The following is a 71751-nucleotide window of genomic DNA, read 5'->3' as shown; positions in this document are numbered from 1 at the left end:
ATATGCTTTCTGCATTACTACTTATAATTTTTAAAATATAAAAAGAGAAAGATGCTAAATGTCTAAGAATTGGGGAATGAATAAATAGAACAAGAAACAAGTCAGTATTACTACAGGTTAAAAATCGTATTTTCAAAAAATACTTAATACTATGGAGTTTTAAAAGTGATAATGATTAAAAAATCATGATAAAGACATAATCTACCCTCAATCTTAAAAGAAAAACAAAAAAAATAAAGCAAATTCACCAAAATGTTAACAGTAGGTAGAGATTACAAATGATTTCTTTGTGATGATTTCCTACATTTCCTAAATTTTCTATAAACAAATCTATATAACTTTTCTAATTAATAAAAAGGCCAGTAATATTTTTAATAACTAAGGTTTATCCTTAAAGCAGGCCATGAAAATTCAAAAGGACACTTAACTACATGGGGAAAATAAACAAACCTGAGACAAGACTTTTTCTGAGTCTCCAACAAAAGGAGAAAAGAGATCAGCACCGCTCACGGAAACAAAAGAACAATGACAGCTTGTGGCCAGCGCCCTCACCAGGGTGGTTTTAGCACATCCAGGGGGACCATACAGGAGAACCCCCTTTGGTTGTGTCAGGCCCATCCGGACAAATTCCCGAGGGAATTTTAGAGGCCACTCGATACTCTGTAGGTACACAAAAAGAGACCGTTATTTTAGTGTAATGATAAAGCATCAAATAATTCAGTAAATTCATTTGTCCACTCAATAATTCTTAGGTATCTGTTATAAGCTGGAAATGCAGTTCATTCTCCATGCACCAACCAGTGATCTTATAACCTAAGTCAGATCATATCATTTCCTGCTTAAAATCCTTCAATGACCTCCCATCAGAATTAGAATAAAATCCAAATCCTTCCTGCCAGTCATTATAAGGCTTTACATAGCCTATTTCCCAAACACCCATTCTGTTCCCATCTTAGGGCCTTTATTTGCTATTCTCTCTCTATCTGAACACTCCTTCAAGTTCTCTATGTGGCCATCCCTCATCATTCAGTCTCAGCTCAAATGTCATTTTCTTGGAGAGGTCTTCCCTAACCACTCTAAAGCAGAACACCCACCCCCACTCCCCTAGCCACTCTACGCTACTGCCCATCTTTTACTTTGGGAGCACTTACTCATTCACTATCTGAAACTATTTTTCCATGTTGATTTTGTCATTCTGCTCCTGCTAGAATGTAAATAAAGCTGACCTCTAAATAGCCATACATAGGGGCGCCTGGGTGGCTCAGTAGTTAAGCGTCTGCCTTCGGCTCAGGTCATGGTCCCGGGGTCCTGGGATCGAGCCCCGCATCGGGCTCCCCGCTCGGCGGGAGGCCTGCTTCTCCCTCTCTCACTCCCCCTGCTTGTGTTCCCTCTCTAGTTGTCTCTCTCTCTCTCTGTCAAATAAAATAAAATCTTAAAAAAAAAAAAAAAAAAAGCCATACATAGAATGACACCTTCACAAAGTCGGCACTCCACAAATGTTAACTAAATAGTAAACAAGTCCCCTTTACCTCTGAGGTAGGTGATTTTATTATCATCATAATTTTACAGATGCAGAAGCTCAGGCTTACAAAAGTTAAGTAACTTGCCCAGGTCTTATTTCTAGTGAGGCAAGCAGAACTGAGACTGACCCCAGGCAGTGTAGATCAAGAAGTACAAACTCTTAACTACTGATGTATTGCCTTTCTATAAAAGATAAGATCCCTGTACCAAGGGAACCCAGATTTTAGTTGGGGAGACAGACTTGTAAACTAACAATGAGGCCAGCAAAGGGCATTCCACAGAGAAGGAACAGTACACACAGAGACACATGAAACTCTAATTCATCTCACCAGTAAGCAGGAACAGAGGGGGAGAATGGGGGAAGCAAGGAACAAGAGAGTTGAAGTGGAAGGAGTCAGACTGTGCTGCACCTTGAAAGTTTTAGTCAACATTGAGGAAGCAGTATGGGGAATGGACTGGGAAGAAATAAAACCAGAGGAGGGAGACCAGTTAGAAGTCTCTTGGAATGACTCAGGCTACAAAAATAGTAAAGCCTGATGTGTCACAAGCAGTGGCAATGGTGTCAAAGGGATGGACTTGAAACAAATGTAACTCTTTTATGCAGGGACTATGTTCTAAATCCAGAGGCGAAGTTGCACATACATATGACAGGACCCAGGCATTTAGAAGATGGGTTTCTTTTTTTTTTTTTTTTAAGCTTTTATTTATTTGAGAGAGAGAGAGCATGAGCGGGGAGGGGAAGAGCAGAGGGAGAGGGAGAAAAAATCTGAAGCAGACTCTGCACTGAGCACAGAGTCCAACATCGGGCTCGATCCCATGACCCTGAGATCATGACCTGAGCTGAAACGAAGAATCAGACGCTCAACCAACTGAGCCACCCACTCACCCCTAGAAGACGGGTTTCTGACTTATCACATGGGTGGCTGGCTGTATTCACAGAGGTAGGGAATCCAGGTATGGTGGTGGGACTCCTTAGCTGAGTTTTGGACATGCTGAGTTTGAGATCCCTGTAAGTTACCTGGTAGGCAAGCAGCTAAGCAATGCTGATGATCAAAAGAACTATCTGCACTGGATATAAAGATTTTCGAGTTAACAGTTTTCAGGGGACAGTTGAAGCCCTGGATATTGAGATCATGGACTCACAGAATGGAACCAGAGGCCTCCCAGGAGCTTGGAGCACTAACGTTTAAGGTATGGGGAAGGAATGTTCAGAAAGGCAGGAAAGCTTACCATCTCCAAGCTAAAGAAAGAGTGTTTGCAACAGGAAGGTGTAGCTAATCTCTCATGTACTTCATGAAGAGTAAATGAGACAATGCATGTAAAAAATTAGGGAATATCATAAATGCACTGATCCACAGACATAAGGATTCTACGATTCAATGCAGAAATAGCTTCTAGTTAAGATAAATAAATTATAGTGATACTCATAAATCAGTCTTTTGTATGTGCAGTTAGAGAAACCTAGTTCTTTATGGCAGGATCACCTGAAGGTAAATTAGCAAAATTAACTTCTGAAACTGAAATGCAAGTGAGAGCCTCTGGAAAGCTGTGTCCCTCACATCCACAGTGAGAACCAGTAGGCCCCCAGGCCATACTGTGTATTATAATTTTGTGCTTTTACCAGTCTCAGGGCAAACTCAGGCCTACAAACTAAAAATCTGGATTTTACCACCCACAAACTAAGAACCATTTTTACATTTTTAAATGCTTGGAAAAAAAAAAATCAAAAGAATATATTGTGACATGTGAAAATTACGTGATTTCAGTGTCCATAAATAAAGTTACCAGAACACAAGTAATGATTACGAATTATCTACGGCTGCCTCCGTGCCATGAAGACAGAGCTGAGTGGTTGCAACAGAGACTGGATGGCCCACAAAGCCTAAAATATTTACTCTCCGGCTCTCTACAGAAAAGTCTGCTGATCCCATTCAATATGATAAAGCCTTTAAAGCAAAAACAAACAAAAGAAAGGTGAGGTAGGAAAGTATGAAAAATGGTATTTGATGCCTACAGAAGACCAGTTAAACCAGGACTAAAAAGGGCCCCTTGGATTGTGACGTTAGGATGGCATGACTGATGGCAGCCAAGACAGTCTCAGCAACTGCGATTTGTCTTCATCACAAAAGTGGCACACTTAAACCCTACCATTCTACTGGCGTAAGCAAACTCGATCACCTGTTTTAACTTCAGTTTGACATCTTCGAGGCCACCAATCTGCTCCCAGCCAACAGGCTTGATGTCCATCAGCCCAACGATACTTCGAAATGATGAGGGTTGAATCTTTTTAAAAGCTTCAAGGAAGTCCGCTTCATCAACAGCCGGGTTGTCCTTGTTCTGAAGAAATATGCCCCCAAAAACAAAATCAGGACCAAAAATTACGTGGGCCTTTTTTGTGGTATAGGAGCACAATTATTTCTTTTCTTTTTTTTTAAAAAAACCTTCTTTTGAATTTATAAATCTATTTTATTATAAAAAATCTTTCATACACAAGGCAAAAGAATTAAATGTCTCCTCCCCCAGCTCTCTCCACTGTGCATCTCTAGAGGATGGCAACCGTTTCCTATGTACCCCAGCAGTATGTTTCACAACAGTCCGGATATACACATCCTTTCAAACAGATACATAAGTGGGACCCTATTGTATCAATTAACCTGCATTTTTCACTTATATTAGAAATCTTCTCTTACCAATTAATACAGTTCAACCTCACTCTTTTTGATAACTGCAAAAGACACCATTGTATAAGGGTACCATAATTTAACTGCATCCTTCTGTTGTATATTAGATTGTTTCCAGTCTTTCGTTATTACAGCTGAAAATGTTTGTGCACATGTTCAAGTATTATATATAATATTTCCTCCAAGTAGAATGCACATTTACGATTGTGACAAGTATTACCACACTGCCCTCAAAGCTGTACCGCTAATATAAAGCTCTTCTTCCCATACCTCTCCAGCACTGGGCATTACCAAACTTTTAAATTTCTGCTAGTGTGACAAAGGAAATGGTACTCACTATCGTGTTAATTTCTTCAATCAACAGTGAGGTAGAGGGAATATGGAATTAGAAAATCAGCTTTTTTACAATCACATACAGTAAAGACTGATCGGGGCAAGAATCATCCATGGATGCAAAACAAGGGGAGGGGAAGTGTGACAAGGAACGTGATCTCAAAGGGCATCCTCATAGATTTCTTATTAGTTGCAAAGGGAAAAATAGCAGCTATACCATGGAGAAACTGGACAAAACCCTGACTGGTTGATCATATCAATCACCAATTAGGAACATCACCAATGAGGGGCAGGGAGACATCTTGTCCTTTCACATGTGATACCTTAAGAAGGACACACCATCACTTATGGAGTATTCCAAACTGGCATATGTAACCTGAATCTATGAAAAAATATTAGACAAACCCAAATTGAGAGACATTTTATAAAATCACTAACCTGCATCCTTAAAAACTGTCAATGTAAAATATCTCATTAAAAAAAAAAAAGCTGGGGCACCTGGGTGGCTCAGTCGGTTAAGTAGCTGCCTTTGGCTCAGGTCATGATCCCAGGGTCCTGGGATCGAGTCCCACTTTGGGCTCCCTGCTCCATGGGGAGCCTGCTTCTCCCTCTGCCTCTCTCTCTGTCTCTCATGAATAAATAAATAAAATCTTAAAAAAAAAAAAGCTGGGGCGACTGGGTGGCATAGTCAGTTAAGCTTCCAACTCTTGGTTTCGGCTCAGGTCATGATCTCAGGGTTGTGAGATCAAGCCGTGTCAGGTTCTATGCTCGGCAGGAGCTGCTTAGGATTCTCTCTCCCCCTCTGCACTCCACCCCACATACTTTCTCTCCCTCTTTAAAAAAAAAAAAAAAAAAAAAAATTGGGGCGCCTGGGTGGCTCGGTTGTTTGAGCGACTGCCTTCAGCTCAGGTCATGATCCTGGAGTCCCAGGATCGAGTCCCACATCGGGCTCCCTGCTCAGCAGGGAGTCTGCTTCTCCCTCTGACCTTCCCCCCTCTCATGTGCTCTCTCTCTCTCTCACATTCTCTCTCTCAAATAAATAAATAAAATCTTAAAAAAAATAAAAAAATAATAAAATAATAAAAAAAAGGCTAAGGGAGAATTGTAGATTAAAAAAAACTGAAAACCAAACACAATGAACTAGATCTTGTACTGGAGGGAAAAAAATGCTAAAAAGACTGAGACAACTACCAAAATCAGAGTATGGGCTGTAGATCTGATGATGTTTTGTTTCTGTGTTAAATTTCCTGAGTATAATGATTATACATAACCACACTGTGGTCTCATATGGGACATACTTTTTCTTAGGAAATGGATAATGAATGGGTTATGATGTATGCAACCCATCCTCAATTGATTCAGAAAAAGTAAGTAATATGTGTATACATATACATTTAGAGACAGAGAAAGAATGATAAAGCTGATTTGGGAAAATGTTAAAAACTGATGAATTTGGATGGAGGGTTTAGCAGGATTTCTCTATTTTGCAACTCTCCCTAAACTTTTTAATTATTTCAAAATGAAGAGTTAAAAAAAAAAAGATTAATTTTTTAAAAATTTATTTATTTATTGTTCACTTTGGCAGCACATATAACTAAGATTTATTTATTTATTTTAGAGAGAGAGTGAGACAGAGTGCATGTAGGAGAGGGAGAGGGAGAGAGAATCTCAAGCAGACTCTGCACTGAGCACACCCGAGGAGGGGCTTGATCTCACAACCCTGAGATTAGAACCTGAGCCAATACCAAGAGTTGGACGGTAAACCGACTCTGCTACCCAGGCACCCCTGAAAGAGACTAATTTTTAAAGAAAGTGAAGTTGAGGATTTTCATGTTTGCTGGCTACTTGTAATCCTTTTACTGTCTACTACCTGTTCTTATTTTATTACCCACTTTCTCTTGGATTGTTGGTCTTATTGATTTGTTAGAATTCTCTCTATATCAAGGTAATTGGTCCTTTTGTCATAGGCCAAAAGTATTTTTCCCAGTCTGTCTCTTGTCTTGTCTTTGTTTATGTATTGTTTTGCCATCCCCAAATGGTCAAATTAATAAATCATTTCCTTTTTGACCATTAGGTTTTATGTTATGCTTAGAAAGGCTGGGTTTGGGGTGCTGCAGTTGGTTAAGCATAGGGCTCTTGATTTTGGCTCAGGTCTTGAAATCAGGATTGTGAGATCCAGCCCCACCTTGGGCTCCATGCTCAGCATGGAGTCTGCTTAAGACTCTCTCTAAAATAAATAAATAAATCTTTAAAAAAAAAAAAAAAAGGTCATCTTTACTTTAAGATTATATTTTAGAGAATCTTTCTTATAATTTCCTTGATCATTCTAGTGAACCAGATGTTTTGTTAAAAACTGCTTATATTTATAATACTATTATATTTAAGATTTACCCTCATATCAAATTCTTTAACACATTCCTTGGCTGCCCTCAGTAGCAGCAGCAGCCCCTCATCTGCCTGAGGGGCAAAGAAGAAAAAGATGAAGCCAGTACCTTCCCAGATTCCTGTCCCTTCTTCCTTCCACTTCCCTTGGTTGTTTATGAACTCAGTCATCACTTGTAAATATGGCTGGGCAGGCCCCTCCTGAAGTAGCAGCTGGCTGATCCACCTAAGCCAGGGTGCTTAAGGTCACACCTGGAACCTCAAAGCAGAGGGAATCCTACATGTAAATCTCCCTTCCCAGCCCCTGGTACTCTCCTCCTCCCTTCATAAGGCATAGAGTCTCACACCTCTATGCATGAGAAGTGTTATTCAATGTTCAAGCAGCTTTGGTTCTAAACCCAGAAGAGGACTTACAAGTTCACATAACAACTTCCCCACCTTCAGTGTATGTGTAAAAATAAATGGAAATGAGGAAGGATGTAAATTATGTAGGTAAAAAGGTTTTCAAAACTTTGGATGATAAATCATCTTTTTATAATTTAAACAAACTCAAATTGATTTTTAGAAATTACAAGATCAAAGGACAATTTTAATGTTATAATAGTTACAACAGAGATTGAAAACTTCATCTCAGAATCCTCAGGGTACTGAAATTAAGTTTTTTCTGAAGGGGTTTAGGGATTAAGGATTACTTATTACATATAAGGTGAAGAGATTTTCCAATGCATAGTGTTGAAAACTATTATATTTAAGCTAACAACCTAAATATTTCTAAGAAAGGTAGTCATGAATTAAAGATTTCAATATCGGGGCGCCTGGGTGGCTCAGTCGTTAAGCGTCTGCCTTCGGCTCAGGTCATGATCCCAGGGTGCTGGGATCGAGCTCCACATCAGGCTCCCTGCTCTGCGGGGAGCCTGCTTCTCTCTCTCCCACTCCCCCTGCTTGTGTTCCCTCTCTCACTGTGTCTCTCTTTGTCAAATAAATAAATAAAAATCTTTAAAGATTTCAATATCAAAGACAAATTTAAAGATTTTATTTATTTTTTTGAGAGAGAGAGACAGAGATAGCGACAGAGATAGCAAGAAAGAGCAAGAGCAGGGAGGAGAGGGAGAAGCATGGGGAGCCCGACACGGGACTCGATTCCAGGATGCTGGGATCATGACCTGAGCTGAAGGCAGACACTTAACCGACTGAGCCACCCAGGCACCCCTCAAAGATAAATTTAAATAAAAATTCCAGGTGCCCAATCTTCTCCTGGGTTAGAAAAGGTTATCTTCCCCACAGAATATTTATTTATTAACAAGAAAGGAAAAAACAGATGCAATGAGAACACAGTATTTCTGTGATCCTCCTGCCCAAAATGCAAAGCTGAATCAAATCATGAGGACACATCAGTCAAACCCAAACTAAGGAATAGTCTACAGAATAAACGACCTGTAGTCTTAAAAAATTAGCCATATCCCTGGTTAAACAACCAACTCTTGGTTTCAGCTCAGGTCATGATCTCAGGGTTGTGGGATCCAGCCCCACACTGGGCTCCACGCTTAGCACAGAGTCTTCTTGTTCCTCTCCTTCTGCTCCTCCCCCAGCTCACACACACTCTCTCTCTCTCAAATAAATAAATAAATAAAATCTTTTAAAAAAATTAAAAATTAAAATTAAAAAGGTAGCCATAAAAGAAAGATTAAAGAATGGTTCTAGATTAAAGAGTACTGGGGAGCCTGGGTGGTGCAGTCAGTTAAGCATCTGACTCTTGGGTTTCAGCTCAGGTCATGATTTCAGGGTCCTGGACTGAGCCCCGTGTCAGACTCCAAGGAATCTGCCTGAGCTTCTCTCTCTCCTTCTCCCTCTGCCCCTCCTGCTCATGCTATCTCTCTCTCTCTCTCTCTCTCAAAAATAAATAAAACCTTGAAAAAACAAAAACAAAAACAAAACACTAAGAAATGATGATAGCTAGATGCAATGTGCAATCTTAGATTACTATTTTCTTTTTTCCTTTTAAAATTTCTGCTATAAAGGAAATTATGGGATAGTGAAATTTGGATAAAGTCTACAGATATTAGGTAAAAGTCTGTCAGTATTAATTTCCTCATCTTGATAACTGTACTGTGGTTAAAGTCTTTGTTTTTAGAAAATATACACATAAGATTTTAAGGTTAATGGGCCATCATAGCTGCAGTATATTCTCAAATGTTTCACGTTATACATATATATATGTATATATATATAGAGAGAGAGATATCTATATGTAAATATATATAAAAACACAGATGAAGAGAAAAAGATAAAGTAAAACTGGTAAAATGCTACATTTGGAGAATCTGGGTAAAGTATATACAGAAATTCTTTGTACTATTTTTGCAACTTTTCTCTTAAGTCTGAAATTGCTTCAAAATAAAGAAAAATTAAAAAGAAATATGTTTGACTCTTCTGGGCCACACTGTCTTTTTCCTGGCTGCTCTGGGCTTTGGCACTAGGGAGTTACTATGGGAATGAAGGAACATGCCCTAGTAGACCTGGAAGACTCAGCCCTCTATCCCCACGTTCAGTCATATGCTAGTCCCAGGGAGATGAGATGTAAAAATATACATAAGAAACAGCGGTGGAAGGTATTTAAAGTTCCAAGAAAATGTACTTACCACTTGTTTAATCCCTAAATTAGTTTGTTATGGTAATGAAAAGATCAACACACAGGGTCATACATCAATACTTCCTACCTTCTCACTATGAAGGAGAGCATGCAGGGCAGCCTCCCTACAAAGTGCAGTCAGGTCCGCACCAACATAGCCAACTGTCATTTCTGCAAGGAGGCTCAAATCGACTTGACTGGAGATGGGCATCTTTGAGGTAATCACTTGGAATATTGCCTTTCTTTGTTTAAGTGTGGGAGTCCCAATGACAACCTATATGCAAAGAAAAAAAAAATTAAAGTTTCCACAGTTTAAAATATTATGTAATATTTTTATCCTCTCAAATGTGTATAACTTAGTGAACAAATTTGCAAGCAGAACTATGTACTCTTAAGCATACCACAGATTCTGAATATATTAAAATCCTAATTTTCCAGAGGAATAACAATGGCTAGATAGTTGCACAATGAAAATTACATATAGATCTTCCTCAACTTAAGATGGGGTTACATCCCAAAAAAATTCATCGTTAAGTTGAAATTACAGTAAGTGGATAATGCATTTAATATACCTAACCTACTAAATATCACAGCTTAGCCTTGCCAACTTAAATGTGCTCAGAGCATTTACATTAGCCTATGGTTGGTCAAAATCATCTAGCACAAAGCCTATTTTATAATAGTTTTGAATATTTCATAAAATTTATTAAATACTGTATTGAAAGTGAAAAACATAATGTTTGTATGGGTATAAAATGGTGGTCAATATGTTGATTATTTACCCTCATTATCTCGTGGCTGTCAGCAGCATAAGAGAGCATCTTACCGCATATCGCTAGCCTGGCAAAAGATCAAAATTAAAAATTCGAAATAATATTTTCTACTGAATGCGTATGGCTTTCAGACCATCATAAAGTTGAAAAACCATTAAGTTGAATCATTTTAAATTGGGGGCCCTGTGTAATTGATTTAACAACATTTTGTTATTTTTTTGAACCTACCAAGTTCTGCGAGCCAGGGATGCAGCAGGAAACCAGATAGTCTAGATCCCTGCCCTTAAGGATTTTATTCAGGAGACAAGTACCAGATAGCGCAAAAAAGAAATCTGCTCAAGTTCGGCACAGATTAAGCTAACAGTGTGCAATTATTATCCATCTCTTTAGAATCCTAACACAAAGTTCAAACATCACTTAATCACTATTCAAACTATTTCATCAAGAATCAATTTGGGACTAAAGTTTATAAAATAGAGGGCAGCTTTGAATACTCAATCTTCCCAGCAACTCAGGGAGCAATTGTGGGTAATTTCTCACTTGCGGGACAGGATGCTGGTGTCCCCACAAGGAATGAATAAATTCAGAATAGTTAATGCCTGCTTTGATCTAGTTCTTTCCGTCCTTCTTCCTTTTTATTTCAATAAACTTATTTCTTGAGGCTATCCTACTTTAAATTCTTATTCCAAATCCACAAGTGTTTAATTACTATGCTTACAGCTGACCTAGTTCCCTTAAAAACTAACGTCACTGATTGTACTCATCTTCAGGACCTGCACAACAAAACTAATCCCTAAAGGCCACCTTGCTTCTCGGAACAATTTGACTCTGGGCTAAAACAGGTCCCGGCTCACAGACTGCACAAGGGCAGAGACCGTGTTCTCTGCATTACAAAAAGCCCCACTCCAGCCCGACTGCCAAACCTAAGTGGCAGAACCCTCGGGGCAGCCAACCAATGCCAGAGGAGGCCCGGGTTCCAGGGACAAGGGGCTGAGAGCCCGGGCCTATTTACCTCTCGGTCGAATCTCCCCGGTCGGCGCAGCGCTGGGTCTAGAGCGTCTGGCCGGTTGGTGGACGCCACCACCACCACCTCGCGGTCCCCACTGATGCCGTCCAGCAGCGTCAACACCTGGGCCACCACGCGGCTCTCGGCGGCTCGGTGTGGGCCGCCCCGACGGGGACACAGCGCGTCCACCTCGTCCAGGAAGAGGAGGGTGGGTCTGCGACTGGCCAGCTCCCGCGCGCGCTCGAAGACCTGCCTCACGTTCTCCTCGGTCTCCCCGGGCCGCGCGCCCTGGAGCGCGGGAGCGCTCACCGCCAGCAGCTCCGCGCCCGCTTCCCGGACCACGGCCCGCACTAGCTGAGTCTTGCCCACGCCGGGGGGGCCCGCCAGGAGCACCCCGCGAGGCAGTGCTAGCCCCAGGGCCGCCAAGGTGCGGGGGTAGCGGAGCGGGAGGCGGAGGAGCTCCCGCAGCGAGTCGGCCGCCTCCGAAAGGCCCCCCAGGGGCACCTCGGCCTGCGGCTCCGCTTCGGATGGAGGCACGCCGCTGAGACTGATGCGGGTGCGAGGGGTGACCAGCCCGGCCGGGTCCGGGCTGGGCGCCCCGCTGACGATGTGCAGCGCGGCCACGGGGCCGGGGGCCCCCGGTGGAGCGGCCACCACGTGGCCCCGGGAGACCGGTCGGTTCCTCAGAAGCTCCTGCGCCGCCTCCAGCACCGCGGCCGGATTCAGGGCACCGGGTGCGCCCGCCCGCTCCCGCAACACCGGCCACACGGTGAGGAGCCGCAGGGAGGGGCAGGGCACCAGGCGGAGGCTGCGTAAACTGAGACTCCCCCGGAACCCCGAAGCCCCCACAGCCGCCCCGGGGCTCGCACACTGCGGATCCAGTTGCACAAAGCCGTCTGCTCCATCCCGTCGCAGCCAGGCGGCGCAGAGACAGGAGCCGCCGTCGGGCAGAGAGATCTTCACCGCCGAGCCCAAGTGTGCGCCCAAGGCGCGGAAGGCGGCCGGGCCCAGGCGACAGCGCTGCGTGCCCCGGTCCCTAGCGTCTAAGGGTAGCACCTTTAAGAGCGGCTCTTCGGGAAAGGAGCCTGAGTCCGGAGCCATTGTACACACCCAAGCCCAAGCCGAGGCAAGTGGGGCAGGAATTCCACCCGGGCGGGAAAAGCGGGTACACCGCGCTCCCCGGCCGGAAGCAGGTGACGCGCATGCGCCAAGGATGACTCCGTTGCTAGCCCAGGAGTGGAGGCTGAAAGGGCCAATCGGGAAGTTGGATGATGCTCTGGCTGTTGGTGGTGTGGTGTCGGATTTGACGAAACCCAGTGGCCCATTCCGGGGCTGTATGGAAAAGGCCTTAGTTACGGGTGTCTGGGAGGCCTCATAAACGAGCTTCAGGAGGTCATTAAGCATATACATAGGTGATTTAGAGAGTCCCCCGCATAGCGTACTCTCCCTGCTCTCAGACGTGAGCATCACCACCAGTGCTTTGTGAACGAACCTCAGGCGTCTCTGTGGGCACAATATTTTGGAGTGCTGTGGTGCTAATATCTAAGGCGACTTGGAGGAGCTAAGAAATACAGCCTTGGCGCCTCCCACGGATCTGGGTTCTAACGTGTTCAGAAGGTCCAGGCATGCCTTTCCTACGGCAAAGCACCAGCACTGCCAAGAGAACAGCACAGTGTAGCATTTTCAATCCCTGGGAGAGAGGAGAGAAGGAAAACCAGGCCATCTGACATTTGGTGGCACACAAATATATTCTGCTCAGATTCTTTACTCCTGTAGGGGCCACTAGCAGGCAGGCCGAACTGTACCACAATGGCGTATTATTTTGAAATGAAGCTACCTGGAGAACAGCTCGTTCAAGGGCACTCAGACTCTCCACTGTCCCCCGAAAGCAAGAAGGAAACTCCCATGTGAAAGGTACCATCTCTGTCCTAAGAAGTAAGAAGACATCCTTATCACCAGAGATAAGAACTTTAAAGCTGAGACAGCTATAGAAACAAACCTTGTGCCTTTTTTACTAATCTACTACCTCGGTCCAAATTCCACTTTGAATTCCATACTAATTAAAGCTCCCAAACATCTATTTTATTTTATCCTGTCAATTCCTCACAGATTTATTGTCTTTTTGTCTAAAAAGCGTAAAAACTGCCTGCCTTGGTCATTGCTTTGGTCTCAATTTCATTATTGGGCCTCTGAACACATAATAATAAAACTTTGGGGGTTTTCCCATTAATCTGTCTTGTGTAAATTTCTTACTCCAGCTGAGAGACCTTGAAGGGCAGAGAGAGACTTCTTCCTTCCCTACACTTCTCTGCATGTTCTTTGACAACAACTTAATCATAACCTCTTCTGTTCATCTGATAAGTGCTTACTGACTATTTGGCGCACAGCAGTATGAAGGCCTGTATCAGAGGCGATGCCTGTCGACATTATTAAGACTACTGCCTGCTATTCTCTTTCCGCCTTTCTTCTCCCTTCCCCACAGGGGATTACACTTTTTTTTAACTTAAAAAAAATTTGTAAGTTTATTTTAATTCCAGTATAGTTAACATACAGTGTTATATTAGTTTCAGGTGTACAATATAGTTATTCAACAATTCTATACATTACTCAGTGCTCATCATGATAAATGTACTCTTAATCCCCTTCATCTATGTCACCCATCCCCCCACCTACCTCCCCTCTGGTAACCATCTGTTTGTTCTCTATAGTTAAGAGTCTGTATTTTGGGTTCTCTCTCTTTTTTTTGTTGTTCACATATGAGTGAAATCATATGGTATTTGTCTTTCTGTGGCTGTTTTTATTTTGCTTAGCATCATACTCTTTAGCTCCATCCATGTTGTTGCAAATGGCAGGATTTTAATCTTTTTTATGGCTGAATAATATTCCATTGTGTATATATACCATATCTTCTTTATCCATTCATCCGTCGATGGACACTTGGGCTGCTTCCATAATTTGCCTATTGAAAATAATGTTGCATTATTTACAATACTTCATATATCCTTTCAAATTAGTGTTTTCATATTCTTGGAGTAAATACCCAGTAGTATGATTACTGGATCATAGGGTAGTTTTATTTTTAATTTTTTTGAGGAACCTTCATACTGCTTTCCACAGTGGCTGCACCAGTTTGCATTCCCACCAGGAGTGCACAAGGGTTCCTTTTTCTTCTCAGGCTTGTTAATACTTGTTGTTTCTTGTGGTTTTGATTTTAGCCATTCTGACAGGTCTGAGGTGATAGCTCATTGTGGTTTTGATTTGCATTTCCCTGATGATGAGTGATATTGAGCATCTTTTCATGTGTCCATCTGTGGTCTTCTTTGGAGAAATGTCTGTTCATGTCTTGTGCCCATTTTTTAATTGGATTTTTGGGGGGTTTTTTGGTGTTGAGTTGTGTAAGTTCTTTACATATTTGGGATACGTTTATTGGATACGTTACTAGCAAATAGCTTCTCCCATTCAGTAGGTTGTCTTTTAGTTTTGTTGATTATTTACTTTGCTGTGCAGAAGGTTTTTATTTTGAGGTAGTCCCAATAGTTTATTTTTGCTTTTATTTCCCTTGCCTCAGGAGACAAGAAAGATGTTGTTATGGCAGGTGTCAGAGAAATTACTACCTGTGCTCTCTTAAGGAATTTTTATGGTTTCAGGTCTCACATTGAGGTCCTTAATCCATTCCGAGTTTGTTTTTGTGTATGGTTTAAGAAAGTGGTCCAGTTTTCACAACACCATTTGTTGAAGAGACTTTTTCCCATTGCATATTCTTGCCTCCTTTGTCAAAGATTAATTGACCATATAATTGTAAATTTGTTTCTGGGCTTTCTATTCTGTTCTGTTGATCTATGTGTCTATTTTTGTGCCAGTACCATACTGTTTTGATTACTACAGCCTTGTAATATAACTTGAAATCTGGAATTGTGATGCCTCCAGCTTTGTTTTTCTTTTTCTTTTTTTTTAAGATTTTATTTATTTATTTGAGAGAGAGCATGAGAGAGAGAGAGAGAGAGAGAGAGAGAGATCACTAGTAGGGGGGAGGGGTAGAGGGAGAAGCAGACTCCCCACTGAGCAGGGAACCCGATGTGGGACTCGATCCCAGGACTCCGGGATCATGACCTGAGCTGAAGGCAGATGCTTAACTGAATGAGCCACCCAGGCACCCTTTTGTTTTTCTTTTTTAAGGTTGCTTTGGCTACTCAGGGTCTTTTGTGGTTCCATACAAATTTTAGGATTGTTTGTTCTAGTTCTGTGAAAAAATGCTGTTGGTATTTTGATAGGAATTGCATTAATCTGTAGATTGCTTTGGGTAGCAATATTTGTTCTAGAGGATTACTCTTCCTCTGTATCAGCTGGAATACATTTCCTATCCTATTTAATTCTGCTCAGCAAAAAGAGTTCCAGACCTTCAAAGTCAAGAAAATATGCCTGTTTTTACCTTATGCACATCTCTCTACCTCTATTTTTCCCACTTCACTGCAACCCAAATTTATGTGATTACAAAATTGAGATTGCAGACAGAGTGCTTAAGTCACTTGGGGGCTGGTGGATTTCTTTCTGCTTATGCAAATAATCTATTGTGGAGTCTATAGCAATGTCTTCTCAATAGAAAGTATTGTGAGATCTGGGATCTTAAGACCAATGCCAGTTCCCCTTGCTCTGCTCAAATCTCAGGGCAGACACTATGCCTGACCGCTGGATTCCACATTCCCTTAATCTGGTTTCTGCTGTATGTTTCCAGCTCAGAGCTGGAACATCTTAAAAGGAAACAGGAGGGCACCTGGGTGGCTCAGTTGGTTGGGCGACTGCCTTCGGCTCAGTTCATGATCCTGGAGTCCCTGGATCGAGTCCCGCATCGGGCTCCCTGCTCGGCAGGGAGTCTGCTTCTCCCTCTGACCCTCCCCCCTCTCATGTACTCGCCCTCTCTCATTCTCTCTCTCTCAAATAAATAAATAAAATCTTTAAAAAAAAAAAAAGGAAACAGGAAATAGCATAGTAAGGGGAGGTTCTGACCTGGGTAAGTCACCCATTACATACCATTTTGTTCTTTCTCTCAATCTTATTTCCTTCTGTTCTCTTTGGAGAACAAAGACTCCAAACTCAGACTTTTCAAGAAAAGTTTTGTATTTTCTAAAATAAAAAGCCAATATTTTTACTAGCCCCTGAAGGTGTGAATAAAATGTCCATCAAGTTATTCTATCATACTGCCTGTACCTCACAGATGTTCTTTTATTCTGGTCCCAAGAAGCTTTGAGGATCAAAAAAAAGGGGGCATGGCAGAAAGAAGACTTAATGAGGACATGATAACTGCCTTAAATATGTGAAGGATTATAATGTAAAAGAGTTGGTAGATTTATGTATATCTACAGTGCAGAACTAGCCAGGAAGTAAAAGGTTAATGGAATAAACATAAGAGTCTCTCTTCATATTTTGAGTATGGTTATGTGGAAGAGGTAGGAGAATTTTTATAAGATATAGCTAAGGAGCATAACCAAAGTCAACATAAATAAAGTTAAATCAATCTTAGAGTTTTCTGCATTTGATGCGAAGGAAACTACATGATGCTTTGGGCTCCCTGACCCTGTAGGACCCATATACCCAGGAAATATTTACTTCACCCTCTCTCTAAAAGGTCCAGTTCTCACCTTAGCTTGCAAACAAAAGCAACCAGGAATCCTGTTTCTGGGCCTTCGGCCCTTATCCACACACTCTTAGCAGAACTATAACTAGCTTTTCCAGTCAGCCCGTGAAATCCACTGAGTCCATTTAGGTCAAAGCATTTGCAACACTATTATTTCAACTATCTTACTGCCCACATTTATTCTACCAATGATAAATGACAATAGTCTTTTAATGATCAATGACATAGACTTCTCCTTGTGGAAAACCATTCTAATAGTTGTGTTGTTCTTTTGCTTATTTGTTTTTAAAGATTTATTGTATTTACTTATTTTAGAGAGAGAGAAAGTATGTGTGAGGGGGGAAGGGGCAGAGGGAGAGAATCTCAAGCAGACTCCACACTGAGCGTGGAGCCTGACGTGGGGCTCGATCCCACAACCCCAAGATCATGACCCCAGCCGAAACCAAGAGTCAGCCGCTCAACTGACTGAGCCACCCAGGCTCCCCTGCTTATTTGCTTTTAATATGACCCCAAATTTGGTGATTCTATGAACTGGAGTACCAATTAAAGTGCCAAAAGGTTGGACCACTAGAGGGAGTCCAAAACCAAATAAGCCAGAAGGCTACAGGATTGTTGATACTGAAGTATTCTCATCTGCGCTTCTATTAGATTTCCCAAGATTCACACCCAGGTGTGTGAAACGGTCTGTTGTCTATACAGTTACTTATTTTCACATAATTTCTAAATGCCTCAGTCCATGTAGAACTCACTTTCCAAGTTATAATTTAATTGCTGTGTTAAATATCAAAATGACACTCTCCCCAATCCAAATTTACTGGTGGATCAAAATCCAAACAAAATGAATTTATCTTGTGATAGCCTAGAAATAATTTTAGCTCTGAGCTGTTTCAGATAGGCTTGCTAAACAAAATCTTTTATGAGATTTTTGCATTTAACAAATAGTTCCTCTACATTTTAGTTACTTCATTCAAGGTTACACTCTCTCTAATATTAAACTATAAGCATTCTTCATTAGCCAGAAGTCTAAAATTCAAAAGAAATAATTGGAACCTGTTTATTTTTTAGAATAATGACTGTACATTATTTTTGTGTCTTCAGCATCAGTAATGCTACATATTAAATAATATTTCAGGATGTGAAACATACCATAATTATAAAAAATTTAAAGAAAATGGTTAAGTTAGTAGTATGAGTCATGAATGCTAATCTTTCTTATGTTTCCATTTTCATGTTATGTTCAACCCTAATATATTTGAACAGTAGTAATGATTATAAGTTGTAAAAATAAGTGTAGAGAATCATTTAACCACACTTGAAAATGCATGATTTGCAAATGCTTTCATCTCAACATGCTCATGCAGATATATCTAGTGACTCATTTCCACAGATACTTAATATGCCAAACAGTTTCTTATTTTAAAGCATATAGTGAAAATCCTCTAAAATAGGACATCGTTAAAATTATTCTTTGGGGTGCCTGGGTGGCTCAGTCGTTAAGCGTCTGCCTTCGGCTCAGGTCATGATCCCGGAGTCCTGGGATCGAGCCCCACATCGGGCTCCTTGCTCGGTGATCCTGTTTCTCCCTCTCCCTCTGTCTGCTGCTCCCCCTGCTTGTGCTCTCTCTCTCTTTCAAATAAGTAAGATCTTAAAAAAAGAAAAAAAAAAGAAATCTTGGCTGGATTACAAATGATCTGCAGACTACGGTTCACAGAACAGCATTCGTAAAGTCTATTCTTGCAAATTTTCCAGAAACTACTTGTTTCATCATTTTTGAGAAGTTAAGTCTTTAAGATAATTATCCTCTATGATGTTGGTTCAAACTATTCAACTAATGAAAGTAATACTATCCATGTATTTATTAAACAAATATTTATTGAACATCTACTTTGTGCTATCTACTGTCCCAGAGGCTTAGTGTATGGTGGTTAAAAAAAAAAAAGTAATTCTTGCCTTCATGAAATGTATAGCTTAGTGGGGAAGTCAGACATGAGAGGACTCAATAAGTGAATAAACCAGATAATTAAAAGCGATGAAAATTGCTTTAAAAAATAAAACAGAAAAGGGCTACTTTACACAGGGAAGCAGGGAAGGCCTCTTTGAGGAAGCGACATTTAAGATGAAACCTGAAGGATGAGAAGGAGCCAGGCAGAAGAACTGGGGCTGGGAGGTGGGGTGTGCTAGTTAGAGGAAAGGCTGTGCCAATGCCCCGGGGTAGGGGGGTGAGGGGGGGTGGGGCATGATTGCTATGTTGGAGAAATTAAAAGGAGGCGTGTGTGTTGTTTTGTTTTTGTTTTTTGTCTTTTACCATATCTTTGGTACTTATATTCCATTTATTTCTAAATAGATGGATACTTTATTACTCTTATACTTTTCCTCTAGCTGGATACTTCATTCCTATTTCGAGTATACAGTATATACTACTATACAGTAAGTTATGTAAGGATAGAAACTAACCTTAAAGTCTCTATCTAGGGGCTCCTGGGTGGCTCAGTCAGTTAAGAGTCTGCCTTCAGCTCAGGTCCTAATCCCAGGGTCCTGGGATGGAGCCCTGTGTCAGGCTCCCTGCTCAGTGGGGAGCCTGCTTCTCCCTCTCTTCCCTGCTTGTGCTCTCTGTCGCTATCTCTGTCTCAAATAAATAAATAAAATCTCTGAAAAAATAAAAGATAAAATGTCTATCTATGGTACACTTTACAGGGATCTGGTAGTGTGCTGGAATATATCTGTGCTCAACAAATACTTGATGAATGGAATTTGATTGAAATTAGAGAATAGAGGCTGGTGACTCATGATATATGGGTTAGATTTTTTTCTATCCAGACACATTAGACTCTAGTCAGGGCAGATGCAGGTAGATCTCAAGGGTAATCTTCAAGAAGGATGTTCCTGTGCCTGACTGAGGCTATCTTTCCTGCCACTTCATCTCTCCCTCTTTTGATATTTTTAAAATTTCAGTTAAACCAATCGTTATAAGAATCTGTTAAAATTCAGAACTGTTGCCATAATCATCACTAATGTTCAAATACTGTATTTTGAGGGTGACCATAATGTGCAATTGGAAGCCAGTGTGCTGCTAACTTATCTAAATATCCATCTTCCCTTTTCACTTCCTACTATCAATAGAAAGAGAAAGAGAAATCCATATGACTTTTATCCAATTATTATAGCAGCCTCCTAATTAAACTCCATCACTCCAGTCTCTCCTCACATTGCCACTATATTAATCTAGTCAGGAAACTACTAATCTTTGACTAGCTTGGGGGTTATATCTATCTTCATAAATCCTAGATCTTTCACTATCAAACTTGTCTGAGAGTGGACCCAATTTTACGTAAGATCTGATCTTAGAGCCTGAGCCAGAAAGAAGCCCAGTATACCGGAATAGGGAAGAACTATCTGAAAATGTTTTATTCATACTGACTTCAAGGAAAGTTGACAGACTTTTAACTTCATTTTAAAATTCTATTTTAGAGGCACCTGAGGGGCTCAGTCAGCCAAGCGCCTGACTCTTGATTTCTGCTCAGGTCATGATCTCAGGGTCGTGAGATATAGCCCTGCCTCAGGCTCCACACTCAGTGCAGAGTCTGCTTAGGATTCTCTCCCTCTCTCCTTTTCCTTCTCTCTTCCCCCTCTGCTCCTCCCCACACCACCCCCTGCCCTGCTCGCATGTTCTCTCTCACTCCCTCTCTCAAGTAAATCAATAAATCTTTTTTGAAAAAGAAAAATCTATTTTAGATCACTTTAAAGTTGATGACTTGGGGTGCCAGGGTGGCTCCGTCAGTTGGGCATCTGCCTTCAGCTCAGGGTCCTGGGATCGAGCCCTAGGATCCCTGCTCAGTGGGGAGCCTGCTTCTCCCTCTCCCTCTGCTGCTCCTCCTGCTTGTGCTCTCTGTGTCAAATAAATAAATAAAATATTTTTAAAAATAAAAAAAAATAATAAAGTTGATGACTTCCCTTGATCCATTCCCTTCTCCAGGATAAGTGTTTCTGCTGTGGGTCTCCTCAATAGCCTGTGCATGCCTCTTAGAGTGATCATCATATGGTATCATAGCTCTGGTCTCCTTGTCTGTCTAAACTCCGTAAGGACAAAAGATAGTCTTGCTCTTCTCTGGATGCTCTGTGCCTACCACAGAGCCTGAAGAATTTATCTGTAAAATAAAGATCTGCTGAATGAATAATAAGTAGTAGCAAGGCAGATTGGTAATACAGGACTCAGTTGTGGAAAGCTTTGAATACCATTTCATTTGTTCATTTTGTGTACCAGGCAATGTCCTAAGAAATGGGCAGGAATAATACCCAAAGCACTACAAGGCAGGAGAGGACAGAGTTAATGGTATTCCCTCCTGCAAATAAATTCTTTACTCCAGTCCATTCATCTATAAATGCTCAATACAAATCTAACTTCCTCCTCCGTACCGTGGTTCAAGTTGCTCTTGTCTTAGTCTGAGGTTCTATAGCAGTACCCATACATTTATGCATCCAGCTGCATTCTGTTTGTGTTGTTAGGCAATTGTTTATGAAACCTTGGATTCTCTCTCCAGTGAGATCTTCAAGTGATTTGAGATTTGTACCACTCTTTTCTTTTTTTTTTTTTTAAAGATTTTATTTATTTGAGAGAGAGAATGAGAGAGAGAGAGCACATGAGAGGGGGGAGGGTCAGAGGGAGAAGCAGACTCCCCGCTGAGCAGGGAGCCCGATGCGGGACTCGATCCCAGGACTCTAGGATCATGACCTGAACCGAAGGCAGTCGCTTAACCAACTGAGCCACCCAGGCGCCCCTGTACCACTCTTTTCTAATATTTTACAGTTTTTGCTCCCCACCCCAACACTGAGCAAAATGCTAGTTGCTTAATAATTAAATATATCTGTTCTTTCAATCACTAGAGATTTGGTTTGAATTTAGCAGAATGAACTTGAAAAATCTCAGAAAATCTGGTTTGAGTATTACATGTGAGATCTATTAGATATGAGAACTCTATCATAATGAATCCTAGAGCTTTCACACTCTCAAACTTGTCTAGGAATTAATCCAGGATCTGGTCTTGGGGAATGAGTCAGAAACAAGGCCAGGCTACAGAAAGAGGGAAGACCCTATCTGAAAATGGTTTATTCATAGTGAATGAATTCACAGATACATACTTCACTTGTTTCCTCCAGTGCTCTGCTACAACCCATCCAAAAATAGAATAAAATATTTCATTTCTATTTTCCAAGCCACCAAGATCAGGCTGAGGAGAAGGAATCATCCTCGCTGTACCATGATATTTCCTTGATTGGCAAGAGTACAAGCCCTGAGAGAGGAGAGAGAGACAGAGAGAATATCTCATAATCCTTAGGCCTCAAAATGGGAGGACTGACTCCAGAGGAAATTGATCCACTGGGTTCCAAAGTAGCAAAACTGCAGATAAAGGGAAGAAGATACACATTCAGAATCCTCTCAAGCAGATAGGGAAATTTCTTTAGAATAATCACATTGTTCACATTATCCTTGGTACTGAATACTTCATTTGTTCTTAAAATGAGGGTCACTGTTTCCTTCCTACATGCAAAAATGTGTAGGAGTGGCCATGAATGCCTAGGCATTTTTCATAGTTTTCTTTGGGCAACTTCTTTCCCTGTTGTTCTGCTACTCCCAGACCTTCAGACTTTCTGACTTCAAGTAAACTCAATATGCTTCATTACCGTGAAAAAGTGTCTGACCTGCTTTGCTCCCATTGGGCTGAATTCAAGGCAAACATACTACCTCCAGACAGAATTCATCGAGTTTTCCTCTGGCTTTCTTCAGCATGTAACTTGCACCCCGTTTAGCACATGGCTTCATTCTGCCTTGAATGAGCTAGTTGTTTTCCTAACTATCTTCCCTCTATTCCCCTTCTGATTTTAAGAGTTGACATAGTGTGTTATCATTCTTAAGCTTTCATTGTACCTTCCCCAACAGGGGCTACTGGCTTGCTGCTGGATGATCTTGAGCAATCCACTTAGCCTTTCTGAGCCTCAATCGTTTAATCCGTAAAATGGATTAATGTGAAGATTAAGTGACATGCAATTATCATAACTAATTATTATTGCCTATCTCTTAAAGTCGTCATGAGATAATTTATGGAAATTTCTTTTGAAAAGTAGAAAGCTCCGTTGCTGTATAATATAAGGCTCTACTCAATAGTAATAGTTATACTTACAGAGTAGCAGGCATAGTTCTAAGTGCTCGTTTAATCCTCCCACTAACCTTGGCAGGTTAGAATTTTTATTTTAATTTACAGATGAAGGAATTTAGACACATAAAGGTTCAGTAACTTCTCCAAGGTCACAGAGCCAGGATGTGGCAGAGCTAGGATTCAAAACTAGGCCATCTGGCTGGCTGCAAAGTCCCCACTCTGAACCACTGCACTGTGCTATGCTCTAGTCACATGTGGGTTTGCAAACTAGGTTCACTAGTTACTTAATAGTTATGGACCTTAAGCAAAGCTTAAAATTCTAAACCTACTTTTTACCATTTGTAAAATAGATTAAAAAGTAATTCCTACCTCAGAATCATTTACTCAATGACATTTATTGAGCTCCTACTGTTGGCTATATGCTGGGCACACTGCCAGATCATGATGATTAAATTCACATAAAACATTTGGCATATTGCCAGGCTCATATTAAGTGGTCAATGTTAATTACTATTTCGATTAATTATAATAAGCCAATAACTTCTCTGATACCTATTTCCTGTTACTTGGCTAGAGATTGTTTTTGTCACCATATAGCCATTCTCTATTGGTCCCCTAATTCTATTTGAAACATTTTTTGTGGCACTGTTATATAGGATATTGTCTTGCTATCACAGCAAAAACAAAGCAAAACAAAACACAGTGCAAGTATCTCTCAGGGCTAAATAGAGAAAGTGCTTTAAGTGGCTACCTTCTGATACATAGCTAAGGCCAGGCAAGGCATGCAAAATATGCTTAGTATGAAGGAATCTGAGGTATGTTTGGTGAATGTGGAGATATGAAGATGATCAAATATAATGCTTTCAGAAAATGTATGATGAGGTCATCTTAGGGAATGAAATAGCCCCATATTATATCTCCAGTGACATGTTAAGAGCCCAGCAATACTCTTCGGACTCTAGACTGAAATGGATGGCCTGCTGGGTTCTCCTGCATTGTGCTTTGGTGCTCACAGGGTCCATCCTATGCTCGCCTTAGCCACATTCGGTGAGACTCAGCACTATTTGCTAGTTTGCATAAGGGACTTTACCTCCCTAGATTGCTGATAAGCAAACGATATATATGAAGTCACTTTGAAGTACTATACATACACACACGTGTGCAAATAAAGAATTGTATACAAGAGTGTTATAGTCATGTACAGAGAATACTTAATGTAGGAAGCAGATGTGGAAAGTACTATCTTCCCCATTTCTGAAATTGCTCTCAACATCTTTTTTTTCAACATCTTTTTCTTTCCTAATGTGACCAAGCTTGCCTTCCTGTCCCATTTCAGTTCCTAATAATAACGATCGTGATAGCTAATTTGTAGTGAGTGGTGTTGTAAGTGCTTACATGTACAGATCTTCTTCAGCTTATGATGGGGTCACATCTGATACACCACTGTAAGTTGAAAATGTCATAAGTAGAAAATGAATTTTAGATACCTAACCTACCAGACATCATCACTTAGACTTCAATGTGAGAACACTTACATTAGCCTACAGTTGGGCAAAATCATCTAACACAAAGCCTATTTTTATAAAGTGTTGAATATCTCATGGAATTTACTGAATACCATACAGAACGTGACATACAGAAGAATGGTTGTGAGTGTGTGGGTTGTCTACCCTCGTGACTGTGTGGTTGACGGAGCTGGGGCTCCCTGCTGCTGCCTGGAATCACGGGAGAGAATCGTACCACATATTACTATCCTGGGAAAAGATCGAAATTCAAAATTCGAAGTGTGGTTTCTACGGAACGCATCTTGCTTTCATACCATCCACCATCACAATGTTGGAAAATCCTAAGTCCAAACATCCTAAGGGGACCACCTGTATTCATTTAATCATAACAACTCTGTGAGTTATATATTAGGATTAGGCCTATTACATTCAGGAAAGTTGAGATACCGAGGGGGTTCAGTAGCTTCGCAAGGTCCCGCAGCTGGTAAGTGGTAGAGTCGGGCTTCGGACCTGGACGTGTGGCTCAGAGCTCGTGCTCCTTACTGCTAGGGCTCACTTCCTCCCGCTCTGCCACTGTGCCTGCCACTGTCTTAGACGCCTGTTTCCCAAGCCGGAATTCTTCAGGCAGCAGTTTTTCTCTTTACCATTTACAATCAGGCCCGTGAAACCGGAGTTTTGTTTTTTTTCCCCCTAAAATCAACTCTAATATAACATTTGTTATGGTGAATTCAGAATCTTATCAACTGGTAATTATTAATGCTATAAACTTTTATTTTTACTCATTATCTGGGGAAAAGGAGCATTTAGCAAAAACTCTGTATAATATTAACTAAAGACTGGCTAGCTCACAACCACAAATACATCTACTCAAGAAATGAGGTCAAAACCTCAGCTATTTTTCCTCCGATGATTACGTAATGTATGATAACGTTCCGGCTGCTACTTTGCTCAAAGGTTAGGCACAAAGTCGGCAGAACCAGCTTTATTAATGGCATTGGGATTAAACAGGGAGAAGCATTGTTTTGAAATGCATGCAAAGTATCTTTCTGAGATAGCAGAATGAAGTGGTGAAAAACCAGGACTTCAAAGAAACCTTGAGATTAAGTAGTGAGGCCTGGAGAGGTTAAGTGACGTGTCCAAGTAGTTAGTTATGCAAGTGGTGAACAGTTGAGCCGGGGCTAGAAGTCAGGTCTCCAGGTCAGCCTGCATTTCCTCAGCACTGCACTTCCAACTAGAACTACCTCTGACAGTGTGTTGTGTTGTATGTCACACACACACAACAACATGGAAGACTTCTCACAGTCAAGAAACCCTTCGTAAAAAAAAGAAAAAAAGAAACCCTTCGTGAGTTGCCCTAACGAGGACTCTACACTCAAGAATCACAAATTCCTTGTATACTTAAATAAATAGATTTTGTATGTCACATCAGCTTCATCTGAAAGCAGCTGAGGGTTTGGTTGCTGTGGCTTAGAACTTGAAGGACAGACAAACCTACTTCCTGTTTGTGAGAAAACAATAGAAGCAATCATATAAAATGTGTGTGAGTGCTTCACTAACACCCTCAAGTGCAACTGTAGGGTAAGAAGCCCCAAGTTCTAGAAGTGGAACTTCTTTCCATAAAACTGATCTCTACATTAAACTAAGTTATTATCTTTTTGATGTAGTCTGGGTACTTCTTTTCAACATCAAAGGAACCACAGAGTTGAGGAAATGTTTACTTCAAAAGCAGTTTTCTTTTTTTTTTTTTTAAAGATTTTATTTTATTTTTTTACTTATTTGAGAGAGAGAATGAGATAGAGAGAGCATGAGATGGGGGAGGGTCAGAAGGAGAAGCAGACTCCCTGCTGAGCAGGGAGCCCGATGTGGGACTCAATCCCGGGACTCCAGGATCATGACCTGAGCCGAAGCCAGTTGCTTAACCAACTGAGCCACCCAGGCGCCCCAAAAGCAGTTTTCTTAAGAAACAATTCTTTCCTTCCTTTGGCTTATATTAGAAGATATCCAGATAACTGAAGTTTATTCCTTTAATCACCAGAAGTTTTTTATTTTTTTATTTTTACTGATTTTTAAGATTTTATTTATTTATTTGAGAGAGCATGAAAGCGAGAGAGATCACAGAGCTCCAGAGAGGGAGAAGCAGACTCGCTGCCAAGAGGAGAGCCCGATGTGGGGTTTGATCCCAGGACCCTGGGATCATGACCTGAGCCGAAGGCAGACACTTAACCGACTGAACCACCCAGGCATCCCAAAAGTTTTTTTTAATATACGAATTTGTCCCATTCTTATGGCTGCCTTTCTAAAAGTGAAATGCTTTCACTTTCTTGAACAGAATATCCTGAAACACAATTCAACCTTTTTACAAAAGTTGATCATTATACTGAAATTCACAACAACGGTGATGGTTGAACTTGATGACCTCTACAGTTTCTTTCAACTCAAGTTACTAAGTATAAGACATATTAATGAAGCTATGTTCCCAAATAACCAAAGACTTCTTGTTTTCAACCTAAGATTTTATGTCAGGGTGTAATAGTTGCAACCTTACTTCTAGATCAGAGATAAGCAACAGCTGTTCACACAAAAGCATTCAGGATTGCACATACAAATCACTCAGGGAGGTTGTTAAAAGGAAGATTGATTCAGGCCTGAGATTCTACATTTCTTTTTTTTGTTTTGTTTTAAGATTTGTTTATTTGAGAGAGAGAGGGCGGGGTGCGAGGGAGGAGGGACAGAGGGAGACGAGCAGACTCTCCACTGATCTCAGGGCCCAATCTCACAACCCTGAGATCATGACCTGAGCTGAAATCAAGAGTCGGACGCGGGGTGTCTAGGTGGCTCAGTTGGTTAAGTGTCTGCCTTCGGCTCAGGTCATGATGCCAGAGTCCTGGGATCGAGCCCCAGATGGGGCTCCCTGTTCAGCCAGGAGCCTTCTCCCTCTCCCTCTGCCTCTTCCCCTGCTTGTGCTTGCTCTCTCTCTCTGTGTGTCAAATAAATAAGATCTTTAAAAGAAAAAGAAGAGTCGGACGCTTAACCACCTGAGCCATCCAGGCGCCCTAGACATTCTACATTTCTAACAACCTCTCATGTGATACCGATGCTTCTGGTCCATAGAGAAGCAAATACTCAGGGAACCCCACATAGCAAACTTTGTAGTCTGGCTCTTGACAGGGCTTTATGAGGTCAGGGAGCTCCTGGGACAGGGCAAAGCTTTCCTCTAGCGCTGCAAAGAACTTTGAATAGATATGGATTATTCACAAAGTACAGTCAAAGCTTTATAGTAGAAGGAGGAGCTAAAATGAACATTTTTATTAGGTAATTAATCCCACAAACATTTATTAAGCGGCAATCAGTGTGCTGGGTATAAGGGCTATAGAGCTTGCCCTCCAGAGGTCTGAGTCTGGTGGAAGAGACAGATCTGTCTGTAAACAAGCTGTTAGAGCCATGTGGTAAGCACTGTAAAGGAGGCGGGATCGCGGTGAGCCGCGCGCAGGGAGGAACCACTTCTCTCTGCCCGCGCAGGCTAGAGGAGCTGCGGGACCTAGCAATGAGGAAGACCATGACACATTACTACATGGTCTAACCAGAGCCAGCGAGGAATCGGTCCTAGATGTTAACTGGCTGTGTATGAAAATTTGGGATTACTGGATTTTCCCAGCCATAAATTGGCTGCCACATCAGAAATTTGGTTGCCACAGAGCTGGGCCAGAAACGCACAAGTGTCTCTACGTTGCAGATGCACTCTCTTGGGAATGCAGGTGGCTACGCATGAAATCTGTCCCCTGAGCCTTCATTGCTGTCACATGAACATAACTTTCTAGAAAAGGCCATGCATTGGCTGTCATATTCTGTCATTTCTAAATCAGGCCTTCATAAAAAATTCATGCTTCGGACAGCACTCTATTTCCATCTTACAGCTGAATACCTGTGGCTCAGGCCTTGCAAGTCTGTCCGAATACAGGTTTCCCCCGCCATCTGGGGAAGCACAGCGTCCCCGTGAAACATTTTCAAAAAGCGAAATGGTGTAAAGCAAAGAAGCAATTACCTTTTCCTAAATGGGAAAATCCTTTTCAGATTTCTTTCTGTTAATGAAAACAGGTACTAATGTAGTAGATCTTTTGTGAAAGCAAAGTGGTATCATGCAAACCTTGGGATAGTGGGGGAAGCCTGTATATAGTTGGGCTTTTAAATTCTGAACAGCACGGTTGAAACAGAAATTTAGGGTTCCGAAGCAAAAGTTCAAAATTTGTTCCTACTTTGACCCTACACCTGCAAATTCTGAATTTTCTACCTCGGCAGACCTTTCTTTAGTGAGGAAAACATGACTGTGGGGCACGTTTTGCCACTTAATGGTCTTGAGGGGTGTGGATGAGTGTTTTCTGCTGGGAATGTTGCCCAAGCCCAGTAGGACTACTGCAGCCGGGTACAGAAAATTGGCAAACATGAGTTCTCTTTTTCCCAGGGCCCAAGTGGAAAAGTGCCTTTTGCTGGGGGCCATAATTCTGGAAAATTCTTTATCAGCCACAAGTGAGACAGATAGGAGTGAAATAACAAGTACAGACCTGATAGAGACGAGCAAAGTGCACGACAGACAGAAGTGCCTTCCCACACTAATCTCCCCGTCCTGCCAGATCCCTGCGGTTACACATGAGAGGAGCCAGGTGGCTGTGGGAGGTTTTCTCCCAGAACAGTGTCTACAGTTTCTTTGGGGCAGAGCCACAAGGGAAAACATTTGTGACAATAAGACAGTTCTTTCTGAGTATACACAGAACCCTTTGCTTCTTAAAAAAAAAAAAAAATTGGCATTTGTTTTTTTTTTCTGATTATAAAGTAATAATGGCTTATAAAGAAAACTGCACAAGTTGCAGAGAAGTATTAAGAAGAATATAAAGAATACCCATTATATCTCTGTCCAAAGATGGCTACCATTTAGTGAGTTTCTTTCCAGGATTTCATATGCATAGATATTCAACATGGTTAAGAGAATACTATATGGACAATCTCATATTCTATTCTTTTTCTCTTAATGTTATGTCATAAGAATTGTCCTAGGTTATTAAAACTCTTTGTAGGGGCACTTGGGTGGCTCAGTTGGTTAAGCGTCTGCCTTCGGCTCAGGTCATGATCTCAGGGTCCTGGGATTGAGCCCCATGACAAGCTCCCTGCTCAATGGGGAGCCTACTTCTCCCTCTGACCCTCCTCCCTGCTTGTGCCCCCTCTCTCTCTGTCTCAAATAAATAAAATCTTAAAAAAAAAACAACTCTTTGTAAACATTCTTCTTAGTGGCTGCATCTTTCATCCTATGATGAAATTTATGTATTCTAAGCCCTAAATGTATTCATCATTTAAGAATATTCATTAAGAAAAATGTGCTTAATCACTTAAGAGCCAAATGCTGTGTAGCAATTTCTTTTTTTTTTTTTTAAGATTTTATTTATTTATTATAGGACAGAGAGAGACACAGCGAGAGAGGGAACACAAGCAGGGGGAGTGGGAGAAGCGGGCTTCCTGCTGGGGCTTGATCCCAGGACCCTGGGATCATGACCTGAGCCGAAGGCAGACGCTCAACGACTGAGCCACCCAGGCACCCTGTGTTGCAATTTCTTTAATCATTCTCTAGTTGTTAATCATTCAATCTGTTTCTTATTTCATAGTGTTTTCATTTGTTTTTGTTTTGGGTTTTGTTTTGTTTTGAGAATACAGGCCAGAAATGAAAATAGGGAGTCAGACTGAAGAAGAGGGTTGAAAAATACTGGGAGAGGAATTTGGGCTGAAAGCATGAGATAAGGGGGAGGGTCCAGTGACAGCTGTCTTCCCCCCACTGAAGCATCCAAAGCATATTTTCTGCAAAACCAGGAACTCTTGGTGGGCAAAGGAATCTTCATGGCTCCGACGCTATGTAACATAGTGATGGTGATTCATTAACATCATTTCTGGAATTGGCCAATATGCATTCCTCCCTCTTAGGCGCCAGCATGCTGTGGCCACCCTTGGCCAGTGCTGCCAGTGTTACTGGCTGTTGGGTTAGGAAAGGGAAATGCCAACTGAGGGGGAAAGGTAAGGCATAGTTTTTTTCAGCAGGGTGAGTGCAGCTATTTAAGCCCCTGCTAAAAGTCTGAAGGTTGGACTCAAGTAGGGATGAATAAGTAGCCTATTGCCAGGACAATCCCAACAGGATAGAGCCTTCTGGAGCATCTTCCCCTTCCCGATGTTTTCCCTTCCTTGACTGCAGAGCAGGAGGCATCAGCTACGCTTGCGCTCAAACACCTTCTCTTGCCTCCTTAGAGTTATCAAGAAAGCATTGAAGCCATTTCTGCACTTGTTTAGAGGACTCTTCCTATGCTCTGGCTGACCTACAGATGTGCAATTTGTCAAAGACTCATTACCACACAATCTTTATAGGTACAGTGTTATCCTAAGAAGGGCAATTAACTGATAAATAGCTCCCAGAAGAAATACTCAGAGATATCCTGAAGCATAAATGGCAGCATGTGATACCTGAACCTTGCAGGAGAGTATCTAATATTGGAAGTAGTTGTATAACCTGTGTCGTGGAATAGATACTCCCTGAGAATTGTGAGAAAGCCAAGAGGTATGGAAGTTAAGGGCACAGCCTTCAAAGTCTGAGAGGCCTGGGCTTGAATTTGGCTCTGTCAGAAACTGGACAGTTGTTTGACAGACTTTGGCTCAGTTTTTTCACCTACATGAGATTATTACTTAAGAATACCTCCTCGTAGATGAGTCAATGAGATAACATAGATGAAGCTCTTATCTGGCACATGGTAAGCACTCAGTAAATAGTAGCTATGATGGTTAAGTAGAGTGAAAGTGATTATAAAATTAATTAAAGTCAACAAATCTTAATTGAGCACAATTAGGGGCATAGCAGTATGAGAGACCCCCCCCCCATATACATATACTTTATCTTCTATGTAAACTGAGTTTCTCTATACGGGTTTATTTATATTACAGTAACTTTACCTTTTTCAAAACAGTAGATCTGTTGCATTATCTACTAACTTCTAAGCAAATCTCAAATGCTCCTCCAAAGGATAGTAATATTGGTGATAATGTCTCTTTCAAGCCCACTGTTTAATTTTTTAGGAGTGAGCTGTATTTACTGCTTATTTATCTACTCTAAAAATGAAATTTCCTCTCATTTAGCTGTAAGGTTATCTTTTATAATTTTTTAAAAGATAAAAGGGTGTTTTTAACCCCAATCTTATACAATTTATTTATTTATTTGTTTGTTTGTTTGCTTATTTTTAAGACTTTATTTGTCAGAGAGAGAGAGGGAGAGAGCACAAGCAGGGGGTGGGGCAGAGGCAGAGGGAGAAGCAGGCTCCCCATTGAGCAAGGAGCCTGAGGCAGGGCTCGATCCCAGGACCCTGGGATCATGACCTGAGCAGAAGGCAGATGCTTAACTGAATGAGCCACCCAGGTGTCCCTCATACAATGTATTTAAAGAAGTATTTCTCTTTGTATTTGTAAGCAACTATTAATTTTGCCTCATCTGAAGGAAGGATGTTAGTTCCTGTAAATGGGCATCAGTTCCTCCCTAAATAAAGGTATTTCAGTTTTGACTTGTTCTAAGATAGGTGTTCCAAAGGTGTACAAATGGCCAATAAGCACATAAAAAGATTATCAACATCATTAGTTATTAGGAAAATACAAATTAAGCCCACAATGAGATACTACATCACACCCACTAGGATGCACATAATCAAAAAGGTGGACACATAAGTGTTGGTGAGGAGAAACTGGAACCCTTGCTATATTGCTGCTAGGAATGCAAAACTGGTGCAGCTGCTTCGGAAAATGGTTTGCCAGTTCCTCAGAATGTTAAACATGGAGTTATCATATGTTGCAGCAATATCCACAAGACATGAAAACCTACATCTATATGAAAATTTGTACATGAATAACAGTATTATTCATAATAGCCAAAACAATACAAATGTCCATCAACTGATGAATAGATAAACAAAATGTGGTATATCTATATGAGGGAATATGCCTTGGCCTTAAAAAAGAATGAAGTACTGATACATGCTACAATGGATGAAACTTAAAAATATTCTAGGCAAAAGAAGCCAGACACAAAAGACCACATATTGTATGGTTCCACGTATATCAAATGCCCAGAATAGGCAAATCAACAGATTAAAAAGTAGATTAGTGTTTGCCAGGGGTTGGGAGGGGGAAGAAGGAGAAGTGTTTGCTAATGCGGACAGGATTTCTTGTTGGCACAATGAAAATGTACTGGAGTTAGCAGTGATAGATGCACAACTCTGGGAATATATGAAAAACCACTGACCTTGTACTCTTTAAAAGAGTGAACTTTATGCTCTGTGAATTATATCTCAACAAAGCTGTTATTTTTTTTTTTTTTAAGACTGCAGTGAAGGGCACCTGGGTAGCTCAGTCGGTTAAGTGTCTGCCTTCAGCTCAGGTCATGATCCCAGGGTCCTGGGATTGAGCCCCGCATCGGGCCCCCTGCTTAGCGGGGAGCCTGCTTCTCCCACTCCTCCTCCCTATCCCTCCTGCTCGTGTTCTCTCTCTCTCTCTCTCCCCCAAATAAATAGATAAATAAATAAGAGACTGGGGTGAGACTGGAACAGATGCAGTTGTTTTTCCATTAATAAAAGTTACCTGCCATATACTCATGGTATCAAGACATGACCAGATAGCGATGACCTTTGCCTTTTAGTTTAAGTTTAGTTAGGACCTAAAAGTGAATAGTGTTTACTTCTTTTAAGTTCCAGAAGGCTATCAGAAGATGGAAGTAAAAGAAATAAGAAGATTCTTTTGGAGCAGACTGGATGTTTCTTCTTCAATATTCTTAAAGCCAGATGGGTTTGAGTGTTGACTTAAGCTGAGATTATTTTAAATACTTGGGAAAAAGCTGGATTTAACTTAGTAGGTGCTATTGTTTTGCAATTGTTGTCTGTAAAAGAATCTATTTCTGAGACATGCTGACAAGTAATGACCCAAATGTTGACAATAAAAGTCCTAAAAGGGTCTGTAAGAGGACTGTGCAGAAGCTACCTTCATTAGATTTTGCAATTCAGTGGATATGGAGGACTAAATTAGGGGGAGGAGGCAAAGATGTCTAGAGAGTTTCAAGCCTAAATGATTAGAAAAGGACAGAACTCTTTATAGGAGGAAGGGCTGGTGTGAGTTCCACTGGAGGCAGACTGAGTTTGAGGTGCTGAGAAAATCCCAGGGTAGTAACAGCATTTTTAGAGCTGGAAGCAACCACAGAGATTATCTAGTAACCAGTGCCTTTAATTTCAGATGAGAAATCCCAGGCTAAGTGAAGAGGAGCGACTTGCCCCATGTATAGCGGCAAATTGGTATCAGAGCTCCTAGGCTAACATTCTGACCTGCAGGTACTTGACAATGTAGGTCAGGTACCCAGGACAGAAAGTGGTGCTAGAACTCCTGGAAATCATCTGAATCGTGGGGAGATTAAAGTTATGTGAGAGGATTTCCAGAGACATAAAGATGTTGAAATTAAAGACTGCAAGATAGACAGCAAAGACAGAGGTCCGGTTATTCAACTCCGGGCTCCCAGAGCAGCACCTCCTTCACTGAGATTGATCAAGGACCTGTGTTGTGACAGGCACTGTGCTCAGGATACAGTGGCAGATGAAACAGGCTCCCTGCCCTTTTGGAGCCAATAGCCCAGCAAGAAACAAACAGAGAAGTAGGCAATTCCAGAGCAGTATGATAGGTACTGAGCATTAGGAGAACACAGTATTGTGGGAGCAAGCCAGTCCCATAGAATTTCAGGTCCAGAAACCAGATTTCATCCGTTTACCCAGAATTGACTAGGCAGGCAGGAAAAGGAGAACATTAAGAAGGGGAAGATACTTAGAGAGCAGGGACTGAGCTTCACCTACCAAACTCACCAGACTCTGAAGGATAAGCTAGAATACTGATGTAGAAGTCTACAATGTGGGCTCCCCCTCTCCAGCTCTATCTTTCACTTGTGCTCAGCCTGAAGTGTGAAACCTTTCCCCATGTAGCTTTCCAGAAATGACAAGGTTGCTTAGTGAACTAAGCAGCCGGGGGAGGTGAATATTCTAGAAGGATATTCCATCAAAACCCATGAAATTATTCTTGTCCTCAATAGGTATCACATTTTCAGGGACCAAAATATTCTGATTCCATCCTTAGCTAGAGCTGGATGACTACAGTCTGACAAACTGTGCACTCTGGCTTCCTTTTTAAAAACTCTATTTTGGCAATCATACCTCTGTAAATGCAGTCTTTTAAATATTTATTTGCTTAACAGGCAATTCATTCAAGTGTTCAAAATTGAAAAGTACAATAGGGTATGCAGCAAAAAATCTCCCTTTTGCCCCTGTCCTACAGTCACCCAGGTCCTTGCCCCAGGCACAACTTCTGTTATCACTGTCTTGTATATCCTTCCAGAGACAATTTATTAATGCAATCCAAATCCTACCTTTTTTTTTTTAACTTAAAAAAAAAGTGGGGTTTGTTTTGGGGGGAGTACCTGGGTGTTTCAGTTGCTTGAGCATCTGGCTCTTTATTTTGGCTCAGGTCATGATCTCAGGGTCATGAGATGGAGACCTGTTCCACACTAGGCATGGAGCCTGCTTAAGATTCTCTCTCTCCCTCTCCCCCCCCACCCCTCCCCTCTCTAAAAAAAGTTTTTTAAGTAATCTCTATATCTAGTTTGGGGCTCAAACTCACAACCCCAAGATCAAGAGTCTCATCTCTACTGACTGAGGCAGACAGGCATCCCCAAATAATACTTTTTAAAAATTGCATCTTTATTTAATTACATTCTAGTCATGAGAATATACTGTAGTCACTCTGTTTGAACATCTTTTTCTGATTTAATTTGAGAGATATCCTGTCCCCTAAACTATAAGTACAAATGTCTCTTAGAATGGGTGACTTCTGAAAATAGCTGATTTCATCCCATGTGTGTGTTACTAGTTTCACAGAGTATCTGTATCTCTTCTTTTTTTTTTTTTAAGATTTTATTTTATTTATTTGTCAGAGAGAGAGAGAGAGAACGCACAAGCAGGGCGAGCAGCAGGCAGAGGGAGAAGCAGGCTCCCCGGTGAGCAAGGACTGGATCCCAGGACCCCGGGATCATGACCCGAGCCTAAGGCAGATGCTCAACCAACTGAGCCACCCAGGCGTCCCGAGTATCTGTATCTCTTAAGTTCTAGGAACACATTACTATTGCTTCCTGTGCAGAGATTCTGATGTCAACCATGACAATGAAATAACGAATTCTTACAATAGGCTCTTTTGTTGTTCATTGGTGTTGACCCAAAGACTTTACTAGCTTTTTGGGTTTTTTAATCTCAGGACACATTTCACAAACTCTGTACTTTGTCGGGTGGAACCAGGTAGAGTTGAGCATGTCCCCAAAGCAACAGTGATGAGGGAGAAATCAGAAAGCGGAATAATTTGCCATGCTTCTGATGAATTTTCTATTCCTTGTGCTTTTACCCCCACATGACCCTAAATTATGCCCCTAGATTAACCTACAAAAGTATACTACTATTAGACATGAATAGTAGTGAATAATAATGGTTATGCATAACCATTAATTATGAGACCACCAAGATGCTAAAATTATTGGTTTGATCAAAGTTATTGGTGTTACACTAACCTATTGCCAGTGAGGGAGAACAAGGCAAGAGTCACAGTCTATTCCTCTTCTTCTGAAAAAAAGCAGCACAAACACCAAGGAGTTGCCAGGTATTACTGTCGACACTTTGCAGAGTTGGACAGACAGTATAAGACAAACCAGAGAAGGCTTGTGCTTCCAACTGATGAAGTCAATCTAAAAATTGTTACAGAATTTTTTTCAAGAACAATACATATAGCTTTTGGCTTTCGACTTGGAGGAAGCAAAGGTGCAACTGTCTTCGGTCGTCCCGAATCCGGGTTCATCCGACACCAGCCACCTCGGCCATGCCGCCTAAGTTCGACCCCAGCGAGATCAAAGTCGTGTACCTGAGGTGCACCACTGGCGAAGTCGGTGCCACGTCTGCCCTGGCCCCGAAGATCGGCCCGCTGGGTCTGTCTCCAAAAAAGGTTGGTGATGACATCGCCACGGCAACCGGTGATTGGAAGGGTCTCAGGATTACGGTGAAACTGACCATTCAGAACAGACAGGCCGAGATTGAAGTGGTACCTTCTGCCTCTGCCCTGATTATCAAAGCCCTCAAGGAACGACCAAGAGACAGAAAGAAGCAGAAAAACATTAAGCACAGCGGAAATATTACTTTTGATGATATTGTCAATATTGCCCGACAGATGCGACACCGATCTTTAGCCAGAGAACTCTCTCGAACCATTAAAGAGATCCTGGGGACTACCCAGTCAGCGGCTGTAATGTTGATAGCCTGGCGACTGTAATGTTGCTGGTCACCACCCTCATACATCATAGATGACATCAACCGTGGCGTGGTGGAATGCCCAGCTAGTTAACTACAGAGGAAAATATTTCAATAAAGGATCATTTGACAACCAAAAAAAAAAAAAATACATATATCCATACACAAGAAAGAAAAAGGGATTGAGGAAAGTGCTTTGATTTGCTTTTATAGCAGTAGGACTGGTTTGGGTGGCTCTATCCACCCTGCCTTCCAGAAGATAAGGGTATGTTCTATGGCTATAATATGAGCCTTTCTTTATGTAAAATTTAATGACACCCTGGCCTCATTATTTCCAGGCACTTCCAATTCTTATATCTGGAAAATTAAAAGTGTCTTTAATGAATGATATGAGGGTGTCCTCAGATCTCAGACAGACATGGTACAGAATAATGTCAATACCATTTGTTAGGTGTACTTACTGTATTCTTAAATTCCTTTATTGAGGAGGAGTAGACCACCCTAAGTACATTAGAAAATTAGACCTTAGAGGTGGCTGCATTTAATTCTTGGGAGAGGTACTTTATAAATTCTGAGAAATGTTAGCCAAAGCCTTCACTAAACCCAGATGCCTTCATTAGAAAGGAGGAGGAATTTGATTCCAGGTCACAAAGCAAGTTAGTAGCAGAGCTAAGATATGGACCTAGACTTACTCCTTTCACCCTATTGTCACATTTGGAGGCCTCCTTATTGTTAGAACTGGTAAAATATTACCTCATATTCATATAGCTCCTAGTGCCACACCACATTCCGCATGTACAGTCTCTCCTTTTGGCCCCCCGACGACCCTGTGTGCTAGGGACAATAAATGCAAGTGTTCTCTCTTTGAGGATAAGAAGGTTGCAACTCAAGAAGACACATAGTAGTCTATAATAGAGTCAAGACTAACACCCGGTTCTCCCAATTCCCTCTCCAGGGCTCTTTCTACCATGCCATCCTGCTTGTCTGGTGCCTTCTATCAGTGAACTTTGGAAAACAAGTTTGAGACACCAGAATTAAAACGTCAGCTCATTAAAAATAAATAATTACATATTTTGTAGGTACAAAATGAAATATTCAAATCTCTCTGCTCCCTTTCCTCCGAGGTATTTAAACGTTAAACTGAGTTCTCTAGTTTTGCACTGTTCGGCTACTACTTTTCTAACAAATGTACCCTAATCAAATTGAAATAAAATTTTAAATACATGACAGGGCAGGGAAGACGAGTCTGTAGTCGTCCCTTATTCCTGGCCCACTTCTGTCTCTATTGCCATGATTGAGTTTCTCAAGCCAGGACACATGGCCAACGACTATTTGAAACGTCTAGTATTCCCCCAAACACCTAACGGGCTTGTGGGTGGAAAGCGCAGCACCCCGGGGGAGAGAGAACCTGGATTCCAGACTTGGGTTTCCCCAGTCTCAAACCCGGTGTTGCCTGAAGAAGCCGCTTAAACTTCAGTTGGTTTCGTTCACTGCAAAATGAGGGGCCTGAGTCCGTGCATACCGACGAATTTCACCCTGCGATTGTGCTCACGCCTTCCCTCTGTCATCCAGCAATGCGCATTTCCCGTGCTATTAAGCTTGCTTCGTCAGAAGTCGCTGCTCCTCCCGCCCCTGAAGCACTGGTGCCTCCTGCGGCGGACGGGGCTGGGCTCGGCAGCCGAAGCCAGTCGGCGGACCGACGAGCTAAAAAAAGGCCAACACCGGAGGCTGGACCCGGCGCCACCGCAGCTCCCTGACGGTTGCTAATTCCGGGCGGCGGGGCGCTCGGCCTGCGCTCCCCCGGCCCCGCCACCTGCTCCCAGCAGCCAATGGGGCGCGCGGGAGGCGGCGGGGCGGGGCGAGCCTACAAAAGGCCGGGGGCCGCGCGCCGCGACACCCCCTGCGGGCGCGCTCTCGGGAGGCTCGGACGGACGCGGCCGAGCACCGGGGACTTTCCGCTCGTGGACAAGCCGGGCGCGGGCGATGCTGCGGGTGCGGTGTCTGCGCGGCGGGAGCCGCGGCGCCGAGGCGGTGCACTACATCGGCTCTCGGGTGCGTGCGCCGCCCGCCTGGGCCGGCGGCCGCGTGCGTCCCCTTCGCCCTCCCTGGCTTTCCCCAGGCAGCATTGCATGACAGTGTCCCTCTGGTTCCCCTTGGAAGCTCGGCTTCAAGAGCCTTTGCTGGCTGCCGGGAGCTCGGCGGTGTCCCGGGGGCAGCGGGAGGTGCATTGGGGCCACGCCCCGTGGGTACAGCGGCGCTCTGCGCGTCTCGGGCCTCGGTGGCCGTCACTGCAGGGGGCGCCGCCCTCCCAGTCGGACCCCGATTCGCTCCGAGAGGCTTCCGGCCCGGGGTGAGGGTGTGGGGGCGACGAGGGACACTTCTTAATACAAGGATGGAATGGTTGGGGGTCGGCGCGGGGGGTGGGCGTAGAGCTGGGGAGCCTTCGGGGAAATGCGTGTGGTTCGGAAGGACAGGAGAGGAGGCCAAGTGGGAATCTGGGACGGAGAGGGAGCAGGCAGGCCTACTCCAAGAGGAACATGGAGTCCTGAGTCGAGAGAGGAGTTGGAGCGAGTTCAGGCCGTACCCAGACTTTCGGCCGTGTTCCCTCTCCCCCCCGCACCCCCCGCCGCCCCGCCGCTTGCCGGGTTTGTAAGCGTGCGCCTGCAGACCCTCCTTAGCTCCTGGGACAGGAATAGCAGGGCAGTTTGGCTCCCTCCTGGCAACTGCTTCCAGAACAGCTGTCACTCTCCCTCTTGCTTTGGTCCCCACCCTGGCTCCCCTCCTGCCTCCTTCGTAAGGCATTTAACAGAGTAGGAGAGAGATTGGGCGCGGGGGTGCGGTGTGGGGTGTGGGTGGTGTTTGAGGTTTGCCCCATGGGTGAGGGACCTCCCTATTGTAGATTTTATAGGTCCTGGATTTTCAAAGGGCTGTTTTGAAGTCCTCTTTCCCGGCTGTTTAAATTTGGGTTAATTCTGTCTTGGCTAGGATACTATGGACCATCTGTGAATTGGAGCCGATGGCACTTGGTCACTCTCAGAACTGAAGTGCCAAAGAGTGGGAAGTGTGTGTTAGCACTGCAAAATTTTTAGTTTGAAGCTGATTATTCTGAAAGATAGGTTCTTCACATATGCTTCTACATTTTAATTTGGACAAAAAAAAAAGTCTAATATTGGTGACTTTTAATACTGAAGGGGGAAAGGAGGCTTCTTCCTCCAGCTGGACTTGGCAGGCAGATATGGAGCAGCTTTCTGTGGTTTTCTAGGAATGGGGGATCCATCATCTACGGAAGGGTTGCTTAAAGCTTGATTAAAACTTAATTGCAGTAAACCATTCTGAGATATAAATGGGGGTGGTCACTAGGGATAAAATCCTCTGAGGGGCTTTAGAAAGTTATGCCAATTAACAAACAGATCATTTATAAAAAACAAGAAGGCAAAACTATAGCCCCACTGCCCACCTATATATAGGTAACTAACATCTTGATTTACATTCTCCTAAAGGATTTTAAATGTCTATGTTATGCTGGGTTTCATTCTACCTCCTCTTCCCCGAAAGTACTGTATAGGACTATGCAGTAATCTTTTCTTTGTTCTTGGAAGCTTGGAAGAACCTTAACAGGATGGGTGCAGCGAACTTTCCAGAGCACCCAGGCAGCTACTGCTTCCTCCCGGAATTCCTGTGCAGCTGATGATAAGGCCACTGATCCTCTGCCCAAGGACTGCCCCGTCTCCTCTTACAACGAATGGGACCCCTTAGAGGAAGTGATAGTGGGCAGAGCAGAAAATGCCTGTGTTCCACCATTTACCGTGGAAGTGAAGGTAAAGTAAGGGAATTCACATGTCTGAAGGGGGTTCACGCCTCACCTTCTGCAGGCTGGCTTCTGCTCCCACTGTCCTCTATAACTGCTTTCACTGTAGCTTACTCCAGACCTCCGAAATCCAGTGGTGATTTTAATTATCTTACCTGAAATTTCTGTGGGGTTTTATTTTTTTTAAAGATTTTATTTATTTATTTGACAGAGTGAGAGAGCGTGCACAAGCAGGGGAAGCTGCAGAGAGGGAGAAGCAGGCTCCCCACTGAGCAGGGAGCCCGAGGTGGGGCTCCATCTCAGGACCCCAGGATCATGACCTGAGCTGAAGGCAGACGCTTAACCCACTGAGCCACCCAGGCGTCCCTGGTGTTTCATACTATTTACACAAATAACTCCTTCCTCCAGATTCTGACAGACCTCATCTGGGGATGTTAGTTCTTTCACTGTTGTTCACGTCTTCCTTCACTGTAATGTTAGGGTTTAGCAGAATTTCACTTTGGCCCTCTTCTCTTAGCTCATCGGGTCCCACCTCCACTCTGGTCCAGATCTTTCTCCAGATCAACATGTTAAACTCCTTGCTGGGTATTGCCGTGGGACCTCAAGCCTGGCACATCTTGAGTTTAGCTGTCAGCCACTCTGCTATACTGGACCCTTCTTCAGTCCTTCCTTTCCAATTTTGGCATTCCTATTTACTAGAGCTGAAACATCAAGGAGTCATCTTTGATTTCTCCTTCAGTCACATCCTCCACATCCATCCTCCAAGATCTAACAAGTCCTTTATCAAAAGCAACCTGCCTCCATCCCTCTGCTGCTGCCTTAGGTCAGGATCATATCCACTGCCTGGACTATCACAGCTTACCCTCATTTGTTCTTCTCTCCAAACCACCTTCTAGCTTCTGTGAGAGTGCTTTTTTAATTTTTTAATTTTATTTTTTAAAAAATATTTTAATTATTTATTTAACAGAGAGAGACAGCAAGAGAGGGAACACAAGCAGGGGGAGTGGGAGAGGGAGATGCAGGTTTCCTGTAGAGCAGGGAGCTGGACACGGACACGGGGCTCAATCCCAGGACCCTGGGACCATGACTGGAGCCAAAGGCGGACAGCTTAACGACTGAGCCACCCAGGTGCCACGAGAGTGCTTTTTTTAAAACCAAAATTGGATCACGTTGCTCATCCTGCTCCTATCATTCCTCTATTTCCCAATCTTCTACATGTCCCCTCCCCCCGCCACCACCTCAGATAAAGTTCTCACAGTATTTCAAGATCATTCACAATCTGGCTCTTGTCTGCCTTTCCAGGACTCCCCATTTCAATCACTAGTTCATCTTAGAGGTGTTCCCCAAACAACCCTCATGTCTGTGCTCCCACTCAGGACTCCTTCCACCTATGTTCCTGTACCTCTCTTGTCTGTAGTTTAAACCTACCCTCTTACTACCACAGAGGTCTGATGGTCCCTTCCCCAAAACCTTCCAGGGTTTCCCTGGCAACAAGTAATATCTCTCTTCTGAAAACTCCTAGTGTTATCTTTCAGACTCCTAAGGCCGGGCCTCAGTGGATTGGTGTTCAGGTTCAGAAGAAGTGTCATCCACATTGCAGACACAGCCTGAGCTTCCATTAATAATGGGTTAGAAATATATCTTTGTTGTACTTAAATTTTTCCAGAATATTTACATTGTTATTTATAACATGGATTAAGGAAATAAGTTCTGTTACATCATTGCCATCATCATCAGAAATGCTGCCTACCTTGTACCCAGGCTCCAGAGGTATCAGCACAAAAGACCTTGCTTTCTGTTCAGAGAGATAAGATCTTCGTCTAGAAACAAAGACTAAAACTAAGTATCTTATGCCAACCACCTGGCCGTTAAACTGAATGCCAGAAGAGTAAAGGAAAAAGCAATGACCAAATGCGGGAGAGTTAGGAAGTCTTCTTGAAGAAAATGACTCTTTAATTAGACCTCGAAGGCAGGGTAATAGAAAAAGTCGAAACTTCTAACTGTTCTGAAACTACCTCTGGTTCTGATATTTGACGTTTGATGAACAAATTAATTTATGTATCGTCCACGTGTTTTATTTTATTTTTTCCTTTTTTTTTTTTTAAAGATTTTATTTATTCATGAGAGACAGAGAGAGAGAGAGACAGAGGCAGAGGGAAAAGCAGGCTCCTCGCGGAGCAGGGAGCCCGATGCGGGACTCGATCCCAGGACCCTGGGATCATGACCTGAGCCGAAGGCAGACGCTTAACTGACTGAGCCACCCAGGCATCCCTCATCCATGTGTTTTAAAAAGACATGATCTTTTTTAAGTCTTTTCTTGAAAAGAAGTCCCATCCCTAACCATTTTAATTGGGTGGAATTCAATTTCAAATTCAAGCAATAGCTTATCCTTTTCCTTGTCTATAAAATTGTTGACTTTTGTACTATGTAATCTTATGAAAACCGACATGATTCTCAGACACGATTTTGAGTTCTCTGTCATTTGTAGAAAGTGTACCGGGCTGAGTCAGGAGACCAGGACTGAATTATGTATTTGATTAAGAAGCTTGATGCTAGTCTTGGCTAAGTAGCTCTTTGACCTTGTGCAAGATTCCACAAATTTCTGGGCCTCAATAAAGTGAAGATATTAAGAGGTTTGCTATCTACCTAACAAGATTAAAGATGAAGGTAAAAGGTTATATGCTAAGTATTTCAAGGGACAGAACCACACTTCGTTACTGTTGTATGGATCTAGATTTACATTACAAAAGTACATTGGGAGTGCAATGATTGTAGATATTACTAGTATTAGCAGTATTGATTTCATTCATTTTTCTGGTTATTTCTGCTTTATGCCACATGCTAAACTAGGTAATGAGGGAGAGAAAAGTAAAGGCATGCATGGCCCCTAGAAGGCAAGGCCTTACTGATAGAGAAAAATGATACAGATGTATTAATCAGCTTGGGAACAATGAAAGATAAAATAATGTATTAAACTGCTTATGGGCAATTAGAGCATAAGTTTGGTTGGAAGATATAAAGGCTAGAGGAATTTTATGGGAGTAAGGACTGTAGTTGTCAGGAAGCAGTTTGTTTTTTTTTTTTAAAGATTTTATTTATTTATTTATTTGAGAGAGAGAGAGAGAGAAACAGCATGAGAGGGGATAGGGTCAGAGGGAGAAGCAGGCTCCCCGCCGAGCCGGGAGCCAGATGCGGGACTCGATCCAGGACTCCGGGATCATGACCTGAGCCGAAGGCAGTCGCTCAACCAACTGAGCCACCCAGGCGCCCTGGGAAGCAGTTTTTAAAAGCTATGTAGCTTTTTATTCTGTAAAACGTAATGAATACTTTCCACCAAATATGTGCTTTTTGTTTTGCTTTTTTCTTTAAAATAAAGCTCTTAAGAAAGGACCTTTTGTAAGATACAAAGTCACCCAAGGTTAATGTACTATATGCTTTAAGCTGGATAAATAAGAAGTTTCGATTGATATTTCATAGCCTTCCAAAGACAGTATTTAAAATTCATTTGGCGGCCCCCCCCCCGAGGGGTTTTAAGCTCTGAAAGACTATAAAGTTTCTAGGAGTGCAGCCACATCTCTGCAAGAGATTATTAAAAACATCATATGCTAAGCATTTAATGTAGTGTTTTTTATCTTGCAGACACTTGGTAAATAATTGCTAACTCATTTAGCAGGGTTACAAAGGAAGTGTAAATAATTCCTAACTATGTCTTGGAAAATGTAATGTGCCTTGATCATTTGTTCAACCTTAGCCAGACAGGATATGAGTTACACAAGAAAATTCACACTTGTTCAAATAGCTTTTTTTCCCCCCAGGAAAGTTTAGTTCATATTTACCAAGGCGAGCTTCATTCTGCATAGTTACACAGAATACTTTGGAATGTGTCTGGCAAGACAGCATGGCTGTGCATCTGCTGGAACCAGTTTTAAAGTTTCAAAGGCTTCTTGTCCTTTAGCGGACTGTAAGCGATGTGCCTGGCATGAGAAGGAGGAAGCGATGAATGGAGGGGTAGTACCACAATGTGTCTGAGAGGAATATAAAGACTCATTATTATCCTCTTCTCCTGGGGGCTGCTGCTGGATTTCCTAGGGGTAGAAAACAGTGGAATGCTTTTGTTTTTAAAAAGAGTAGATTGATCTTAAGAACTACGTAAATTAATACTGATAATTTGATTCTGATGATATTTGTCACAGGCCAGAAATTGAGCCTGTTGTTTTCCTGTAGATCTTCAAAAGTAAAGCAACTAACCAATAATGTGGAAAGGGACCAGCAAACGTATTTCTGCCAGATAATAAACATTTCAGGCTTTGCAGACCCTAAGTCTCTGTCACAACCACTCACCTCTCGACTCTGCCCCTGTAGTGCAAAAGCAACTACAGACAGTATGTAAATGAATGTGTCTGTGTTCCCAAGACTTGTATTTAGTAAAAAAAAAAAAAAAAAATCTGGCCGTGGACTTTAGTTTGCCGACCCGTTTTAGAGCCTCACTGGCATCCTCCATGTTTGTTAAAGACGTGTTTTTCAGATTCTTGTTCCTTCACCAGCAGGCTCAGCTCCAGCCTTTTACTGGTGCGAACCTAGGTACTGAACTAACAAGAGGCAGGTCTGCCTCCATATATTTGAATTTATCAGACTGAGGTGGAAATGGAAGTAGAGACAGAAAACCTGGAAAAGACATCGTCTTTGACATTCCTGGGCTAGACATCTAGACACACTCTCTCTCATTACCCAGTTCCCTTCTTCATAGCCCTTAACCACTATCTGAAATTGTCTGATTTGTGATAGAAACCTTATCTGACATGATCGGGACTGGTAGTCAGTTAATCGATGATATGAGGAAGTATTTTTTTTTAAATACCTGCTTTAAATATTTTTTAAACTTAAAATATATAGATGTATATCACTTTGCCAGTCTTTTGATGAAAGTCCAAGGTTTTTTCCTAGCGTTTGGATCTTCTGATTGGAATTCTGCCTCATCTATCTTGATAAATTACATCCATATATATAGTCTACATTTCCCAATGTATTTCTGTAAATTGAGAACTTAGGCACATGCAAAACAATCTGAATGAAGAATCCTTCTACATTTTTATATTTTTGAAAACCAATATTTTACAGTTGTTCTGCCTGCCCTATTTCAACAGTCATTTTTGGCAAATTGAGCCTTTTTAAAGCATTTAATTGGTTTTCATTCAGTTGTCTTTTAAAATGCATATCACCCATGGAACACTACATCTAAAACTAATGATGTAATGTATGGGGATTAACATAAGAATAAAAAAAATTATTACAAAAAAATGCATATCACCCTTGGACACTTTCTAAATGTTAAGCTTTTTTTCAGCTGCCAAAAGTGTGTGAATTCACTTATTGGATCACTTCCTTCGATGACAAAAGGACTTGAAGTGGTATGAGAACTTGGAAAGACTGGGGAGGAGAGGCATGTCTGCAGGGAAGGCGAGGAAGTACCAGAGGCAGACTTGCCCTGCTGCATAATTTTGCCAAGTGCTAATTCTGTTGAATGAGAAAATCAGTAATGGATTTTTAAGAGCAACAAAGAATGTTTGAGAATATGTCCCTAATTTTAAGGGGGCAGTGTCCTATTTTCCTACAGAGTATCTTGCGGTGCTGTTTTCTAGACAGAATTCTGGGATGCATGGGTAGGTAGCACATGGTTTTATCTAAGTACAGATGTGCTTTTATCCTCTTACGCTCTTTTGTTTGTTCTCTTATTTGATTTTGTTGAGACTATCTAACAGAGTACCTATGTCCTGTTTTGTCTATGAAGCTTTGTCTATGAAGGACCAGTAAAAACTGGTCCAAGAAGACTCCAAGCCCATCTGAGGGCAGACATGCTGTGAATGGCAAGGCAGAAGACCCCAGGCAAAGGGAGCAAAAGGTCTCAAAACATCAAGAAAATTTAGAATTCTTCATTCAACAAATAATTGAGTGTCTTCTCAGAGAGGCAGTATGCTCGGTGCTGGGGATCAACACTAGACAAGACATAGTCTTAGTCTCATTTCTATTAAATTATACAAATCAGGAGCACCTGGGTGGCTCAGTCAGTTAAGCGGTTAAGTATCTGCCTTCAGCTCAGGTCATGATCCCAGGGTCCTGGGATCGAGCCCGACATCGGGCTCCCTGCTCATCGGGAGTCTGCTTCTCCCTCTCCTCCCTGCTCGTGAGCTCTCTCTCTCTTTCTCTCTCTCAAATAAAAAAAAAAAAAAAAGAAGCTATACAAATCATTGTTCACTGCCTAGGACCTTATCATGAGTTGTATTTTTCTCCAATTAAGTATTTCGCTTACTTTCTCCTGCTTCTAGGCCAACACATATGAAAAGTACTGGTCATTTTACCAGAAGCACGGAGGCCATTATTTTCCCAAAGATCATTTGAAAAAGGCTGTTGCTGACATTGAAGAGATGTGCAATATTTTAAAAATGGAAGGAGTAACAGTGAGGAGACCTGACCCCATTGACTGGTCGTTGAAGTATAAAACTCCTGATTTTGAGTCTACGGGTAAGTGATGTTGGATACCTAAACTGCTAGTGTCTTATTTTTTAATATCTTTCTTAATGTGTAAGGAGAAAGTTTAAATAATCTATCAGCGATTCCTTTCTTTTAATAATCCTTCAAATCTTTAAAGATTACTTAGGAACAGATTGGTTCTTTTTGATATGATTAAGATGTCCATATTCTAAACTCCATTGTAAATCAGAATCTTCTTGAAAGAAGCAGTTTTTCTAAACCTTATGATCATTTCCTTTCATAAAACGGTGGATTCTATGTCATTTTCCTCAAGTATAGAAGTTAAGAGGGGAACAGAAACATTCCCATTCTAGTTTTAACTGACATTGCTACAAGATTGTTCTTGTGCCTGAATTCAGTGTTCTAATTTACAGTTCTGGAAATGATCCTTGGCCCAATTTTTATCTTGTGCTACTGATATTCCCTGAGGAACTCTGTTTCTATGTAGCAAGAAAGGAGCTTACAAAACATGAAAACTTGGTGGTTCTAGATCTCTTTGAACAAGGACCTTATTGCTTCATTTCTTTTCTTTCTCTTTCTTTCTCTCTTTCGTTTTTCTTTTTCTTTCTTTCTTTCTTTCTTTCTTTCTTTCTTTCTTTCTTTCTTTCTTCCTTTCCTTTCCTTTCCTTTCCTTCTTTCCTTTCCTTTCCCCTTCCTTCCCTCCCTCCCTCCCTCCTTCCTTCCTTCTCTTTACCATCCCCACACAGAATACTCATGCTAATAATCTAGTATGTATCACTCCATCTTTTTCCATTTGCATATAAATGTACGCATACACATTCCTATAGGTTTTCTGCAATTTTTTTTTAACCGAAACCTGGGATCCTATTATATAAACTCTTCTGTCTTGGAAATTAGCATTACTGAGGTTGTTGTGGAACTTTTTGGTCTGACAGGTTTATATGGTGCGATGCCTCGAGACATCCTGATCGTTGTGGGAAATGAGATTATCGAGGCTCCCATGGCATGGCGTGCCCGCTTCTTCGAGTACCGTGCATACCGGTCAATTATCAAAGACTACTTCCACCGTGGCGCCAAGTGGACAACGGCTCCCAAGCCAACAATGGGTGATAAGCTTTATGACCAGGTAAGACCCTAATTATAGGTGAGCTTATTAGTAATTTTTCTCAATAATCCAGAGAATGACATAGAGATTCTCTGATACCTTGTACTTAGTATGCATTTGAGAAACTGAGAACATCACCTTCATTCAAAAAAATAAAAAATGATTGTTTTATGATGAAAATAAGAGTAAATGATATTTGTGATAATAAGAGTAATAGTAATAGCTAACACTTACCTGGTGCTTACCATGTGCTAGGTCTTGAGCTAAGTGCTTTTATACATCGTCAGTCCTGCTTATTGTTCACAAAACCCTCTGAGGGAGGAGTATCAATGTTCCCTTACTGGGAGGAAAACTTTCCTAAAGGCACATAGCTATTCTGTGGTAGAAACAGAAAAGTCACTCAACTGAACTCCATTCTTTTCTTCTAGAGAAACAATGTGGTCTACAGGCTAAATTCACAGTAAAAGGAAGTATATATTCCTTCTTAGGTCACTTATTATTTAATCATTTATAGAAAGAATCAAAAGATCAAAATTTCTTCTAGGGGTTGAAAGACAGAAATAAGTAATGAATTCATTCCACCACACCAAATCAATTTTGGCAAGGGATGCATGGCATCTCATTTTATGGTATGAGTTAGGCTCAGGACCAAATTCCTTTTCTAAAAGAACAGAATGACTTCATCCTGTTGACTTTCAGTATTGTAGCTAGCTACATAAATCAATGTATGGGTCATGAATATTTTCAGAATTATTACTATCGCTGTACCATTTCCTTCCAAGTATCAAGAAATTGCTGTCATGCCCAGTTTTTGGTTTTTGGTTTTTGTTGTCAGTTTATTTTGATTTAGTTAGCATGGGCCTCCATCTTCCCCATGCATGTTTTAGTCTAAAACGGGGTAGTACTATTTTGGGAAATGATGATGTTGAATTAATTCTCTTAGTAATGAATGACCCATAAGTAATTTCCTTTGTATGCATTCATTCTTGTTCCAATTAGAATTACCCTATCCATTCTGTAGAAGACAGACACAGATTGGCTGCTCAGGGAAAATTTGTGACGACTGAGTTCGAGCCATGCTTTGATGCTGCTGACTTCATTAGAGCTGGGAGAGATATTTTTGCACAGAGAAGCCAGGTCAATAAAAGTTGCCTCTTAAATTCCACACTTTATTATTATATTTTTATTTATTATTTACCTGTACATTGTTGTATTTATTTTATGAAAATATTTTCATCCTGACTATTTTTGGTTCTATGTTTACATAGAACCAAATCTATAGAATTTCGTCCTCCTTTCATTTTCAGGTTACCAACTATCTGGGCATTGAATGGATGCGGAGGCATCTTGCGCCAGACTACAGAGTGCATATCATCTCCTTTAAAGATCCCAATCCAATGCATATTGATGCCACCTTCAATATCATTGGACCTGGTCTTGTGCTTTCCAACCCTGACCGACCGTGTCATCAGGTAAGGGAGCTCTTAAGACTCTGGAGAAGCAATAGAGTCTAGCAACTGAAGTAATTACCGTGTTTATTTTAAGCACTTCCATGGTTCCTAATGGTCCTAGATGACAAATTCAGCAGTGCTCAACATTATGATAATCAAACACTGGATTGCTTATGGTGGATTTACTACAAGGTGTCCAGAACTCACAAATGTACATTGTAGCCATGATAATTAGTATAGTGTCATCAGACTTTGACTTTCCTTGCTTGCTGCTTTCAAAGCCTCCAGTTTGTGTGTCTGTGTGTGTTTTTATCGAACAGAGTATATTATCCCATAGCTTGCAGCCAAGATCCCACAGCAGCTGAGTTGCAGACAGAATGATCCCTGCATGGCTGGGCAATGCCCCTGGGTAGTGGGTGTCTTCCTCCCTCTCCGGTGGGTCAGGACCCCTTTGGTCAGCCCCAGCCTTCAGGGAGGAGCAGAGCCACGGCACTGCAGCTAGTCTGTCCCTATCACCTGCAGCCTCCTACCTCTCCTCCTTCCCTCCTACTTTCAGTTGGGCGGTGAGTGATTCTGTGTTATTTGGTAAGTTGCAGTACACCTTTTAAAAATGACTATTTTACCATGTCACTGTTCATTTCCATCCCGTATATTTATACCCAATGACCAAGATTACTTATCTGATGTTTCATTTTAATATAATTTATTGATAAACTGAGTATGTGAACATAGGGATGGCTGGGTGATAGTAGGTCACTAAGGATAATTATGGTTCTTTGGGAATACACCCTTAGCATCTATCCTTATGCTATGGTAGAGATGCAAAGTGATGGACTATGAAATGGATGGACTATGGGTTTAACACAGTCACATTTTTGTTTCCTTAGTAGCTAAATAGGAAATATTTTCCTTTTCTTTAATGCGAATTTGTCAAGGAAAGTATCTTCTGTATTTTAAGATCTCTGAAACCTAAATAAAACATGAGAATATTTTTAAAAGCTTTAACATTTCTGTTACTTTTTTAAATTTTAACCTGGTAATATGGGGATTTTATGTACATTTCTAATTTGGATTCAGACAAAATCATTTCAAATGTTTGGAAATTTAATTTTTTTATTTTGGCAGTTGAGAAGTCAGTGTCTCAAAAAGAATTATTAATCATAAGAGCTATCAGAGACTAAATATGATAATAACAGCATATATAGACTTAAACCTCCTTGGAGTTTGTTTTTTGGTTTTTTGTTCGTTTTTGTCTTACAGATTGATCTTTTCAAGAAAGCGGGATGGACCATAGTTACTCCTCCAGTACCAGTCATCCCAGATGGTGTGTTTACTATTGTATGCTCAGAGCCTCAAATGAGTGCCTCAATGACTGAGGATCTTGCATCCATAGACAGCAGCCCCAATTTTAGCACTTTACAGAAAACGTTTCCCCTGAAGGAGTAAACTAGCACTTGGGCCTATAGGTATAAGAACAAGGCTGGGAATTATTTTTGCAACCTCTACTTCCATAGACAATGAAAAAGAGAAGATGGGAAAAATCAGTATAAAGCAACATCACAAAGCAAGGAATGACTTTTTAAAGAAAACAAGGTGAAATCCAAATGTGTAATGGGTATAGATTGAGTCCTAATATTTATAGATAAATTGTCTTAAGATTAAAATAAAATTCCACAGGGAAAGTGAACTACTGAAAGAATGGAAGTGTCACTTTACTATTCTTCACTTTGGAACTCTTGCTTTAAACAAAAATGATAGTGGACATGATTTAACCGTTGTTACCATTTTTAGATCACCCACTCTGGATGTCATCCAAATGGCTTTCCATGAATGTCTTAATGTTAGATGAAAAGCGTGTCATGGTGGATGCCAATGAAGTCCCAATTCAAAAGATGTTTGAAAAACTGGGTATGTACAAAAACGAAACGTGGTGTCATGCATGAAAGTATTAAACCAGAAGAACTAAAGAGATTACCTGCTAGGTCTGACGTATGATTTATCTAATTCAATTTCTGTTCCTTTTAGAGGTACCACATTATTTTGTAGATGCACAGTATTTTTACTGTTAACAATCATAATCCCAAAGGGTTGGAGATGCATTCCAGGTTCCTCAGACCCTCCCTTAGCAATAAGTATATCAATCTTCTGTGACTTATCTAACCTCTTGGTGCCCACGTATGAAGAACTACCCCCTTTGTAGATGAGCATAGAGATTATTCAGTCCTTCCACAAGTAAGAAATTGAATTGTTGAGGGTTCTTTAAAAGTCATTTAATTGTCATTACATATTTTAAGGGACATCTAAGGGTACAGACAAATACAGAAGTGACTTAATGTGTGTGGTAAGCACAATGAACCAAGTAATGAAATGCAGTAGACAGTGTCAGTAAATCATTCAGTTTTGAACCAAGAACTGGTTTTTACTCAGGTGGGAATTTGCTTATCCTGATATTCAAAATTTAACATAGTTATTCTGACAGTATTGAGGAAAGTGTTGAAAGAAAGGATTTTCATATGGCTAGGACATAGAGTACAGAAGTAGGTATGTTTATCACTCTTCACGTACTTGACATATCCTAAGTGTCGGATAAAGCCAGGAAGTATATACTTGTTGAAAGTGAGTCAAGCTTTGATTCATGTCTTATATTTCAGGTATACCACCCAGAAGAAATGATTTGCCCCTTTGACCCATCCCTCTTCAATGTGGCGTCCGTTGAAAGGGATTGGCCTGTCAGTCTTAGACTGAGCCCAGTCTAATGATTTGACCTCTAACGCTCTGCCACTGTTTTCCTGACTTCCTTAAAACAGCCCAACAGCATTCATTCAGTTTCTTTGTCCACTAAGATTATATTGTTTCTCAACTTAAAATATTATTAAGAACCAGATATGTGACTCATAATATTATTTTATAATTGTAGACACAGGGAACTTGTTAAAGCAAACTTTATCAAGCAACTGGAACCTTTCCAATTCAGGATTAAAATGGCTCTAGGCATCTGAATAAGATAGATCCATCTGTCTACCGGGAAACATACTTGTGTTTGAAAGTCCACTCTTTATCGCAAGCCCACTCTTTACCCCTTCCACACTGTATTCTTACTTCCCCAAGCCCTGCTCAGTCTCACTTTCCTGGGAAAGTCCTTTCTGATGGCCCCTGCTGCCTCCCCTCCCTGACTACCCCACCGGAAGCTTTAGTGACTCTATAGCTGTATTTCCCCTCAAAATAATGCGTTCCCTGAGGGAGGAGGATAGATTTTCTTTTTAAAATCCTGTTATGCTGAACACAATGGATTCCTTTCTAAATACAGTTGGTTGACTGGGCCATGCACATCATCACAAGCACATCAGTACAGAATGATGCCAGATTAAACTACTCGCCTGAATAGATTTAGTACCTGAATGAGCATACAATCCAGCATATTAAAATATAAGCTCGGTTCCATTGTTTTCTTAAGGTGGTAAAGTTAATCCCGTCAGACACATCCACTCATCCAACCCGTTGACTTGTGCATTGTCAGCAAAACAAAATAGACTTCACAGTCTCTGACTTTCTGGTGAAGACTTTATATTAGCAGTGGAATAGGTTAGATGAAATATAATTGGTGACAGTACAGTTGAAAGACTGTTTGGGGTTCAGGTAGACTTGAGGATTACAGACACAGGATTCCTACCCATCTTTGGGCTTACTTCCTATGGGAGAATCTCCTTGGGAGTCCAACCAACTGACTACATGTCTCTCTTTTGATGCAGGTATCAGTACCATCAAGGTTAATATCCGTAATGCCAATTCCCTGGGAGGAGGCTTCCACTGCTGGACCTGTGATGTCCGGCGCCGAGGCACCCTGCAGTCCTACTTTGACTGACCGGGCCTGATGGCGCTGATGGCTTGGCCTCCAAGAAATCTAGGAAGCTTAGGGATAAGGCTCACTCTCCCAGTTGAAAAAGTGCATGAACTGTAGTGCTTTAAACAATCATATCCTTAACAGGGGTCTTAAGCCTGGTTTATTTTTATTACTTTTCTTTGATGTAAGGAAATAACTTGTGCTAGGTCTTACTGTCTCCTCCTAAATTCATTTACTATTTGGCTTCAAGTGTAAACATTTGGTGAATGTGTACCATCAAAAGTTAGTTGTTTGAGTAACTCGGCCACTAATATTTAACCGTCTACCTCTGTTTTTAATTTTCTTTCCAAAAGGCAGCTTGAAATGTTGGTCCTAATATTCATTATTTTTTCCTTTTTTCTAAGACTTGTGAATGTTTGTGTCACTTCTTTTTTCTAAATGAGAGAAAGATTTAAAATGTACACAGATCTTAAGCAGAACCAGATAATTGTCTCTTTTTCTAATGAGGAATTTTGGTAATTTTTAATTTTTGGTCTTTAAAAAATAATCTAGACTATGCAAACATTTTAAGTGAATTTTCCATGAATGTTTTTAATATTCTTATTTCAACATTGGTGACACTTGCTACTAAAAACCTTTTCATACAACTTACCTCATTTCAAGTGATTTAGTTTTCTTTTTTCTCTATCCAAATTTTACAGAAGTATTTAGTGCAATAGGTTATAACCATCAGTTCCGATCCTAAATTTTGATGTCCAGTATCTAATGGATATATTGCATCTTTGATAATCTAAGCTTGGTTTACAGATGTGCAAATTATTTCAAGCAAGACCTTAAGAGCATTAAAAAAAACTAATGGAGGTAAAACCTACATGCAATGTGAAATAATTTTAATGTTGGATTGTACATGTATTTTTATTCTAATAAACTTTTATGTTACAGAATGGATTTCATGAGAGTTTGGTCCAATTATTTTAAGCATAAGTAAATTATAAGAATGAAGCTCTAGGGACAGAATTCTAATGCTCTGAAATAATATATTCATCCCCAGTAAATGATTTAAACATACTACTTGTATTCAGAAATGTTTAGCAGAGTCAGATTTTATTAGTTTTTTTTAAGATTTATTTTATTTGAGAAAGAGAGAGAGCACATGGGGGAGGAGCAGAGGGAGAGCAAGAGAATCCTCAAGCAGACTCCATGCTGAGCACAGAGCCTGACTCAGGGATAAATCCCACGACCCTGAGATCATGAGCTGAGCTGAAACCAAGGGGTGGACACCTAACCGACTGAGCCACCCAGGCGCCACCAAATTTTATTAATTCATTCATTCAAAAATATCTGAATGTCTTCTGAATATAAGGGACTAATCCTAGGCCCCAGAAAAGAAAGAGAGTCTCTGTTCTCAAGATGCTAAATGTTTGGACTCATGAGAAATCTGGGAGAGGGGGTCGTAGGGTGGGGAAGACGTGCTCTGAAATGAGCCATAGGTTCACCCTATGCCCGTGCCCATGACAACACCTTTAGCTCCATTATATTCTGGTGTCCTTTTTTGCCCACCACAGGAACACCTATCAGTTCTACACCGAGGCTAAATCCTGCTCAAGAAGTCCACAGAGTCATGTGGACTGGTGCACACATAGGGTGTATATTCCCAGGTCTAAATACTGCTCAGCAGTTCTATTACAAACCCCTCCACATTATCCCCAGTGCCTATTCCAAACCTTCACTATTCTCTTATCTGATCTGATTGTTTCATTTTTCACAGAGAAAATAAAGGCAGTCCAGTGTCAGCTCCCTCAGCTTTTCTGCTCCAATCCCCCGCAGATTGGTCTGCATTTGCATTCTCTGGTTGAAGTCCTTTCTCTCCTCGCCTTTATAGCTAAGCTTCATCTTGAAGTAGGCTTCATCTCATCACTTGTCTTTACTTCTCGACCCTCTACAAAGAGACACTTCTCTCACTGCTACAGAAAATGAGGTAAACCTTCTGAGCAGGTCTAACCCATACACCTATCCTTTCCTTCAGGAACTTGCTGTATCAATTATCATCATCCTTGTGATTCCTCTGTGTGTGTGTGCATGTTATTTTTTCCCCTTAGCAAATAGTCACACTTAAAATAATTTCAAAATAAAAACTATTCTTCTGGCAACTTCAGTTTCCTTTAGAGCTAAGCTTCTAGAAAGAATACATCTACTATCTCCACTTTTTCACCTTTCATTTACTCCTCAAACTCTTGCTATCTGATTCCTACCTTATCACTACAATGTACTAATATCCCTGATCTGACCTCTCCAGTGCTATTTCTAGTGGATATTAGTCAGGCCTTACTGACCATTCCTCTTAATGTCTCTCCTCATATGGATTTTTGTGATACTACTTTCTCCCTAAAAATAAATAAAATCTTTAAAAAAATAAATAAAGCTCATAAATCTGATCACTACAGTGTGTTAACTTGTTTCTACATAGGAATACCACCCAATAGTGCAGGAGAATGTAAAAATACACTACCACAGATTTTTTTGGCCAACTTTTTGAATACATAGGATCCTTTTTTTGAGAAATTGGAATAATATAAAGAAATACACTATTTTTAACTGCACTAATGGTAACAGTTAAATGAGGTTTGATTGCTAAAGACTCATCAGACTCAAAATTACAATGCATAAAATCTATAATTTATTGCAGGAAAAGGATACAATATAGCAACAGCATTAAAGTAAGGATATGCATCACAGCCAAAGGCTACCTCAGAGCAAAGGGTTCAGGGCAGCCAAGTCCAAGCTCCACTTGTAATCCCTCTGTAAGGGGCCATCTACACATACTTTTTCTCAGATCAGGAACCACCAGTGTGGACATGGACCATCTCAGAACCAAGAAGCTCAAGATGGAGTCATGACCGGAGTTTCTCATCCCCTGTTGGTCATGTGGGCACATACTTGTTATGTAACTACCTCCAATGACAGAACCCTCTGGGTGTCTCAGACCAGGTGTAAACCATCAATATCACTGTTACCAACAAACAATGCCAACAGCTTGCCCTGAAACTCTTCCCATCCATGGTTACAAAGCAGCACTAATCATCTGTAGACTTTATGCCTTGACCAGATGTCAGGGTTATGTGGGTACATTTCTTATTCTAGTAAAGCGGTTCAGGCCAATTTTAGTCCTGCAGGAATTAACCCTCACAGTACAGTCTATCCTCCTGATCCATGCTCAGGCTTTTTTTTTTTTTTTTTTTTTAAGATTTATTTATTTGAGAGAGAAAGATAGAGTGTGTGCATGTGAGTGGGGAAGGGGCAGGGGGAGAGAGAGAATCTCAAGCAGACTCCCTGCTGAGCGCAGAAAGGACACGGGGCTTGATCCCACGGCCCTGAGATCATGACCTGAGCCAAAACCAAGAGTCTGATGCTCAACCAACTATGCCACCCAGGTGCCCCAATAAGGCAACTCTTATTATGAGTTTTAGCTTCAGCAGGGGCCACATAACAGTAAGCAAATTCTTCTCAGAAAGCTCCATAGTCAGTCCTACAGGAAAAGAGGCTACTTGCTTATGAACATAAGTTTCTCCCATGGAAACTCATAGTAGCATGCTCCATTTCCATATTAGGATGGGCATTGTCCTCCATGTTGGAGTGCTTTTCTGACGTTACCCATGACATGCTGGGTATTTCGGGTCTTAACATAATCTTATATCCTTCAGCTTTTGGAACTATTTCATAAACGGTCAGTAACAAGTCTATAACTGTCTTCTAGAAGGAGTATACTGGAGAATAGCAATTGGTGCTTTTCTAGTTCAAAAACCCAGAGGTCACCACTGATCAGTGGCCATGGACTTTTGTCAGAGACTCCAGTTGACATGAGTGCAGGCAGAACACTTCTAATTTAATCTCATCTTTAGGATCAGATAGTCCTAATGGAATAATTTTAGTTACAGCTTTCTGCAATTCTAAGAAGCCTTGTTGCTGTTCAGAGCCTAAATCAAATGCCTTTTCCCAGGTAATTTTAGATTTAAGCTAATAGTATCTATTCCTAAGTGAAGGATATGATTTTTCCAAAAGCCAAGTAGGCCCACCAGGTGTTGAGCTTCTAGTTTAGTCTGGGAGGTGGGAAGCAATGACAATTTATTCCTAGTTGTCTGTGGTAGGCCACAGGTTGCTCCAGCTTGTGCAATCCCCCCAAATTTTACTGTCTGTGTGGGGCCCTGGATTTTTTTGAAGTTAAACTGATCATCCCCCAGTCATATGATTTATGACCTTAGTAAGGTTGCTTTTAGCTTAATCCTCAGTTTCTGAATTAATCATAATATCTCCAAAATAGTGTACTGAAATATTGTCCAGTTGTATTAGATCTTGGTCCCACCTGACCAGACTGACAGTACATGGGAGAGTTCAACATCCCTGAGGGGATCCCATACATGTGTGTTATAGACCATAACATGTGAATACAGGTTGTTTTGCCTCTCCTTGGAGGCTGATAATAAGAACAACATATTTTCTGTGGGGTTCTGTGGGGTGAATTGGCTCACTTTTCATTGTCTATCTCTGTAGACACTCGGCCTCTGCTTCCTGCACCCTGCTATTGGATCAGATATCACTCCTCCATCAGCTATCTTGTCTCTCAAAAATGTGTGGACAGCTCTCATTTACTATTTTCTCTTTTCCCTTCTCTTCGTCCTGGTGAGTTTTGATCTTGTTTTTCTGCAACTATCATTTTAGGGCAATTTCAGGGGGAAAGTGAAGATAAATGTTTATGTTTAATCCACTCCAGTCCCGGATTGTGTGGAGGTCTTTAGACCATTAATCCTAAATTGCATGATAAAGGAGGAAATTGAGGGAGTACCCCTAAAATCTTTATGCGATTTTATAGGAAGTTGGGGGGGGACCCACAGCTTTGTCTCTTCAGATTTCTAGGATGTAAAAATCCCAAGGCTGGGAGTACAGTGACGTAAGTGAAGTACTCACCTTGGACACAAAATTCAGGGGGCCCAAAAACTTGCTAATCCATATAAATAATACTTCAATGCAATATTATTAAAATTGATTAATAAAATAGTGAAAAATCCATGATGAGCAAAACATCAAATTTTAAAATAAAGATAGGATCAGTATTACTGATGTTCCTTTTGCCTCAACTCCCACGTGGCTCAGCATGACACTGGTTATACACTAGGAATTAAGGTGAAGTAGAAGTAAACCAGCCCTTGCACTGTCTTCAGCCCGGCTTCCAATCATCTGTAGCCCAGAAAATCTCCCATCATCTGTAGCCCAGAAAATCTTCCCATCATCTGTAGCCCAGAAAGCTCTTCAAATTTTCTGTAGCTCAGAAAATCTCAAACCTCCTAATGCATTAAGATGGTACTTGATTGCTAGTACTCTGAGATGCATGAAAAAAAGCAATCAGAATTCTTTTTTGAAGAAATATAACATCCATCTAGGCTTCAAATTATTTCTAAAAATAAAATTTCACAAAGTCCCACATACGTCCGAAAATAGATGCCGGAGGAGAAAAGACCCCTTCAGCAAATAACATTCAATAGAAACATATCCACAGGGACTCCTGATATCAGATTATCAGACATAGACTATAAAGTATCCTCCCACACAGAAACCCCGTAGCCATTAGCAGTCACTCCCCACTTCCCTTCCAAGCCCCAGGCCATTACTAATCCACTTTCTGTCTCTAGAGATTTGTCTACTCTGGATATTTCACATAAATGGAAGCATACACTATGTGATCTTTGTAATGGGCTTCTTTCACTTAGCAAAATGTTTTCAAGATCATACACTTTGTAGCGCATATCAGTACTTCATTCTTTTTATAGCTAAGTACAAAACATGGGTACAAAACATGCTTCATTTCATTGGACCCTTCCAACAAACTTCAGATAGGGATTATTTTCCTTATTAAAAAAGAAAATAAAGTGTTCATGCTCAAATCTCTATTTTAACCAAAAAACTCTCTTAATCACGTCATTCCCCAGCTATATCTCATTTCTTTCCCCCTTTTTCATGAAAGAACTACTTGAGAAGAGCAATTAGCTAGATGATGAATCCAGTATTAGTGTAGGCGGACCCTCAGCTCATTCCAATGTTCTGACATGGACAGAATCCATGACAATCAGCTTCTTCATCGAGCCAATGAGATAAGTAGAATTCTTTTTTTCCCCCATAATGATTACTTAAAATGTTTAAATATATTCTAAAATATAGTATTACTATACTATGAAATGAAAAAGTCATATGATTTTTTAATATTTGAAAGGGAGACTCCAAAAGAATGTTAGGATTTTATTGGCCACTTTGGCTATACCCCCATACTCTCCAGGTATGCATTTGCTGTCTTCTGCCAGTAAGGGGAATTGGTGGAAAATAATGAAAAGTTGTGATTGAACTGATTTTCTCTTTGTAAGGAAAGCTTAGGAGGGGATCAATTCTTTAAAATTTCTTTAAAGCATATCTCTGGGGGAGAAATTTTTCTCAGTTATTTAAAAATTAGACTCATAGACTATTTTTACATAAACAGCAATTTTATTATTTTCTAAGGTAATAGTGTACTAATTCAAAGTAGGCCAAGAAAACATTGATTAAAGGAGCACTTCGGTGAAATAAGAGAAAAAATGAACTGATTTGATATAAGAAAGCATGGGCTTACCACAAGGTGCTACTTAAATTGAAATTTATTATTTGCATATTCATTGAAGATAATGTCTGAAACCTTTAAAAAACTGATGCAAAATTTCCCATATAATTTTTTAAACAGCCTTAATTTTCTATGAAAACAGTATCTCTGAGGTAAAAGGGAAAATTTTGATTTTGTCCCTTCAGATGATCACAAATGATATGAAATCTGTTTTTGTGAGGTCTTATTCTAACCTACACTGTTTGGGTGGTATTTGTGTGGATGCCCAGAAATATGTATCCTTGGGCCAAAGCTGAGCTATTGGTCATCATTTTCGTCCATACACCCTGTCCTTGGGCTCCAGGATACAGAGACAGAGGCTTTCAAATAGCTTTCTACTCTGTCCCTGCAGAAACTATTTCTATAACCAGAGTTGCTGGCATTCATTGTGCATAGAATGAGAACAAACTTTGGCACAAGGTTCTGTGAGATATTCTGAGAACTGCTCCAGCAATTTCTCCCCTCTCTCTGATACACTGATATTTTTTTTTCCTTCTCTATGAGACATTTCCATTAATATACAAATATGGTATTATGGCTTCCACTTAAACAACAACAACAACAGCACTCGACCTCACTTTTGCCTCTAGCTTCCTGCTCTATTTCTGTTCCCTCTGCAGAAAAATTCCTCACAATAATCATCTATCCCCATGCCTACAACTTCTCTCCCATTCTCTCCTGAACCCACTCACTTGGGCCTCTATCCCCACCTGTCCACATAAATTGCCCTTGTTATGGTTACTAACGTCTCCCAGTATGTAAAATCCAAGGCACATCTCCATTATCCTCACTTGTCCATCAGCAGTGTTCTCAACAGTAGATCACTTTCTTTTTCTTCCTTGAAACACTTCCTTCTCTGGCTTTCAAGATACCCTAGTCTCCTGGCTCGCCCCTGCCCTCCGTGGCCGTTACTCCTCAATGTCCTCAGCTTGTTCCTCCTGTCTGTCTGACTCTAAAGGCAGGCGTGCTCCTGGGCTCAGTCTTGGCTCTTTGTCTTACACTCTATCCACGTTTTCTCCCTTGGGAGTCTCATGTGTGTAGATGGCTTTCATAGTTCTATTTCCAGCCCTGACTTGTCTACACTCGTAGATCCAACTGCCTCCTCAGTGTCTCTACTTGGATGTCTAATAGGCATCTCGATTTTCACACATACCAAACTGAACTCCTGATCTTTTTCCCAAAACTTGCTTTTCCCTGAGTGTCTGCCTCTGTTTAGTTCGTTAAGGTAACTCCATCCTTCCAGTGGCTCAAATTAAAAACTTTGGACTCATCCCTGACTCCTCTCTTTCTCTGGAATAAAATGCTGAAAGAAAAAGTCGAAGTCTGTTAATATAATGCTTAAAGACAAAGGGACAGAATTCTCACCACTGTCTAAAAGTTGCAAAAGAGCTACTGCCACTTCTTCCTCTCCGGAAATGCCAAGCTTCCAATTCCCAGCTTTAATCACCCTTTGGACAGACAAGGAAACTTTTTTTCCTTAAGATTTATTTACTGGGGTGCCTGGGTGGCTTAGTCGTTAAGCATCTGCCTTTGGCTCAGGTCATGATCCCAGGGTCCTGGGATCCAGCCCCGCATCAGGCTCCCTGCTCTGCGGGAAGCCTGCTTCTCCCTCTCTTGCTGTCAATCTCTCTCTCTGTCAAAAAATAAATAAAATCTTAAAAAAATATTTATTTACTTATTTTAGAGGGGTGTGATGGGGACAGAGGGAGAGAGAGTCTTTTTTTTTTTTTTTTTTTTTTTGAAGACTTTACTTATTTGAGAGGGAGAGAGAGAGCGAGCACAAGAGCTGGGGGAGGGAGAAGCAGACTCACTGCTGAGCAGGGAGCCCGACATGGAGCTCGATCCCAGGACCCAGAATCATGACCTGAGCCTAAGGCAGATGCTTAACCAACTGAGCTACGCAGGTGCCCCAGGAGAATCTTAAACAGGCTCCATGCCCAACCTGGGACTTGATCTCAAGACCCTGAGATCAGACCTAAGCCGAAACCAAGAGTGGGACACTTAACCGACTGTGCCACCCAGTTGCCCCCAGACAAGGAAACTTCTATTCAGATTTGCAAATTCTACTAATTGGATAACAAATACTCAAACTAGTTCCAGGAGGAAGAGGAAAGGAAAAACACAGGGCTGGACATCATATTCCCTTTTATACACTCTACTTATATACATCGAAATATTTTCACACGTTTCTTTTATTCTCTACTCTCAAATGGTCAACTTTCCTACCAAGTGCTAAGGGGAACTCTGAGACACCAACCTCTGGAAAAGTTCTGTGCAGAGCACATAGTTGTCATAGGTGCTGTGGGTTACTAGTATTGTCTGTCCCTCCTCTGAGGACAAAAGGATTCCTAAGAAATTATGGTAATGGGGAAAACTTCTGCCGTAGGCTGAATGTAGAATCTAAGTCCCTCTGGGAGCTAAGCTAGCTAGCTAGTTATTTATTTATTTATTTATTTATTTATTTATTTATTTATTTATTTAGAGGCGAAGAGAATGCAGGAGGGGGTGAGGGGCAGAGGGAGAGGGAGAGAGAGAATCCCAAACAGGCTCCACACTCAGCACAGAGCCCAAAGTGAGGCTCAGTTCCTCAACCCCGAGATCTAGACCTGAGTGGAAACCAAAAGCCACCCAGGCATCTCCCTCTGGGAGCTTTTTAAATGGTAAGTGTATCTTCTGCTTTTTAAAAATCAGCCCCTCCACAATTTCTTTGAAGATATAAGGTATGTTTTCTACTCTTCTGGGGGAGGGACCACACCCAAAAGCCTGAGTAAGGTGTTTTGTATTTGATGGGTACTCAAAAAAATGTTGCTGATTTTTCTGAACTTTTTCTCCCCCTTAGGAACTGGATGAGTTCCTTTTTATTCTTTAAACACTAATCACATGTATATGTGTTTCTATCACCAAGACCCAAAGAAGCACCTACTTGCCACACAAGCCCTAGGGAAGAACGCGTTCATGACAGTCTTGGAAAGTTGCTCTTCCAGTGGGACGCCACTGAGGCTTCAGGCAACGAGAGACATTAGAAGGGAATTTAAGGTAGCCATGTATTCTACACACTACCAGCTTATCATGAGAAATTCTAAGAAGATTGTTAATTTATCACTATTAATAGCACTACTTTCTCCCTTACAAATCAGCATTTGTACTCTGCTGTCATTCTTACTAACAATCTTGTACTCTTTGGTTTCTTAAATTCATGCAAATACACTTCTTCCCCTCCCATAATCCACCATCTATAACTAAGTATATTTTGACATAAAGGAAATGGACAGTATCTAATAGACATCCTAAAGACTTAGAATATTTTTAAAAGCTCCATCTGAAAAAAACTGTGATAGAGAAGTATGAAGAAATCACTTTGTATTTATATTTTAACTTTACTTTCTATTAAATGTAATTTTGAAATGTTATTTTCTGGAAAAGACGAATGATAAAGTTCTTTTTTATTTTTTTAGTTATTTTTTTTAAAGATTTTATTTATTTATTTGAGAGAGAGAGAGAGACCACAAGATGGGGGAAGGTCAGAGGGAGAAGCAGACTCCCGGCTAAGCAGGGAGCCCAATGTGGGACTTGATCCCAGGACTCCGGGATCATGACCTGAGCCGAAGGCAGTTGCTTAACCAACTGAGCCACCCAGGCGCCCAATAAAGTTCTTTTTAAAAATATATATATATATTTTATTTATTTATTTTAGAGAGAGAATGTAAGCAAGGAGGAGGGGTGCCCATGCAGGGCTGGATCTCATGACCCTGAGATCATGACCTGAGCTGAAATCAAGAGTCAGGCACCTAACCAACTGAGCCACCAGGCACCCCTGAATGATAAAGTTCTGTTTAAAAAAAGAAGCTGCACAATAGAAATCTGTTAGAGCTATTACCCATGAACCCATGGGTAAATGCCATGAACCCATGAAGAAATGTTTGCAAATAAATGCAAGTAATTGATGTAAATTAAAAACTCAATCCTAGTTTCAAAGAAAAAAATTGCTAAAAGTAGATGAATAACTTTCCTTCCCACCCCTGCATTTTATTGAGATATAATTGACATATAACATTGTATTAATTTAAGGTGTACAACATAATGATTTGATATATGTATATATTGCAAAATGATTATCACAATAAGTTTAGTTAACATCCATCACCTCACATAGTTACAAATTTTTTTTTCTTGTGATTAGAACTTTTCAGATCTACTCTCTTAGCGACTTTCAAATATACAACACAGTGTTGTTAACTATAGTCACCATGCTATATACATGACATCCCAGAACTTATAACTGGAAGTTTGTGCCTTTTGACCACCTTCACTCATTACCTGCCCCCCATCCCCAACCATTCTCTGCCTCTAGCAAACCAGCAATCTGTTCTCTGTTTCTATGAGTTCCTTTATTTTAGATTCCTCATATAAGTGAGATCACACAGTATTTGTCTTTTTCTGTCTGACTTATTTCACTAGGAATAACATTCTTATTAAAAAGGTTGTATTAGTCAGGGTTCTCCAGAGAAACAGAACCAATGGGAGAGATATATATATATATCATCATATATATTGAGAGAGAGAGAGAGATAGGAGAGAATGAGATTGATTTTAAGGAGTTGGCTCACGCTATGTGGGGGCTGGCAAGTCTGAAATCTGTAGGGCAGGTGGGCAGGCTGGAAACAGGTTGAATGTCTATGTTGCTGTCTTGAGGAGAATTCCTTCTCCTTCAGAAACCTCAGTCTTTGTTTTCAAAGATTGATTGGATGAGGCCCACCCACATTACGGAAGGTAAACTGCTTTTCTCAAAGTCTACTGATTTAGGGGTGCTGGGTGGCTCAGTTGGTTGGGCAACTGCCTTCAGCTCGGGTTGTGATCCCGGAGTCCTGGGATCAAAACCCACGTCGGGCTCCCAGCTCAGCGGGGAGCCTGCTTCTCCCTCTGACCCTCTCCCCTCTCATGCTGTTTCTCTCTCGCTGGCTCTCTAATAAATAAATAAATAAATAAAATCTTAAAAAAAAAAGTCTACTGATTTAAATGTTAATCACATCTAAAGAATATCTTCACAGCAACATCTAGAGTGGTGTTTGACCAAACAGCAGAGCACCATAGCCTAGCCAAGTTGACACACAGAATTAACCATCACAAAGGTCGTCAAGGAGTATTCTTCCTCTGTATCTTCTTCAGCTGAGGAAGGAAAACAACTCTGAGTATTCAGGGATGTGATCAGGTACACTAAGGTCACCAAATTTATTCAAGATTAGCAGACACCAGCCTAACGCTCTGAAAGTCTCAATGAAAGAAGTAAGCGGTTTGGGCATTTGACGAAGCTGCTAAAGGTCCCAGAACTGTGGCCAGGGCAAAATAAATACAGTAAAAATATATTCTCCCTTCTACTTAAATTAATCCCTAGAACTATACACTGGTACAGAACGGGCACTAGTTTTGCTTTGGCTTCAGTCAATCCCCTTGGAATTTTTACACAGGGTTCCTTCCCAGGTCCTACCTAAGGTTCCCCAGCACAGAGATGGCTACTTGCTTAGGGAAAACTGCTTCATTGCTATTAACATATAAAATTAACTCAATTTTCTACTTGCAGATATTCACCCTGAGGTCATTTATGAATTTAGCTATCTAATCATATAGACTTTTTAATCTAACCACAGAGGCTGAATTAGTTTTTCTAAATTAATAGTTTTATTCCCCTATTGTAATGAAATCCAAGCCTCTTTGATGTATAATTATGATAGGAAATTATCGGTCTGCAGCAAGCATTCTAGAGAGTGAGGGAAACACATGGTGTTAACGATTTCTCTAAATTAAGTCCATTGAAAGAATCAGAGAAACCTATTTACTTTCTTTTTTTTATTATAAAAAATGGCTTTCAATCACAATCAGTTGGATAGGCCTTCCCATCCACATCTCTAATAATACCCAACACCAGCTAAGGAATTGAAAAGAAGACAGTGGTTAACTATCTAGGATGATGAGTAACAGTCTGAATTCACCACCATTTCCCCCTAGGATTCTTTTTTTCAGAGTTTCTTCCATAACTCTCTTAAAACTCCATCTTTTTATTCTTGGAACCCAGGAGACAGAGAAAACTCCTGGTGCCTTATACCATATAATTCTTATTAATGCTCCTTCTACTAGAAAAGATAGTTGAAAGTTAACAGAATCCATGTGGGTCTATAGTCAAGAACACTCTATGGAAGATACAGAGAACAGTGGTGGTTGCCAGAAATGGGAGGAGGGAGTGAAGGTACAAACTGCCAATTAGAAAATAAATAAGTCATGGGAATATTATGTACAACATGGCAACTAGAGTTAATAATATTGTATTGCATATTTGAAAGTTGCTAAGAGAATACAGCCTAAAAGTTTTCATCACAAGAAAAAAAAATTCTGTAACTGTATAGTGGACGGATGTTAACTAGACTTATTGTGGTGATCTTTCACAATATATACAAATATTGAATTATTATGTTGTACACCTGAAACTAATACAATGTATGTGAATTATACCTCAATAAAAAAAGAAATTAAAAAAGAATATTCTATGGACAATAATAACTTACATGTATAAATTACTTTGTAATTTACAAAGCACTTTCACAACCATTTGTTCCTCTTAATACCTCCATATGGCAGGAATTATTAGCTCGGATTTAAAGACAAGATTGAGGCTCAAGGAGATTAACTGACCTGTTCAAGATCACACGGTCAAAAGGTGATAAAGACAAGCACCCAGGTCTTCCAAGACCCAGTTCAATGCATCACCACTACACTATACTGTCCTAATGAAATGAGCTCTTGGCTGCTAAATATACCTGCAGGATTAGCCACTGCATGAGGTCTATATCGTAGAGGGCAGATATCATACAGCTGAAGAAAATGATTATTGGTAAACCTGAAGAAAGAACCAGCAACAGAGTTCTAGAATTTTCTCAGCGGGCTATTTCTTTCAAAAATAAAAAAGAGGTGCCATTATGCATACTATAATGAATTTTAAAGTGACTCTAGCACCCTTTCCCTTTTCCCTGTGACCTCATTCTTTTTCTTAATCAGTTCTGAGATTGAATTTGCAGTTCTGAGTTCAATTAGCCAGTCTGGATGGATATCTTAATACCTTGCTATTCAAGGGGTAGCATATGGATGATAGGTGGGTAGCATGGGTATCATTTGGGAGCTTGTTAGAAATGCAGATTCTTAAGTCAGAGTCTCACCCCAAAATTATTGAATCAGAATCTACATTTTAACAAGATTCCCTAAGTGATTCAGGTGCACACTTAAGTTTGAGCAACATTGTTACTATATACTTGCAGATGTGTGTCGATATCATTCTGAAAAGACGTATCATAGTAGCATGTTCATTAACAAACAAATAGAAAGTCGGCTTCAGTAAATGGGTAGTGTGAAATGACAGATAATTGGTCTGTCAAAGATAGGTGAAAATCTATTTGACTTAGGTTCATGCTAACTCAGCAAGTCCAAGTGACTGTGAGATATTAAATCATGCCGGTTATCATATTAAAATGTACAACTTTCATTCCAAATAATTTTCTCAATTAGCATAAGCCAAAAATATGGGGAAACTTTCTATTTCCACATTCCCTTTACAAGCACAGAACAAGAAAATATTACCATCTGTAAAGGAGGCCACAGTCACCCAACCACCTATTTCTCTGCCCTGGCTATATATGAAAATAACCTGAGGAGCTTTTAAAACCTATGGGGGCCTGACCTCCAGACATTCTGATTTACTTATTTAAGATAAGGACGTGGGCCCCATGATTTGAATCTGCAGCCAGAGAACCACTGACTACCCAACCCCTTCATTCCATAGATGAGGAAATCAGAGTTAATTAAAATGGTACCAATAGAGCATATTTAAATAAAAATTTTTTCATAAGTAAGTAGTGATTTCTAAAACCTGAAACTCATTGACCAAGTGAAGCTTAACTGTTCGGACAACTGTTTACCATCTCTCTCTCTCTCTCTTCTTTATTTTTTTTTAAAGAACTAAAAGTCTTCTTTATCCTTGCATTAACTCTGTGAACATGGGTTAAATCAGCTATCCTTTCTTTGAAAAAATTACCAGCAAAATATTTATCCACAGGAGCTGACATAGGAAAATTTCAAAAGAATAAAACTTGAAATAACATGGCTGACTCCCACTTTTTAACTTATTCTCACAGAATTTCAGCACTCATTCGCATAGTGAGAAGAGCTATTTTAAGTAGTTTACAAAATTAAAAACCAAACAAAGATTAAAACCTAAGAGGTAACCTCTGAAACTAATAATACAGTGTATGTTAATTAAATGGAATTTAAATAAAAAATTCTAAAAAATCATAAGAGAAAATAAATCTATAGTTCTGTACTGTAGTTATTGTGAGTATAATTGGACACATGCTATTCAAACCTATGTTGTTCAAAGGTCAACTGTTTTGTTTTGTTTTGTTTTGTTTTTAAGATTTTATTTATTTATTTGACAGAGAGATAGAGAACACAAGTAGGCAGAGAAGCAGGCAGAGGGAGAGGAAGAAGCAGGCTCCCCGCAGAGCAGGGAGCCCGATGTGGGACTCCATCCCAGGACCCTGGGATCATGACCTGAGCCGTAGGCAGCCGCTTAACCGACTGAGCCACCCAGGTGCCCCAAAGGTCAACTGTGTTTAACGCCACTGAACTATACACCTAAATATGGTTAAAATGACAAATTTTATGTTATGTATATTTAACACAAAAAAAGAAAAAATGGGGGTTATTTAAGGTTTAATCATCTAAAATAGGATAAATCAAAGCCAGCCTTTGGAATACACTATTTTCTTTTTTTTAAAATTTATTTATATTTTTATTTTTTAAAGATTTTATTTATTTATTTGACAGTGAGAGAGGGAACACAAGCAGGGGGAGTGGGAGTGGGAGAAGCAGGCTTCCTGGGGAGGCGGGAGCCCGATGAGGGTCTCGATCCCAGGACCCCGGGATCATGACCTGAGCTGAAGGCAGACGCTTAATGACTGAGCCACCCAGGCACCCCTGGAATACACTATTTTCATTATACTTTTCTCTTATGACAAAATGTCTATATAATTTACCAAAAAAAATCTTTATTAGTATTCAGTTCTTGCAATAAATGTATGACTTGTTGGAAGTTACATTCTCTTCCTCTTAATTCCCCCGCATCAACTACTGAATAAAAGTATTTCTAAAAATACACATAAAAAAATCTGAGAGGTGGGCACCTGGGTGGCTCAGTCAGTTGGGCATCTGCATTCAGCTTGGGTCGTGATCTCGGGGTCCTGGGATCGAGTCCCGCATTGGGTTCTCTGGTCCTTGGGGAGTCTGCTCCTGCCTCTCTCCCTCTGGGCTCTTCCTCTCTGCTCTCAAATAAATAAATAAAATCTTTTAAAAAATCTGAGAGGTAAACAGGTGCTATGGTAATTTTCCAAAAAGGCTGTACTTTCTTTGACTTATCTCCCACCAAGAGTGGGGTTCCCATTGACACTAAGAGGCTGTGATTGCTTTAGCTGACAGAGCAGGGCTCAGCGAACCATTTCTGTAAAGGGCCAGGTAGTTAATATCTTAGGCTTTGCAGACTACGGTCTCTGTTGCAACTACTCAACTGCATCATAGCATAAAAACAGCCATAGACGAAACGCAAACGAATGGGCATGGCTATGTTCCAATAACACTTTATTTACAAGGACAGGTGGCAGGCTGGATTTGGCAGGAGGTCACAGTTCACTGATCTCTGCAATAGAATATGGAAGAAATGCCATGTGACTTCTGAAAATAGATCATAAAAGGCCTTACAGCTTCCACCTGGGTCTCCTGGAACACTCACTCTCAGGAAGTTCCTTCTTGGAACTTAGCCACCACCCTGTAAGAAGCCCAAGCCAGAGAGAGAGATTGGCCCTAGGTAAGTGATCTGGTCAACAGCCCCGGCTGAGCCCAGCCTTTATGTCATCCTAGCCCAGGTGCTGGCATGTGAGTGAAGAAGTCTCCTGATGATTCCAGTTCCCAGCTGTTCAAGTCACCACTCAACACTGAGTCTTCCTGGCTGAGGTCCTGGACAGAGTGGAACAGAGACAAAAACATCCCCACCATGACCTATCAGAATTCTTTGAGGATAGTAAAACTGCTGTTTCCCATGTTGCTAGATTTGGAGGTGGTTTATTATGCAATAATAGATAACTAGAACAGAGGATGGCTAAAAAAACTCTTAAGATCACAGGTGGAAGACTAAAAATCTCAGAAAACTGGAGTTAACACACTCAATTGAAAATATTTATGCTTTTTAAAAAACAATTTATGCTTGTAAGTCATAAATCTAAAGACACTTGTAATATCTTTTGAAACATAGTTGCCAATCAGTTTGGATTGTCCTAGGACAATGGCTTTATGGCGGGTTGATAAAACAAATCTAGGACTAGTTACCAACTAATCATTAAACATTTATCTGGTTGAAAATAGTAAACAATTAGGATCAGCTAATTTAGTCCAACTGGCCAAACCAGTTTCTGTGTATGTGTAGAATGCTGAATGCTCAACTGAGCTATGGTTGCAGATACCTTGTATGTAATACTAAAACAAAATTTATGTAGCTAGTCAATACTAGAAAATCTTTCTAACTTTAAGTAATATAGTCTATGCTCTAGTTGCAGGTAAATTATTATAAAATCTAACCTACTAGATATTCACTAATGCTGAACTTTAGAGACACATGGATTAACAATTTGCTAAAAATTTGGTTATAAGTGTTTAAACTCCCCACCCCACTCCGAACAAGCAAGGCCCTAGAGATTGTGTTGGATATGGCACTGTGTCAAGATTGTCCTAAGAGGTACAGAGTTTAGGTAGAAGCCAACGTGAAAGCATTACTCTGAGGCACAAATAAATCAAGTCTGGCACAGAAGAGACAAAAACCAGGTATAAGGTAAGGGCACAATCTCAAGCCACCAACATAGAACAAGCATTTATAAGAGAAGCTAAAAATTCCTTGGGAATACTCCTAGAGTTTCTGGAGCATAGAGGCAAGGACTTTTTCTAGGGGAGTAAAATGGTTCTAAGACTAACGCCAGCATGTATATGGAGGAGGTTTCCCCCCCACACCCCCAAGCAATGCTCAGGACACCAGGTAGGTGTTCTACAGTTCAACTCAATTCTGAACAATCTACCTGGAGAAAGCATCAGATTCCAAAGGGACAGGGCTCAATCACAAAAGACCACCTCCACTTCCGAAGCCAATTACAAGCTCAGGTTAACACCCATGCTTCGGCCCAACCAGCTATAGATTGGAGGTTCCAAAGATCCACTCGCTGGATTTCAGATGCCAGTCGCAAGTGTGGGCTGTTAGCTGTGCTTCTTCTTAGCAACTGGCTATAAATCAAAGGTTT

The 71751-nt window shown here is 40.9% G+C and overlaps 3 protein-coding genes and 1 long non-coding RNA gene across 8 annotated transcripts in view; 3 read left to right on the top strand and 1 right to left on the bottom strand.

The window, feature by feature from the left end:
• SPATA5L1 (spermatogenesis associated 5 like 1) overlaps positions 1–12621 on the bottom strand; it is a 20705-nt gene extending 8084 nt beyond the window's left edge. The window contains exons 1-4 of one of the 4 annotated variants that reach the window (XR_004677282.1): positions 11332–12621; positions 9635–9820; positions 3700–3858; positions 451–660 (exon numbers count right to left, since the gene is read on the bottom strand). Coding sequence is in view for 3 of the 4 variants with exons in the window: in XM_034993929.1 (XP_034849820.1) it covers positions 451–660; positions 3700–3858; positions 9635–9820; positions 11332–12426 (1650 nt within the window). In the remaining variant the exon portion in view is untranslated. The remainder of the gene's footprint in view (positions 1–450; positions 661–3699; positions 3859–9634; positions 9821–11331) is intronic. The other 3 variants (XM_034993929.1, XM_034993928.1, XM_034993927.1) reach the window with 3 other exon arrangements.
• A 23573-nt stretch (positions 12622–36194) lies between these two features.
• LOC118002937 (60S ribosomal protein L12-like) lies at positions 36195–37814 on the top strand. Its single transcript, XM_034993546.1, has one exon. It carries the CDS (start codon positions 36576–36578, stop codon positions 37020–37022), a length of 447 nt encoding a protein of 148 aa, XP_034849437.1. The 5' UTR covers positions 36195–36575; the 3' UTR covers positions 37023–37814.
• Positions 37815–38873: 1059 nt separating this feature from the next.
• Positions 38874–54642, top strand: GATM (glycine amidinotransferase). Of its 2 annotated transcripts, none has more exons than XM_034993544.1 (9): positions 38874–39052; positions 40600–40818; positions 47132–47327; positions 48233–48423; positions 49402–49539; positions 49710–49874; positions 51114–51177; positions 51645–51761; positions 53603–54642. In XM_034993544.1, the coding sequence occupies exons 1-9, from the start codon at positions 38984–38986 to the stop codon at positions 53713–53715; spliced, it is 1272 nt and encodes a 423-aa protein (XP_034849435.1). In that variant the 5' UTR covers positions 38874–38983; the 3' UTR covers positions 53716–54642. The 2 variants fall into 2 exon arrangements, with proteins under 2 accessions (XP_034849435.1, XP_034849436.1); XM_034993545.1 differs by lacking the exon at positions 38874–39052 and adding an exon at positions 39083–39350.
• Positions 54643–54965: 323 nt separating this feature from the next.
• On the top strand, positions 54966–63787 carry LOC118003317. Its single transcript, XR_004677308.1, has 3 exons — positions 54966–55672; positions 58243–58371; positions 63213–63787. It is a non-coding gene; the product is annotated as an uncharacterized LOC118003317 (long non-coding RNA).
• The last annotated feature ends 7964 nt before the right edge of the window (positions 63788–71751 follow it).

The sequence above is a fragment of the Mirounga leonina genome, unplaced genomic scaffold (genome assembly GCF_011800145.1).
Source record: "Mirounga leonina isolate KUSES-001 unplaced genomic scaffold, KU_Mleo_1.0 Mir_91, whole genome shotgun sequence".
NCBI lineage: Eukaryota > Metazoa > Chordata > Mammalia > Carnivora > Phocidae > Mirounga > Mirounga leonina.
Note: the sequence above shows the minus strand (reverse complement) of the source record. Positions and strands in the feature narration are given on the sequence as shown.

Coding starts and splice junctions, on each gene's coding strand:
- LOC118002937 (XM_034993546.1), top strand. CDS start 36,576: ATGCCGCCTAAGTTCGACCCCAGCGAGATCAAAGTCGTGTACCTGAGG.
- GATM (XM_034993544.1), top strand. CDS start 38,984: ATGCTGCGGGTGCGGTGTCTGCGCGGCGGGAGCCGCGGCGCCGAGGCG. Junction 48,424..49,401: donor GTGATAAGCTTTATGACCAG/GTAAGACCCTAA, acceptor TGTTCCAATTAG/AATTACCCTATCCATTCTGT. Junction 51,762..53,602: donor AAAGATGTTTGAAAAACTGG/GTATGTACAAAA, acceptor CTTTTGATGCAG/GTATCAGTACCATCAAGGTT.